Genomic DNA, 72,089 nt, shown 5'->3' with positions numbered 1-72,089 from the left:
TAGAGATTATTGTGTCATGATCAGGTACGCATAACAACAGCCCTGGTCTAGATCGGGTTTGGGTTATACACTGGGTATGCCTTTTTATTTTTAATTTTTAGCAAATAAACTAAATTTCTAAAGTAATCTAAGGTAAGCTAAACTAGTCTAAGGTAGTCTATCTAAAGCAATCTAATTTAAGGCGATCTAATTTAATTAACTAACTATCCTATGGTTGAATATGTTTTTGGTTCTGGCTACTGATTCCCTGGTATTTTGATAACAAAGCTCCGCACGAACTATTCAACAAACCAAGTGGCCAGGCCGACTACGGAGAGGAATGATCCTTTTGGTCCCAATATAATTGGCGACTGTTCAGAAAATCCAACAACCAAGTCCGTGTATAATTGTCTTTCTTAGACACCACTAAATGCTTGTGAAAAAGTTTGATAAAGAGCAGTATTGCCTGATATCAGTTCCCCGGCAGCGGCGCCAAAAGCTAGACTCCCCCTTGATATGGCTGAAACGGACGGTTTTGTTTGTGCGGTGTCGTCAGGCCGCAGCACGTCAGAATCAACCACCAAGGGGGTGGGTACTGTTTTAAATTTATATTTAGCGGGGCCTAAATCGTACTACTCCTTAGTATGAGTAAGGGAAGTATGACCTAGAGTCGTATTTTTGAGATATCAGTAGAATCGAACATATATTTAAGCCTAAGATAGTTAGGAAGGAGTAGTGGTTACTTAATTTTAAGATTTTCTAATTTATAAGACAAATAAAGTAAATGCAATAAAATTCGTAATTCAGATAAGGTTAAAGTGAGTGCATTTGATGACTTCATCAGTTATTCTGCCGAGATTATGGAATGCTGGCTCATGAATAGGCAAAGGCCTTGTATTCATTACACTGGTCCTAAATGCCCCTGTCATAAGACATGTCACTGGGTACTGCGCTAGGCTTGAAGATTCTGAATAGACAGCAACGTCCCTTACCCCCGACGCCCGTGCAGTCTGACTACAGGCATACACGTTCAGACGGCTCATCCAATTGAGCGACTCGGTTGGGTGACATATTAACATTCCACAATGGTCTAAACTTTCTTACGTATAATAGAATACATGGTTTACCATATCTGAGAGACGTGATGTGTTTCAATGCTTTCGTTAGTGATTGATTTTAAAAGATAGTTAGGCCCTTAAAAAGAGTTCAACCATAAAAAACACCATGGCCAAGTCAAGCTGACTTCCATGAACACGTTCGGTTATCCTAACGGTCCAATCTTTTATGTGTCTAAACAAACAGTTCCTTAATTAACTAAGAATCCCTTAAGCGGGGTGCAATGCTTGAGACCGCGTTATGGTGCAGTGTACTAATCAACACTAACCGGGTTCCATGACCTTACTTAGCAGAGGTACATCTTACAACAACCGCTGTGCTTCAGCGTGCACGTACGAAGTTTATATGCTTGGTGACTACAATAGCATGGTCTGGGACCGACAATGTACTAAGGGTCTAGTCAGATGTTTCACTACGAAAGAGTCCTCAGTCGGAATCCAAAGCTCGATAGACTTACTACAACCGGTGTGCCTCAAACGATCTTACATTGTATCCGATAGACTTCTCTTACCAAGGGGTGACACAGATAGTGTACTCTGAATCGGGGTTCGCGACTTCCCTATAATAGAGCCGATAACTATGTTCTATGAGTTGGAAAAGCGATTGAGTTTAAAACATAATCGGAAAGCATTTCAACAGCATACACAAACCATAACATTATTTCGGCATTATAACTACTTACATCATAGCATACACTAAAGATAACTACTCGCTAATCATGGCAACAATATCACAGAACATAATGATAGAAGACATCATATAAAGATAAGGGATAGAAGTACCAGTAGATTAAACGAGTTCCGAATACAAAAGTGACAACTTCGAGACTCCAGACCGCTCCTAATACAATCTTCGACGTTCTTCTCCGGGTACTAGGTTTCCCGCACGGAGTCGAAGGCCTTGAGAGTATGACTAATATTGTACAAGAGAGAGAAAGAAGTGAATTGAAGTGTGTGTTTAAATGAATGACAAAGACCCTTTAAATAAGCACAAAATTTGCCTGCAAACGGCTGGCAGGCCATTTGGCAAGCCGTTTGCAGGGTCCGTTTGCTAAGGCAAGCCGTTTAACGAGGCCGTTTGATCTATGCGTTTGGCCGGCCGTTTGCCACACTGGCAGGCCGTTTGGCAGCCCGTTTAGAAAGTCATTTGGCTTGCTGATTCCCTGGATCGTAACTTGATTTCTTGTCTTTCACCGTTTTCGCTTTAAAATCTTCGTTTTAGCTCCGATTCTCTTGATTCTTTTTGCACCGTCTTCGTAATTACTTGTTCTTCAATTCTAACCGAGGAAGTGGGTATTTTACCGATAAAGTTCGAATCTTTCTTGTTTTTGGGCTTTAATACCTGGGTGAAAACGTGACTTTTTAGCCGATATCATGTCCCTATGCCATTGACCCATGAATTTACTTGTTCATTCATTTTCAAATGAGCCAACGAAAACATATCTTGTAGCCAATCCCGTCATGATTAAATTATCGGCACCCAGATTGAAGGTAGCTCCACTTAGAACATTAATGATCCCATTTGGTAATGAAACATTCATATCCCACCATGAGAAGTAGCCGCACCATAGACCTTATGTAATGCAATCGATAAACTTACCAATGTAAGAAATTATCTAAGAAACAATTTAAGCCTCGTTGTATGTTTAACCGAAGTTCAAGATCGATCTTCAAACCACATAGGTTTCATTTCCTTAAACAAATACTGAGCAAAAAAACACTCCTCAAACTACTAACATTGACTTTTTTAACGAACAAAAGAAATCAATGTCTTGTAAGCAACTTTAAACTTCCATAAACCACAATTAAAATTCAAAATTAGCAACAAAACACACCACAATTATCAATAACCTATAAAGACAAATAAAAAATAGCCGAAAATCATTAATTATCATTACGATGAATAAAAAGCTCACCGTGACTATAACAGGATTCTCTTTTATCATTTATTCGAACACCATCCACAACAAAAGAGACATATCATTTTTCGTCCAAAAAGACATGGGTTATTGCAATAAATTAAAGAACTAAATAAAAAAGTAGAAGGGTAAACATTGATATACAAAGCAAGTCAATAGTAAATTGCTACATATTGAAAAAACAATCTTAATATCTAATTATAATCTCTAAACCCACATTGAATTCTGCAAAGCTATGTAGATAAAAAAGACAACTTAAAAATATAAGAACACGAGATGTTTATATTCTGCTAAAACTCTTCACTTAGATGTATAAAAATGAATCAGTTATAATTTACTATAAAGACTAACTTCATGAAATAGTATACTGAATAGAAGAATGGACAAAGCAAAGGTTCTAGGTACCTCAGTAGACACAACTTCAAGGGTGTAAAACAGAGCTAAAACTAAGTTTAAAAGCATGTTACTAAGAAGCTCAATATATAAAGTTAATACAAAAAGTGTTAGTGACATGTTTTTATATATTTCATAGAAATGATCCAAAACAGTAAAAGAAGACATTGAAATCAAAATCAAACTCAAACTCAAAATTAATATATATATATATATATATATATATATATATATATATATATATATATATATATATATATATATATATAAAAATAAAATATAACAGACTAAATGGTCTTAAAGTCTGTAAAAGTGATTGTAGCTGCAATGCAACATGTATGTAAGCATGTCAATATGACTTATTCAATGATAATAGTAAATTAGCAAACATACCACTTTATCCTTCAGCAAAATGACAGGCGATGTTAGGTCTTGTATCCGTAATTGGTAGCCAAAGCCATCTTCTGTTATCCCACATTAAAGAGTGTTATCAGCTCATCATTGTCAACATTCAGCTATAGTTCAGATTATCTTTTGAAAGATACATAAAGAAGGATGATGAAAATTTCAGTATGTACATTAACTACAAAGTGAAGACACGCTATATGAGTTTGATTAAGAAATCTACCAACACTAACATTAAACTTCTTAGCACTAAATGTGGATGTAGTATCATTTTACATCAATTAAGTTATAAATGCACAAACAAAGTCCTTTACATTAGTGCTATAATCTAATTAAACAATATAATCAACCTTAAACGAAATGACCTTCAAACTTCATATAGGGTTTTATATATATATATATATATATATACACACATATATATATAAAATAGCCGAATGAATAATAATTTGATGACATCATCCTAAGTCATAAATTTTGTCATTTAGTGATTTTTTTTTTGTTTTCTGCGAAAGTTTGTTTTGTCGCTTCAAATTTTTCAGTCTAACGGAGTGGGCCAACCGGCAAGTTAGTTATTTTTGTCGGGAAAAAAAAATCACAAAAACGTACTAAGGAGTATTGCTAATAAGTTGTTGAGGGCTGAACGACATCGTATGAACCAAATTGGACTTTTTAACCCCTTTATTATACGGGTCAAACCCACCCTAATACCCTTTTCTGCCTCTCGTCGTCCACTACCACCACTTGGCGGCGGAGCACAGCCATGGCAGCACCTGAAGCTCCTCTATGTTACGTTGGCGTTGCCAAGAAATCCGCCGCCTTTCGTCTCATGAAACAAATGGTTCCTTCTTTTCTCCTTTATATCTTATCTATATATCTATATACCTATTTCAATATCTAAAATCTAAATTATCAATAAATTACTCTTGTGTAATGTTAGATTGGAATTGAATTTGAATATTTAAATTATTATTTATTTTGTAGGGATGGGAAGAAGGTGAAGGTCTTGGAAAGGAGAAACAAGGGATCAAAGGTCATGTTAGGGTTAAGAACAAACAAGACACTGTTGGTAATTTTTATTTAATTTTATTTTGTTTAAATAAGTTTGTTTTTAATTACTGCTTGGATTTTTGAAATCCACCTAAGTTGAATGAGAGTAATATAATTAATATATGGTTCTGTGTTAACAAAGTATTATTGTTCTGACTAAATAGCAAAGAAATAAACAATGTAGTTGACAAATTATCGAAATTTGGATGTTACGAAACGTTACTATGTGACAAGTCTGGTTTGAGATTGAAAATGTAACTTAGTGTCTGGGATCTTTCTGTTCATGAATGGGTTAATTTCAGTTATGTTATAACTAAAGGGTTGATAGTTTCTAAATTGTATGAATGATGGTTTCAATCTTTAAATTAAAATATATTTAGTTGTATGAATAATGTAACTTAATTGATTTCAGTTATGCCATTGAGTACATCAGTAAGCACTTTATTTACAACTGATTAAAATGCAGGCATTGGTTTGGACAAGCCAAATGCTTGGGCATTCGATACAACACAGTTTGATGGTATTCTCAAAAAGTTAAAAGTGGTAAGTTCATTACTACTTCTATTTCTTGATGGCTTCACTATTAAATATTTTTATTGTTTTTACAGCAAGCAACAGTTGTTGAAAAAGACGATGACCAAGAACCAGATTCACCAAAAGAGGCTGTTAAAATGACTGCCAAGGCTACCCGGCCCCAAGGAAGGTTTGAATTATAACACGAGTTACATGCAAATTTCAGTTATTAGTTACCGATTTCATCGGACTTATATTTATGTGTTACTAGATACCAGAGACGAGAGAAGGGAAAACAAGTCCGTGGCTACTCGGCTCAGGATCTTGAAGGAATCCTTGTACTTGTTCCTTCTTTTGCACTAACCTTTCATTAGAAGCTTAAATATATAAATTTTGTTTTGTTTTGGGATATTAATAGTATTTAATCTTTTATATGTGAAGCTTTTTTTTACTAATTAAAATATTGATATTCTCCAGGTGAAAAAGGTCGAGGATAGTCCAGAACCTGAGCCTGAGCATTTCAGTTATCATGATGTTGAATTGGAGTCGGTAGAAGTGTCTGAAAGCAACACTACTAATTTGAAAGGTATGGTACATAAGATTAGAGTGGATTACAATTTTAGCTTGAGTGCCATTTGAAAATATTTATTTGTGTGCTATGATTATCGTTGTATATAAAGATTATATAATGGAGTAGTGTGTATGACTGGGCTGACCTAGCAGGTTGGATAACGGGTCAAAAAACGAGGCTGGGGTTGGATAACATGTCAGAACAGGTTGTTATGGACTTATGGGGATGGTTTAGGTGGACCTGCAAACTTTTTTTTGTTCAATTAAATAGACAATGCATTAGATATGATTACAAAAACTATTCATCACAATAGTAATCGGGTATCTGTAAATAAAACAATCTTGGAGGCTGTAAGCATCGGAAATACCCATGGACGCATTTCAACCCGTTTGGTTCATACAACCTGTTGGTCTCAAGCATGCTTTAACGATACCTCGATGGTATCAGAATGTATTTGTTACTATTGCCATTTTTATATGTTAGATTTTTATATTTTTAGCATATTTTTGTTTAACAGCTAAAGATGGAGAAGGTATCTCTCCCGATTGGTGGGGTAATAAGTACGGATTTGTATCTGGAGGTTATCTTGGTGCTCAATCCAAGAAAAGGAAATTAATTATATCTGAAGATGCTCAAAATCATAATAAGAGGACTGCTTTTCACGAACAGGATCAAGAAAACCTTTACAACCTCGTACAAGTATGTAATTTACCAATAACATTTTTTAGACCAACAATTTATAGATCAAATCTGTTGCACCAATACGTTTTCTATTTGTAGTACTTGTTTTAACTATAAAGTGTAACCTGGCAACCAAAATTTTGATATTTTAACGAGTCTATTTGCAGGATAAGGCAACTTCGGGAAAACAAGGGCTTGGGATTAAGGACCAACCAAGGAAAGTAGCAGGTGTACGGTTTCAAGGAAAAAGAACTTCGTTCAGTGATGATGAGGTGGAGGGATCTGAGGCTGAAGATCGTCTTCCTTCATCAAAACGAAAACTTAATGAAGTATCAGAATCACAAAAGAATGTTGACTCAAAACCGAAGCTAAAGAAATTATGCAAGAAACTTCTTTCTCAGGTATGTGATTTTCGTAATGTAGCAAGCTTAGGGGTTATCGGATGCTCACATTCTTTTTTTATGATCTAATTCTGATGACAGGTACCTGAGAAATCATTGAAACTTAAGCAACTTAAACGTCTTGTGGACGAGCAGTCGTCCATCCTATCCAACTTCTTTTCCAAAAAGGATGCTCTTGCATTTTTAAAAAAGAAGGTAATTTTTATTATCAATCATTTCAAAGCTTTGGTATGTAATTAAACCGCATCCGTTTTATTCGGGAGTTGAGTAACTCTGGCTGAAATTGGTGCAATGGTCAGCAGAGCACTGATCACCTGAAAGTTATTTTTTTCTTAATCATATATTTATATATTTTGTTCTCTGTAACTTGCTGACGCCTGACGGACAATTTGTCCCTCCCTATGACATGATAGTATTTCACTGTATTAAGAATTTAAAAGCAAAGTTGCAAAACTCGCTACTCGAGGAGTATTCGGTCGGGAGTTTCGAAAGAGTAATCAGCAACTCGGGGGAACTAATAGGGGATTAATCGGATTTTAAAGTTATGTGTAAAAATAGAAGAAAACCATGAACATAAACATAAATTTTTACATAATTGTCTAAAAAAACGTAATCATTCATCTGTTTAAAAACTCTAAAATTCTGTTTTAAATTCATATTAAAATTAAAATGTTGACCAGCTGTGACTTTGATCAACTTTGACCAACAAATCTGATTTGACCCATCAACCGACGTTTACCAATTAAATGGATTTTGAGAATACAGTTCGCCGTGACTTTGACCAACTTTGACCAACTTTGACCAACAAATCTGATTTTACCCATTACATTGACCGATTAATTAAATGGATTTTGAGAATACAGATAGATATGTTCTTGAAAAGGACTAATCGGGGTTTTGTTACAACGGTGGTTAAAAGAGGGCTTTCTTGAAAGGGATTAAACAAATACGTACTATTTATTTATGTCTGCTTTATATTGACGTTATTCTTTGTTACTGCAGCTTGAAGGAAGTGAAACATTTACTGTAGAAGGGAACAAAGTCCGTCTTTCGTCAAAATGAGGACATATTGTTTTACTCCCAGTTGAGTGTAAAGTGCTGTTCGAGTACATGTATTGTCACTAGTTATGTAGTAGCTGAAATTACTATAAATGTTATCGGTTATTATGAGGCATTAGGTTGGTCATATATTCAGTTTCACTTTGGGGGTATTGTAACACATTTTACGTAGATTGTATTTTAAGCAGTTGCAAGAGTATGCATTGCTGTTATAAAAACACAATTTTGGACATGTTTTGATTTGTTTGAATCTATACACAGAAACAAATTTGTACCAGTTTTTACTAGTCATAACAGTTGAGAAATATCTCTATGTATGGATAAAAAGTACGAAATACAATTAGATAGCCATTAAGATTTTATCTGCCAACTAAATATAATGTACCTGCACAACTTTATTTGCTAAATATTTCACTAAAAAATCATATCCATGGAAGTATAAAGCTTCAATTTCTGCTTTGTGCCCACTCTGAACCATTACTGCCAACTCTTCTTTATAGTTATCCTGAAAAAAATGATTTTTATACTGAGACTCAACAGTCAACACTTAATTTCTTTTCTATCCTTCTTTAAAATTTAACAATAAAATGCAATCATATGAATATATGATGTATTTCGAAAGTTTACCTGCAATATTTCGGAAGACGTCAAGCTTTTGGCAATTTGCAAATCTTTCGGCCTCAAGGGAATTAAAGATTCTTCTGGTATAATGTCCAAATCAGCTTTCCTTATACCCAACCACTTGATGTTGCAAGCTAAGCGAATTAAAAAAAAAAAAAAAAAAAAAAAGAGATTGTACACAATGTAGTAAAAATCAGTCTCAATCATCAAAAAAAAAAAATGCAGCATCATTTTATTCAACTATACATTATACATTGATATTACCATATCTGTATGCTTCTAGGCCCATCCCAATGCTTCCATACTTGAAAGTGCAGAGGATAGCCAGTCCGGCCGGATTCCTAAACATGTATAACATTAAGGGTGCGCTTGATAAAACTGAATTATTAAGCGTTGAATGGTTCATAATCTGAATGATTCAAAGGTCTTGAATGACAATAACCTGTTTGATAATCATTTTGAATGAATAATGTGAATGATGTAAAATCACCTTATTAAAACTACAATATAATTATTTAATAAGTATTCTTGATATAATTTAAAGAGAATATCATATAAAATTTAGGTGCTTAACGGTTAAGAGATCATTCAGATGTAAGAAACAAATGCGCTGAATGCTGAATGGTTCAATATTCGGTGCTAAACCATTCAGTTATGAGGTAAACAAACGCACCCTAAAATAATTACAGGCACCCTTAAATAAGTGAGTACGATTCTCAACACGTAAATATCAAAGGATAAGTCAAGGATGAATCTGTGCTTACCAATCAACCAACCCTAAAATTTTGGTTTCAGGAAAAGCTCGACTCATACGGTGAAGAAGAAACCTGTTTAACCAATCTTGAACTTGAGTTACAAAAAACTAAAACCAGTTGTTGAAGTATTTTCAAGTAAGTTATACCTTGTTGCAAGATCAGGGTAACCTTTTCCAGTAATAAGAATGCATGGAATTTGATTGAACACTTTATCCTCAGTCAAACGCTGAAATATTGCATGCTAAACACAAACAAATTCAAATAAATATCCTACACCTACAAAACCCTTCATAAAATATTTTTTTAACAAACGTTGTACCTTCTCAATCACAAATATATAACGAGCATCTGTCTTCATAGTCAGTCTTTCTAACAAGTTCAGGTCACCAGAAATAGCATAGCCCGAAGATCCACATTTTGTGCAGTCAATAGTCTCTTGGTCAGGCTCCTTGTTACACAGACAGATGAGACATTGAGTATAGAAACTTGTTTCTTATATCAAGACATTAAGTTTTGATTCATACATAATATATAAATACAATGGCCATCAGTTTAGTGAAAACAGATGGGAAATTATTAAGATTTTTAATTATAAAGAAAGATTCTACACCTGCAACCACAAACAGCCAGCTATGGCTCCTCTACTAGATGCCATGATTCCAAGACTAAATCGGCTGCACCGAAGCAGGGCTACAACATCTAATTTTCATATATGAAAGTTTACAATCTTAAAAATTAAATAAATAAATAAAAAGTAAAAAAAATAAAAAATTTGGACCTTGGATTGTTTGATTGACCTGCAGTTGAGAAGCAAAATAATCTGGTGATGTACATAGCAACTTGTAAAACAGTTCTCTTTGAGTTACTCTTTTTTCCTGAGCTAAAATCTCGTAACACATCTCCATAACTTTCCACACTAATGTACATAAACACGCACCAATTAATACATCAAAATAAGAAGCTTTCTCAGGTGTTTGTGTACATTTGATAAATGGTAGAGACGTTAAAAATACCTCTTATGAACGATTTAGAAGTGTTTTCTCTAGTTAACGATTTTGTGCAAAACGAACGTGACAGAAAAATCCACGAAACTTCAGACAACAGTTCCTGATTCGTTCTACAATTACTTGCCTTGCGGTTGATCTGTTTGATTCACATAACAAACCAATCATCCACAGTAGTTTATACATAATTAAAGCATATGCCAAGTAACCACTAACCTATCCAGATTCAAACAGACTATTAGTTTTGTCAAAATGCATATCAGACACTTGAATCTGATTATACTCGAAAAGTTTAACTTCACTAACTTAAGTTACTAACAACGATTCTAGGTTAAATTCAGATTAATCATATCAATTTTTGTCAGAATCAATTTCGTACATGATCGAAACTAAATTAGGTTATATGTTTAGTTATTAGATTCGATTGATAAAGGAATCCGTACCATAGGGAGATTCGAGATGGCAGGAGTTGGAGAATTCAAAATTTTGAGGAAATTTAGAACAGCTACTTCGATTCGAGCGCGAACCTGATCATTTTAATTTCCAGCCGGATAATTATTTGAAATTATTTAAGTAGTATTTATTTAATAAATTCAAGGAAGAATAAGAAGAAGTAGTACCTCAAACGGTTGAAGGATATCAGCGTAGGAGAGGTGTTGTTCGGTGAAGAAGATGCTGGATCTGCATACGTCTTCCATTGCTGGTGTTGTGCGCCAATTTCGATTAAAGTATACAGTACTCCGTGTAATTTAACGTTGCTAAACTATGGTCTACAGAAATTGAAAAATAACTAACTACACGGCAAAAATAACGTTAGTAGATGGAATACTTCGATATTTTTTTTTGGCTAAGTTCAGATCGGGGACCCGGGCTTAAGGCCAAATATGGGATGATTTTAGATTTTTAAGTGGGTTCGGATATGAGAATGATTTTAGAAATAAACTCGATTATCTAATTTGTGTATCTGAAAAAGATCGAGATTCAACACCCGAGCCATTTAAATTTCAGTAATATATAATATAGATATATGCATATTTATTGATAATAAAGGAATGTGAAATAGGTCATAAGTAAATGGGGACTCGAATATCCGTGGATATATCCGTTTACCCGCTAGTTACTTTGTAAATGGGGTTGAGGACACCTCGTGTGTGAATCTGGGTTTGAGGCGGGTTCTCTTAATCGGTTTGGGTCCGGATTACCTATACCCGACGAATACTCGACCCGATGTCATCCGTATACAGCTATACTCATATATTTCATGTTCTTTTTATACAAGAAAAAACTCCATGGTAGATGGTACTCATTTATTGGTGGTGACTTTACTTTCCATAAAGGGGGCAGGGCTTTGACGTGTATGTGCTGCAAAAATACTTTCCTTGTGATTATCCGTCAATTTCAGGGGCAATCCTAGGTTTTAGACGTCTATGCATTTGAGCCTCACACGAGGTGATTTTACCACACACGATGCCCGTATGGATTCATCGTGAGGGTTCCTTCTGAGGGGCGATATGACTTTATTACTTCGTCCAGAGAAATGATTAGTGAGTTCTGACATCGCATTCTGACATCGTCAGTGAATCCATAGCGCTGTTACATAAAATAAGTACTCCGTCATTTTAAATCTATAAAAATACACAATTTAAAATTTTCATTATTAAAAATAATTGATTTTATGTATTATACATTGAGTCATTCTGAATTTGGATTAGTTATCAAAATTTATTAACAATCCAATACAATCCCCAAAATAATACATTTTTGTTACCATGAGATATATTGGCAGCTGTGAATCGTTTAATTCGAATAAAATTTGAAATGGGTACACTTGACGATATGAGTCATTTGCAAAATAAACGTGTTCGTTCTGTAGCAGATCTTTTACAAGAGCAATTTGGATTATGAAACGACCCAACCCGTCGTATTTTCGGCCCATAGTTTTTTCTTTTTCTTAAACATACATTAATATCATTAACAATTAGGTCCGAATTATGTTTCTGAAGACATCATCGTTACAATATTAAGTTTAGACATCTTTAAAACGTACAATACATGAATTAAGTTTACAAAACGGAAATACAACCCGGAACCCATTCGACGTATCCAAAATATAGTTCATGACCCGACTAGTTCACTTTACAACCAAAACCGAGCATGGTGATCGGGAACGCTACCCAATCCTAATCAAAAGTGTAAAGCAATCCAAAAAGTACTAGTCCCCAAGCAAGCCCATGCCGCCACTTGCAACCTATAAAAATATAAACAACGAGAGGGTAAGCTAATTGCTTAGTGAGTGCAATACTTATACGCATACATACATAATTCAATTACTTGCATTCACCTACACAAAAATAACACACGTCATTAGCAAAACATAATATCACGTATTCAATTGTACCACAAGCCAACAACGATAACATAAAGGTCACGTCAATAATACAATGCTAACATGAATATGTACAAACCATCGGTTATAATCAAGATCACGAGGGAATAAACCCCTTTGAAAAGCCATGGATGTTCATAACATCAAATAGTACCAAATTCCAATTCCATGAGTGGTATCGTCACATCGAACTTCAACATACTCTTCACGCTTCATGTGGTATCGTCTCATCGAACTTTAACCCACATATGAGGTATCGCCACATCGAACTTCAAGCCCTCATCAAGCAATACAATAGTGGTATGGCATCGTCAATACCGAACTTTAAATCCACACACATGAGGTATCGTCACTATCGAACTTAAACCCTCATCAAACAAACAATCGTGATATGGCATCGTCACTATCGAACTTTAAATCCATACATATGAGGTATCGTCACTATCGAACTTAAACCCTCATCGAACAACGTAATAGTATGTGACGCCCCGTACAAAACCATCGTGTACGATTCGTCAACAACAGGATCTTTACACGGTCAAACACTACATGCTGTTTGAAAACCAGTTTTGCATTCATAAAAAGATAGCGTTTACAAAAGATAACATGCTTACTAGAGGCATTAACATAAGTATGTGACCCACAGGTCGTTACAAAGCCATTATTTGAAAATAACATAAGTTATGAATGCAAGATAAAAGTTTCATGGTTGAGACATCTCTAAGTAATGCAGCGGAAAACTAACACAACAGGTCCATAACAGCAAGTCTATAACACCAAGACAGCAAGTATAACAGCGAAAGCAACATCGTCTAAGCACCTGAGAAATACACGCTTAAAAGTCAACACGAATGTTGGTGAGCTATAGTTTGTTTGTAATCGGTAATGTAATGCAGATCACGAGATTTCAGTGCTTCAACCAGCAGTTTAAATCAGTGTTTCAAAACAGTATGAACAGTATATGCTTATCCGTGGGCACCCGGTAACTAACTTAACGTAATAGTAATACCCCCTAAAAGTACACTTGGCGAGTACGTATGTCCTCGAAGTATCAAACACCCGTTAAATGCTAGCGCGACTAGCCCGAGTGGGGATGTCAAACCCTATGGATCCATATCTAATATTCGCGTTCACCTGTTCAAAAACCAATGATTAAACGTTACCGTGCTAAGGGGAATGTTTGTGCCGTTATATCACCCACACATATGTAAAGTTTAAGTTCTCGTGTCAAGTAAGTAAAACATAAAAAGCGCATGTATTCTCAGTCCCAAAAATAGTATAAGTAAAAAGGGAAGCTATAACTCACAGTGAATACGCAGTAAAAGTTGATACGAAACGTATGCAGGTAGTAAGTCGGTCCGAATGGTCGTCAACCTAAGTCAAAGGTCACTAGTGTGAGGACCCGTCCTAATCCATCCGGACGAAGTCCATATTGATTATAAACGATTCACAACAGTTGATTACATCGCGAGATACTTGACCTCTATATGATACATTTTACAAACATTGCATTCGTTTTTGAAAAGACAATCTTTCATTACATCGAAAGTTGACAACATGCATACCATATTGTAATATATCTTACTATAATTGACTTAATAATAGTCTTGATAAACTCAACGACTCGAATGCAATGTCTTTTGAAATATGTCATGAATGACTCCAAATAATATCTCTAAGATGAGCAAATGCACAGCGGAAGATTTCTTTCGTACCTGAGAATAAACATGCTTTAAAGTGTCAACCAAAAGGTTGGTGAGTTCATTAGTTTAACATAAATAATCATTTCATAATTTTAATAGACCACAAGATTTCATATTTCCATTTCTCATAAACATACGTCCCATGCATAGAGACAAAAATAATCATTCATATGGATTGAACACCTGGTAACCGACATTCACAATATGCATATAAGAATATCCCCATCATTCCGGGATCCTCCTTCGGACATGATATAAATTTTGAAGTACTAAAGCATCCGGTACTTTGGATGGGGCTTGTTGGGCCCGATAGATCTATCTTTAGGATTCACTTCAATTAGGGTGTCTGTTCCCTAATTCTTAGATTACCAGACTAAAAGGGGCATATTCGATTTCGATCATTCAACCATATAATGTAGTTTTGATTACTTGTGTCTATTTCGTAAAACATTTATAAAAGTTGCGCATGTAATCTCAGCCCAAAAATATAAAGGGTAAAAAGGCAAATGAAACTCACCTAATGTATTTTGTAGTAAAAATACATATGACGACATTAAACAACTGAATAATGCAGGGTTGACCTTGGATTCACGAACCTATATCATTTGTATGTATATTAATACACATATTTGTAATCGGACAATTTCATATAGTATATTTACATACTTTTAAAAATGTTTACCAACTATATAGTTAATACTATATTAAAATATCCAATTTGTTTTATAGGAATATTTATATGTTAATATGATTAATACATATTTATATGTAACATTTCTATAAAAAAAAATTTATATCAATAATAATGAAAATTGTGTTTGTTTATAATGATATTATTAACAATAATACTAGTAATAAAAATTATTATAGTAGTAATAATAATGGTGTCTCTAAAAATAGTACTAACAATAATACTCCTAATATTTATCAAAATAATAATTTTTATAAAAATGTTACTTTTAATAATAATGATAATAATTTTAATAAATATAGTACTTAAAATGATACTTTTCATACTAATTTTAGTAATAATAATATTTATATTAATAATAGTAATAAAAATGTTGGTTTTAATCATAATAATATGACTAATAATATCCTAACTGATGATACTACTGATAATATTAATAATTATAATGATAATATTAATAATAATAATAATACTTATTAAATACTAATAATAAAGGTAACAATATCTAACCTTATTAATGATATCATTAATCATATTAGTAATGGTAGTAATAACTTTGATTAGCATATTACTAACAATAATGATAACACAATAATAATAATAATAATAATAATAATAATAATAATAATAATAATAATAATAATAATAATAATAATAATAATAATAATAATAATAATAATAATAATAAAAATAAAATAAAAACTACCTTAGAAAGGGTTTAAAAAGATTTGTGCCTCATGCGAGGCTCGAACTCCCGACCACTTGAAAACCCAAACACCCTTGTAACCATTGCTCCGTTCCCGTTTTTCTTAACTTAATAACACCCAAATGTATATAAGTCGATTACTTAGCTGTCTCCTGTTTTTAATCTGCTACTAACCCAATAAATGTTCGGCCCATATTACAAAAAGGATCTTCCCCACAGCCCGTTTCTGTTTTTAATTGATCCAATACTTAAGTTTGTTTCACTTCCTGATAATTCTCAATCGGCCAGATCAGATGTCGACATCCAAGGGTTTCGGTGCTTTTTTTTTATACGCCTTTACACGTAACCTCACACTAACCCTTTCATCATTATCTTTATATTATAATCATCTTGTGTTCATAAGTATCATTGCCCATCGATCTTTAATTAATAGAAACAAAAGAGTAGTTGCAGGCTAGAACGAGGGAATTAAAAAAATAAGGCGACAAGCAAGAGTTGGATGGGATTAGGAAGAGGAAAAACACAGCAGGTACTAAGGTCGTTTCATGATTGTTCCTCTTCTTCTTCGATCTTCAATATCTATTAAATAAATTTTATAGTTTGTCGATTGTTTGTAAGAGTTGAAGAAATAAAAATATTCAGTATTAGTTGTTGTTGTTTCGAACGGTTTTGGAAACAGGTAGACAGTAAAATAGCTGCAGCATCTTATTGATTTATCTGATAGTGTTTTTGTTGTTGACTTGAACGAGAAAACAGAAAGCAGAAGCTGAAACAAAAACCTGCTCTACTAAATATGGGGATGTTTGGTTATCTTCAATCAGGTAGAAACATGACATGAGGTAAGAGCCAGTGTAACAGGTGAGGGTGGGTTTAAGGATTGAAGGTGGTGATGTCAGGTTTGTATCGAGCAAATATTGCAATCAAGATCTTGTTTAATCAAACTTTTGATATGTAGAATACAAGACAGAGTTAACGAGACAAAAAAAAATAATCAATGATTACAGCTGTAGTGTATGTATATTCGATACAGAAGATGGGAAATTAAGTAATCTCCCAAATGAGTTGAAGTAATTGTTGTTTTATAGCCTGTGATAGTTGACAGGTGAATGAACCAGATCGTACGAAGGAAATAAAAAAAAAATGGAAAGCAGAATGGGTTTTTAATAGCTTTTGTTTCTTGTGAATTTGATTGGTACGAATTTGGATATTGTGAATCAATTTACAATAGATTGAAAGTGATATACAGCAAATCACGAATTTTCTGTGTTTATAAATATGTAAATACGGTATATATTTTTATATAATTTTATACATGTATTGAATAAATATATAACTGTATTTATCCCTATTGTATATCTACATTTGTATATATGTATCTGTTCTATATCAGTGTATTGTATATACCTGTAATACGTATCATTACATATATCTGTTGTACATGTAGCGTATGTATATATCTATTTTATGTAAATCTTTTATTTAATAAATCTAATTATAATAATAATACTCTTAATATCATAATAATAATAATGATGATATAATAATAATAATGATGTTATTATTAGTAATGATAATAATAATAAGTAAAAATTTATAACTATAATGTTATTAATAATATTAATGTCATTTATTTTAATGTTATTTTTATTAATGATAATAATAAGGCTAGTAATATATGTATCAAACTTCATATCTATATGTTATATATTGAAAATATTACTATTAAAAATACTGATTTTAATATTAATTTTAATATTGACAATAATAAAGAAAGTAATACTAATATTAACATAGTAATTATATTCCTGACTTGTGATTAAACTTAGCATATAAGTATTACATATTATTAATTATGTAATACTTAGTAAAAATATATATATTATATAATAACATATTTGAATATTTATTATTTATATATTTTTATATATATATCACAATGTACATATTAATTATGTATAGAAAATCATATGTATATATGTATATATTTTCAAATTACAGTATTTATATTTATGTTTTATTACATAATTGAATATACTAATTATATATATATTTTTTTAAACATATAGATTTAATATCTTTATATATATTTACAAGTGATATTCTTATATATTGTGACGATCGCTCCAAATCTATATGGACGAACACGTCATTCATTGATTTCATTGCGAGGTATTTGACCTCTATATGATACGTTTTGTAAACATTGCATTCTTTTGAAAAGGAACACCATAATGAATATTTAAATCAAAGGTTTTCGACATCTGATGATTTCTACATATAGACAATCACCATAAATAATAGTTTACAATAGTACTTCCTTTGACAATGCAGTCAAAATAAGATACATGGTGATGATTTGGTGAATGCAACGTTTCCTTGAAAAAATATGCCATGTAAGACTCCATGCACATAGCTTGTGTAACATATAATCAAACAGCGGAAGACTTCTAGGGAACCTGAGAATAAACATGCTAATAAGTGACAACACAAAGGTTGGTGAGTTCATAGTTTTAATGTTTCGTATAATCTGTATATAAAAGTGGATCACAAGATTTCAGTTGTTTCACCCAGAAACGTTTATCAAAATATTCTACGAAATTGAGCACCCTGGTAACTAAACTTTAACGTATATATAATTTATACCCTTTGTATAATCATCTTAATAATACACGCAAACCAACGTGTACGCTTCTCAAATAGCATACGTCCGTTAAAAGGCTAGTGCTCTAGCTCGGACGGGGATGTCAAGCCCTATGGATCCATATACAATTATTCGCGCCCACCAGTCCATATCCTATGTACCGGCAGCTACTAGTTACCAAAGCTAAGGGATTTTCGGTTTAAAATAAAGTACATGTATTCTCAGCCCAAAAATATAGATTGCAAAAGCAATTAAAAAGAGATCAATGAAACTCACCTTAGTAGCATATATAGTCGTTCACCAAAATGTGACCGAAACTCGGATTACCAAATAACCGTAGATCTCAACCTAGAGAACATACGTTGGTCAATAAATGTTTATCAAGCTAGGTCAGGTCATAGTGTATCACAATCCTAATGCTCGAGATCGATATACAAAAGTTATCCAAAGTCGTTTCAAAAAGTCAATTTTGACAATAGTTTAACAAAACAAGACGTATCTTATATAAGGATTCATTTACTCGGTTGGTAATATTCAAAAATCCATTTTATCAATCTCGTAAACAAGTTGTTTAAATCTTAATTGCAGATTCAAAAGCAATTTAAATTAAAGTCCATCATAATTCAGTTGATCATATCTTTTAATCCGTTCATCGAAACTATTCGATATCTAAATGAAAAGTTATTGATTTTTAGCCAGCTTTCCAAAAACATGCATATCATATACCTTTTTTCAGTAATATATGTATTTAATTCATGACTCATTATAACTGTTTAACGACGAAATTTAGCATACAAGTATGTATAAATATACATATACTCGAGCACTAGACATGTATAAACTATTAATTTATAAAAGATAAAATATAAATGCTTACGTATCAATATTGTGATTCAATATTTCAAAAAAGTACGTAGACGCAACAGAGATGATAAACACTAGATTTGATTCATAATTATACCCCTGAACATTACCCATAACCTCCTTGGCAATAACCCATAATTTCCTTAGCTTTATGCCGCTCGAAAAATCATTTTGAAAGTGACACGCTCATAACCTCGTCGTAGTATTTTATGTATAATACTACTAATAATAATAAGATTAATAATATTATTAATCTTAATAATAATAATAATAATAATAATAATAATAATAATAATAATAATAATAATAATAATAATAAATATAAATATAAGAGTGTGAAAGAGAAATGAATGCATCAAAAATAAGAAACGTTCGAGCTTTTATAGAGTTGGCCAGATTTCAGACACCATGCGATCGCATGGTTTCTGTGTGTAATGGCCATGCGATCGCATGGCCCAGGATACCAGCTCACATATTTTTGTTTCTTTGTTTGTCGACATAATATTTAATTATATATATAATTTATATAATTTATATAATTTATTATATATTATATTAAATTCACGTGCATATTTGACTTGTAATTTTCGTTCCGATAAGTTGTACGTTGTTACTCGACTTATGTCCCGGTTCCGGTTTCTCGAACGTATTTTCGTACACTTAGAAAACTCGCTTTTTACGTTTCGTGACTCGTACCTTTGTTAAAATATAGTCTTAAATTATCCCTAAACCATACCACTCAAAGTATATCTTAAACTTTCAAGTATTTTAGTCATTTGCTTCTATAAATCATCGTCTCGCTATTTGTTAATATATATATAATACATACATTTTCATTTTGAAATAGTGTTTTACTGTAGCAAAGTTACTGTAGCAAAGTCAATTTCACTGTAGTAAATAGTGATTTTCGAAAATACTGTAGCATTTTGGGTACTGTAGCAATTTGAAAATACTGTAGCAAATTAGTGTTTTACTGGTTCATCTTAAATGCTTCAGTTAACTTATCTAAATATCAATCGAATCAATAAACGAATGTTACTATCGTTTACTAAATAACTTGAAATTATATATATGTATATATCTTTTGAATATACATAAATCAGTTTTTAAATACACATTGGAAGTTATTTATAAATAAATTTTAATAATAAATATTTCAACTTATCATATATATTCAAATAGATATTTAAACCAATAAGTTTAATGTACGGTATCAAACAATTAATACATTGTTACCTTTTCAAGTCATAGTATATATGTATCTATTTACATATAATTGTTCGCGAATCGTCGAAAACAACCGAAGGGTATTTAAATATATAAAAGTAGTTCAAAAATTTTGAGATTCAGTTTTACAGACTTTGCTTATCGTGTCGGAAATGTTAATCATACAAAGATTAAGTTTAAATTTGGTCAGAAATTTTTGGGTCATCACATATATATATATATATATATATATATATATATATATATATATATATATATATATATATATATATATATATATATATATATATATATATATATTTATATACGTATATATATATATATATATATATGTATATATATTTCTAAAATAATAATACCATTACTTCATATATTATTTTACATAATTATTTATAACAACAATATCATACTATGGTTTAATAACCTTTCAAGTTATAATAAAAATATATCTAGATATATATCCATATCAATTTTCAATTAGTTGTTCATGAATCGTCGGAACTAGTTGAAGGTAAATGATAACATGAATACAGTTCATAACTTTTAAGACTTCACCTTACAGACTTTGCTTATCGTGTCGAAATCATATAAAGATTAAGTTTAAATTTGGTCGAAAATTCTCGGGTCCTCACAGTACCTACCCGTTAAAGAAATTTCGTCCCGAAATTTGAGTGAGGTGGTCATCGCTAACAATAAAATGTTTTCATGACGAATACGAGTTGATAAATAGAGTTTTATCATCATAGAGTAATATGGATGAACCAATTCGGTTATTCGAATAGTACGAATGAAGCTATCACAAAAGATTGAGATATAGATTTTAACTTTTGACGTAGTCACTGTTGAATTTAGAAAATAAGATGCGTCTTAACTTTTGATGTTGTCTTGATTGAATTCCGGAATTCAAGGGATTTAAAGAAAATCTTCGAAACCTAAAAGATTTGATTCTTCGGCGAGTAAGGAAATTAAGATCTCTATAATTAAATACGGTGATCTGCCTCAATTGCTTTGTCTGGTATTCCTACTATAAATGAACTTCTTTCGTTCCATCATTTTCATCATTCCTATACTTTCATTCTTAATTCTTGCTTCTAAAAGATTGTGAAAATAGTTCATCCAGTTCTAATCCTTGATATTTTCCTAATTAACATTTCTGTCATCCTTCTTTTTAATCTTCTACCAGAAGAATCTGTTTACTTCTACTATTATCTTGGGATGATACTATTCTTAATTATACTGTGCCTTTATATTGCTATTCGTATTAATATCCACAGTTTGTAACTTCTGAGTTGTTGTTGGGTTTTATATCTTCCTTTCTATTTCGATGTCTCTGCTTCTGTCCTTCTGTAATTATTGACATCCACAGTTAATACTCTCTCTAATTTACTGTGATTTGTACTCTCATTTATTTCAGATCTTCATTCTTTTGTTTTCTCTTCCCGACTTTAAATCAAGCGAATAATGATCCAGAATTCCTAAATGTGGAGTTTCGAATGAATTTAATATTCTAAACAAGAAAGAACGTAATCGCACGATTTGATTTGTCAAATTACCCGAACCGCTGAGAATAGAACTATCAAGAATATATTTTCTTGATATGTTCAGAAGTTAAGCAGAATGAAAGAGTTTTGTAACATGGGATATGATGACGTTATGATCTGTGAATCATCACGTTCCATTAGAAACTCAGCATGACTTACTGTAATATAATCGCGTTGATCAAGTGTCATTGTATTATACTAACTCATGCATCAGTTCCCAACATTACTTCAATAACATTCATATTTTAAGCTCGAAAGTTTACAGAATATAGAAACTAACAGTTTCTATATGATGTAATACTGATAGCACGAAGAGATTAATGATTTCAGATAAGAATAGTTATAAAATATCTTCAGAAATATGGAGGATATTTATAATGAAAGATACGATAATATCTCGAAATATCTAAGATCAGAGGATGATAGAAACTATTGTCTGCAAGGGTTTAGAGTAAGGAGTAAGATATTCACTAAAGACTTTAGCAGACATTGAATCATTTGGATTCTTTGAAGTCAAACTTATTCTTTGTGATTTGTCCACGGCTTTCTTCATAGTTTCGCATAATCTGCTTTTCGGTACTAAATTTTCTATTGAATGTTTCCAATATAATGATACACAGGAAGCACGAAGAGGTATATAATTTTGGACGAGAATATTTATGAAAATATCCTCAGAAATATCGAAGATATTGATGATGATATTTTAGAATTTCTAAGTTCGATGGTTGATGGAGAAAGATTTTTCCGCAAGATTTTAACATGACTTCGGAGCAAGATATTCTCTAAAGATTTCAACGAATCCAGAGTTATCTGGATCCTTTGTATATAGGGTATGGTCCTTGTATTTGTCCTTGGTCTCCTTCATGGTTAACTCTATCCGTTTTCCAGTTCCAACGTTTCTGAGCTTTTCCAACATGTTATTCTTTATCATCAAACTTCCGATGACTAAGGTCGTTTACGGTTACCTACAGTTTCTGCTGCTTTAATCAGCTTTTTCAACATTCAGAGTATCGATTCGTAAACTGGGTGCCTTTTCAAAATTTTAGAATTGAAGATCGTAATTCTAGGAGATAATTGTTACATGTATACATATAACTATTGATGTAGAAATGCTACGAGATTCAAAATACTGATTGCTGATTCCCTGTAATTGGTATGGCAATTATTGTTACAGGATATAGATGAATACAAGATGGGGTTTCAATGAATATAATGATTTTTTGGAAAGTCCAAATTCATTGAAGTTGCTGGTAATTTTACTGCTAATGTGGTGAAATATAAACGGTTCTCCGAGAACGATGACGACAGGCAAACTTATATATCGAGGTTATAAAAAGGCTAATTCGAATGGAAGTTGAAGTTGATTTGTTGAAGCTGTGATAAAATTAGTTAATTTGAAAAAAAGAGTTGCAATGTTATTTTCGGTAATAACAATGCCAAAGGAGCTAACACAGACACGTGTTAAACTTTTACTCAGGTTCCGCGAGTTTTTCAGGTGCGTCACTATATGCATAAATCTTTCCTTCTGTAGATGACATGCGGTTGGTTCATCCTTTCGATTGAGGCGTTTTCAAGAATCATGAAAAGTTTGAATGCAGATTGTAATCGTCAAGATACAAGTGAGGTTTAAGATGAAATCAAGTGGCAAACTTGAAGAATTGTTTAGTTTCATATGTTATAATCAATATTTTAATTCATTTTAAATTGTCCAATCTTGATAGTCCACAGTCGATAGTCCACAGTAACAGTCCAATAATTCATATATAGTTTAATATATAATATTCGAATTAATTAATACGTGTCGTGACCCGTATACGTCTCAGACTCGATCACAACTCAAAGTATATATATTATTATAGAATCAACCTCAACCCTGTATAGAGAACTCGATCATTACTGCATATAGAGTGTCTATGGTTATTCCAAATAATATATATATATATATATATATATATATATATATATATATATATATATATATATATATATATATATATATATATATATGCGTTGATATGATATGTCAAAACCTTATATACGTGTCCCAATATTTAAAGTGCGTAAAATAAATACAGAAATTAAATGACAATAAATAAAGTTGCGAGAATTAAAATTGCAATAAATAAAATGCGATAATTAAATGTACAATAAGGAATCAACAGTTAGCTAGGAACAGTTAGCTAGAATTTTGTTAGTGTGGATTCTTAACAAAATTTCTCATAGTTAATTTGTTTGTTTCTAACAAATTTTATTTTGTCCAATGTTTTCTTCATTATGCCACTTGTCGGATTCTGATAGGTCAAAATCCAAATATGAAATTGAATGAAAATGGTTATTCTGTGGTGAACGGATTCGTATCTTTGTAGATGTAAGTAGGATAGTAAATGAATGTTGAATCAGATTTGAAGAATGGACAGTGTAACTTATTAACGTGAAATCTAAATATCCCTCGGGTATTACCTACCCGTTAAAATATTTTCACCATTAACAGTTTGTACAATAAAAATTTTAATTACAATCTTTATGAAAACATATATACATATATATTTTCTTCAGACGTAATCATGAATTTAATGAGTTAATGTGATATTAAACTCATCAGATTTACGGCTAGAATTAGAGTACATAATCTCTAAAACATTAGAGATTACATAATCATCACGAAGGACGAAGATAGTTTATGTAGAACGATTCGTAGAACGATGATTATGCTTGAGGTATAGATTGCGAGGTTGAGACGTGTGATGATGTTGTTGTTGGTATTGGTTATGCTGCTGGTAGTGCTGATGGTAGTACTGTTGCTGTCGGTGCTACAAGTGTTATTGGTGCTGAGGTTGGTGATGATGTTGGTGTAGTAAGTATAGCTTGTAGATCACGCACCATTCTTGTCAGAGTTTCTATCCTACCCTCTATCATTCCTATCCATCCACTCATCTGATTCGATAGATCTTGATTATCAATTTGAAGTTCCCTAACTTCTTCTAATATTCCCCTTCTATTGGTATTCGGAATTAGAGGTTGAATATTTTCTGAGATTGCAGTAATGCAACCTTCGAGATGGAAAACTTTAGCAAGAAGGGTGAATACAGTGTTGCGCATAGGTTCACCGGTGAGTACATCATTTTTATCCGATGTTAGGAGGTAAGTTTGGTTCGCGGTAGGGCTCGCCTTCTTCATTTCTCCATCAAGTGAGTAAGTCTCGGACCCACCCCCATCTCCTCCAGAAAGAAAAATAGCTAAACGGTGGAGACACTTTGGGTTCATTGACTTTGGAGTCTACTTCAATACGCATCTCGAAATTGCTTCCAGAACTAATGGAATCCAAGCTAGGTGTAGGATCCATCTCTTATGATTAGTTAGAGGATTTTCGATATGAAATGATTTTCGATTATCGGATAATATTCTAATTATATAGAATATCTAATATAGTACAAAAGATCCCGTAGATTACGGAGGAAATTAAGGAAACGTGTCAGATAAAGTCTACAGTAACAGATACGCTAAGATATGAATTTTATCTATACACTATTCATGCAGTCAATGTAGCAAAATGTGTCTAGATTAAGAATAATGAGCAGGTAATTTCCTAAGGATGATAAGCAGATGATTTTCGACAAAAACGATAAGCATAACTTTTGACATGCAGACACGGTCGAAGTCCAGACTCACTAATGCATTCTAACGACTATCAATTAGACATACTAATGCATGACCTGGTTCGCTAAGACCACCGCTCTGATACCAACTGTGATATAGTTGGGGACAACCACCATCCCACCAGTGCCTTCCCAGCTAAACGCCTGGTGACCACTGAGTGTACCTCAGATACTGATTTTAGGGTCTGCCTCTCGGCTACTGCCAACCCTCGTAAGGGATCGCAAGGAGTAAGAGCCAATGCTTCATCACAGGTAACACTGTAAGAACCTCCTTTACGACTAACCCGCCACACATGGACGGCGTTATACCAGCTCTGATACCAACTGTGAGGACCCGTCCTAATCCATTCGGACGAAGTCCATATTGATTATAAACGATTCACAACAGTTGATTACATCACGAGGTACTTGACCTCTATATGATACATTTTACAAACATTGCATTCGTTTTTGAAAAGACAATCTTTCATTACATCGAAAGTTGACAACATGCATTTCATATTGTAATATATCTTACTGTAATTGACTTAATAATAGTCTTGATGAACTCAACGACTCGAATGCAATGTCTTTTGAAATATTTCATGAATGACTCTAAATAATATCTCTAAGATGAGCAAATGCACAGGGGAAGATTTCTTTCGTACCTGAGAATAAACATGCTTTAAAGTGTCAACCAAAAGGTTGGTGAGTTCATTAGTTTAATATAAATAATCATTTCATAATTTTAATAGACCACAAGATTTCATATTTCCATTTCTCATAAACATACGTCCCATGCATAGAGACAAAAATAATCATTCATATGGATTGAACACCTGGTAACCGACATTCACAATATGCATATAAGAATATCCCTATCATTCCGGGATCCTCCTTCTTAGATTACCAGACTAAAAGGGGCATATTCGATTTCGATCATTCAATCATATAATGTAGTTTCGATTACTTGTGTCTATTTCGTAAAACATTTATAAAAGTTGCGCATGTAATCTCAGCCCAAAAATATAAAGGGTAAAAAGGCAAATGAAACTCACCTAATGTATTTTGTAGTAAAAATACATATGACGACATTAAACAACTGAATAATGCAGGGTTGACCTTGGATTCACGAACCTATATCATTTGTATGTATATTAATACACATATTTGTAATCGGACAATTTCATATAGTATATTTACATACTTTTAAAAATGTTTACCAACTATATAGTTAATACTATATTAAAATATCCAATTTGTTTTATAGGAATATTTATATGTTAATATGATTAATACATATTTATATGTAACATTTCTATAAATATTTTTTTTATATCAATAATAATGAAAATTGTGTTTGTTTATAATGATATTATTAACAATAATACTAGTAATAAAAATTATTATAGTAGTAATAATAATGGTGTCTCTAAAAATAGTACTAACAATAATACTCCTAATATTTATCAAAATAATAATTTTTATAAAAATGTTACTTTTATAAATACTAATAATAAAGGTAACAATATCTAACCTTATTAATGATATCATTAATCATATTAGTAATGGTAGTAATAACTTTGATTAGCATATTACTAACAATAATGATAACACAATAATAATAATAATAATAATAATAATAATAATAATAATAATAATAATAATAATAATAATAATAATAAAAATAAAATAAAAACTACCTTAGAAAGGGTTTAAAAAGATTTGTGCCTCATGCGAGGCTCGAACTCCCGACCACTTGAAAACCCAAACACCCTTGTAACCATTGCTCCGTTCCCCTTTTTCTTAACTTAATAACACCCAAATGTATATAAGTCGATTACTTAGCTGTCTCCTGTTTTTAATATGCTACTAACCCAATAAATGTTCGGCCCATATTACAAAAAGGATCTTCCCCACAGCCCGTTTCTGTTTTTAATTGATCCAATACTTAAGTTTGTTTTACTTCCTGATAATTCTCAATCGGCCAGATCAGATGTCGACATCCAAGGGTTTCGGTGCTTTTTTTTTTAAAGCCTTTACACGTAACCTCACACTAACCCTTTCATCATTATCTTTATATTATAATCATCTTATGTTCATAAGTATCATTGCCCATCTATCTTTAATTAATAGAAACAAAAGAGTAGTTGCAGGCTAGAACGAGGGAATTAAAAAAATAAGGCGACAAGCAAGAGTTGGATGGGATTAGGAAGAGGAAAAACACAGCAGGTACTAAGGTCGTTTCATGATTGTTCCTCTTCTTCTTCGATCTTCAATATCTATTAAATAAATTTTATAGTTTGTCGATTGTTTGTAAGAGTTGAAGAAACAACAATATTCAGTATTAGTTGTTGTTGTTTCGAACGGTTTTGGAAACAGGTAGATAGTAAAATAGCTGCAGCATCTTATTGATTTATCTGATAGTGTTTTTGTTGTTGACTTGAACGAGAAAACAGAAAGCAGAAGCTGAAACAAAAACCTGCTCGACTACATATGGGGATGTTTGGTTATCTTCAATCAGATAGAAACAGGACAGGAGGTAAGAGCCAGTGTAACAGGTGAGGGTGGGTTTAAGGATTGAAGGTGGTGATGTCAGGTTTGTATCGAGCAAATATTGCAATCAAGATCTTGTTTAATCAAACTTTTGATATGTAGAATACAAGACAGAGTTAACGAGACAAAAAAATAAAGTAAAATAATAATCAATGATTACAGCTGTAGTGTATGTATATTCGATACAGAAGATGGGTAATCAAGTAATCTCCCAAATGAGTTAAAGTAATTGTTGTTTTATAGCCTGTGATAGTTGACAGGTGAATGAACCAGATCGTACGAAGGAAATAAAAAAAATGGAAAGCAGAATGGGTTGTTAACAGCTTTTGTTTCTTGTGAATTTGATTGGTACGAATTTGGATATTGTGAATCAATTTACAATAGATTGAAAGTGATATACAGCAAATCACGAATTTTCTGTGTTTATAAATCTGTAAATACGGTATATATTTTTATATAATTTTATACATGTATTGAATAAATATATAACTGTATTTATCCCTATTGTATATCTGTATTTGTATATATGTATCTGTTCTGTATCAGTGTATTGTATATACCTGTAATACGTATCATTACATATATCTGCTGTACATGTAGCGTATGTATATATCTATTTTATGTAAATCTTTTATTTAATAAATCTAATTATAATAATAATACTCTTAATATCATAATAATAATAATGATGATATAATAATAATAATGATGTTATTATTAGTAATGATAATAATAATAAGTAAAAATTTATAACTATAATGTTATTAATAATATTAATGTCATTTATTTTAATGTTATTTTTATTAATGATAATAATAAGGCTAGTAATATATGTATCAAACTTCATATCTATATGTTATGTATTGAAAATATTACTATTAAAAATACTGATTTTAATATTAATTTTAATATTGATAATAATAAAGAAAGTAATACTAATATTAACATAGTAATTATATTCCTGACTTGTGATTAAACTTAGCATATAAGTATTACATATTATTAATTATGTAATACTTAGTAAAAATATATATTATATAATAACATATTTGAATATTTATTATTTATATATTTTTATATATATCACAATGTACATATTAATTATGTATAGAAAATCATATGTATATATGTATATATTTTCAAATTACAGTATTTATATTTATGTTTTATTACAGAATTGAATATACTAATTATATATATATATATATATATATATATATATATATATATATATATATATATATATATATATATATATATATATATATATATATATATATATATATATTTAAACATATAGATTTAATATCTTTATATATATTTACAAGTGTTATATATATATATATATATATATATATATATATATATATATATATATATATATATATATGTATATATATTTCTAAAATAATAATTCCATTACTTCATATATTATTTTACATAATTATTTATAACAACAATATCATACTATGGTTTAATAACCTTTCAAGTTATAATAAAAATATATCTAGATATATATCCATATCAATTTTCAATTAGTTGTTCGTGAATCGTCGGAACTAGTCGAAGGTAAATGATAACATGAATACAGTTCATAACTTTTAAGACTTCACCTTACAGACTTTGCTTATCGTGTCGAAATCATATAAAGATTAAGTTTAAATTTGGTCGAAAATTCCCGGGTCCTCACAACTAGGTCAGTATGTTGTCCCAAAAGGTTAAAAGTGAATAAATTAAGTTTAAGTGTCATCATCGACATCATCATTATCATCATCATTCATCAATACTAAGGTAAGTTTAACAAGAATAGAGATCGAAACAAAAGGCTGACTTCGGACAGCTGTTACGACCTCTATACAAATAGAAAAGACGTGTAGTCAGTGGCTATGGCTCTGTATGTGAGTCCTCTAACCGCTGACCAATTTTCAGAACCTAACTCGTCTTCGTTTGACCGTGGCAACGGTTTTAGTGCGAGTAGGTCAGAAATTTCAGCACAACGTTACAAGGGCGTAGTGACTTTCGGAAGGCCATAAATCCTAAACCGTATATCGGATTAAGTCGAGGCCTAAACGAAAAGTCATATACTTGAAACGAACTATCTAAAAATTAATTTTCCAGAAGCCCAGGAGTCTGATCAGACCCCGAAAAAAGCAAACAAGTGCTCCGGTGAGGTTCTTGGTGCTTGATGCTCATCACGTTTCTCATCCTTGATGCTTGTAAGCTTCAAGTGTACAACTCTTTGATGTTTTAGCATCACTTTGACCAAGGTTCAACCATAAACACATAACTAAGAGTAAAATCTATCATTCTACAAGTTTTGAACATCAAGATTGCCTCTTTATTGCATAAATCCAATAAAGCTTCAACCTGTGTCCATTTTACACAAGTTCATGCATCTATATCATATGTGATGATAAAGACTTGATCTTTATCATCACAAGAAACACAAAAAGGTTCCAAGTAAGTGAGATCTACAATAATAACTTAGATCTCAAGTATTGAGAAAACCCTAAGCTAGAAAGCTTGGATCTTTACAAGATTAATGAGACCATAAACTAGAAAGCTAAGATCTTTAACAAAATAATGAAAGTAATGAGACCATAAGCTAAAAAGTTAAGATCTTTAACATAATAATAAAACCCTAAGCTAAAAAGCTTAGATCTTTAGTGTTCTTGAAGATCTTGAAGCATAAAGCTTGGATCTTTAAGATACATGAAGATTACAAACACAAGTTTGAATCTTTATAACAAAATAACAAGATTAAAGCTAAAAAGATTTAGATCTACAAAATAAGTGAAGATTCAAAGCTAGAAAGCTTGAATCTTCCATGTTCTTGAAGGATTCAAACCCAAGTTTGAATCTTTAAGATATAACAAGATCAAAAGCTAAAGGCTAGATCCATACATGATGATGATGATGTCGTGGGTGATGAAGGGAGAAGAAGAAGAAAAATCAAATACTTACACTTTTTAGAGAGAGAATAACTAGAGATAAAATTAGAGAGTAAGTGTGTGTAAATTACAAATGAAATCAAGTGTGAAATGGGTGAGCTAAGGCTTGTATTTATAGTGGGAATGGGTGAGGCAAGGCCCTCATGGCCGTAGGTTTGGGAGGGGATAAGTGGGGGACAACTTTTACTTTTTGGTTAATGGTTGTCTAAAGTTGGTGCTTATGTTAGGATCTCATGCAATATTAAGGATAATGCTTAACAAAAATGCTAGTATGTTCCCTCTAATAAATGAGCATTTGTCTTTCATTAATATGGGTCACTAACTAATTTAAATTGGGCTAATTAAATAGTCCACTAGCTAGTGTAGGGTGGGCTAAAGTCCAACAAGGTAGAAAGTCCAACAAGACTAACTAGTGTGCTCTAGTAAATTACTAAGCGTAATTAAGCATCCAAAAACCCAAGTAATTGTTATTACAAAATAACAATTAGTATTACATAGTCATAATATTCTGATTATGACCAAAGTTAATCGTGTGCCAAGTATATAGCTCGTTTCAAACGTCAAGTGACACCAACTGTCGTAAAAGCTTTTGGGGATCAAGTTAAGTGATTACACACTTAATAGCACGTTGTAAGATATTAATGAAAGTAATTAATCATTAAATAAGATCCCAGAGCATAAACTAGCTCAGTACGCACATATACGCAGTTTCGTGAAAGCATAAAGCACAAAAGCAAGTCGAAAAAGCCGGGTCGTTACATAGTAGTATGGCATCGTCCCATCGAACTTTAAGTCCATACATATGAGGTATCGTCACATCGAACTTAAACCCTCATCCCGCATCCCGGTCCCAATGTGGATTGTGGCCCAAGAGAAGTGTATTCTACGGAATGACACTTGCCACGTCGTACACAAGCAACCAAATTATATACATAAACGTATAAATATTCCACTCACCTTATCACGGCGGTGGTGATTAAACACTTCCGTAAGCTTCAAGCGAAGTACCTAATACATTAAGTACCTAAATCAACATACAAATTAGTGGAACTAACCACCAACACTTAACTCTTGAGCATTTAATGACCCAATTGCATTAAATGACCCATTTACACCAAAACCGCCCATTTAAGGCCAAGACTCATCATTAATCACTAAAAGCTAGTGATTGAAGTCTACTAACACCAACTAACACAAACTTAGGGTATTTCATACCCATCTCACCCAATTAGGTCAACCATTTCCTATTTGACCCATTTTAACACTTAGGCTTACAAATTTGGTCAAAACTTGAACCCATTAACAACCTTTCACTAATTCACAAGTGTACTAGTATTTTAACAACAAAATTAACACTTACAAACACCAAATTTATGACGATCGCTCCAAATCCATATGGACGAACACGTCATTCATTGATTTCATTGCAAGGTATTTGACCTCTATATGATACGTTTTGTAAACATTGCATTCTTTTGAAAAGGCATACCATAAATGAATATTTAAATCAAAGGTTTTCGACATCTGATGATTTCTACATATAGACAATCACCGTATATAATAGTTTACAATAGTACTTCCGTTGACAATGCAGTCAAAATAAGGTACATGATGATGAATTGGTGAATGCAACGTTTTCTTGAAAAATATGCCATATAAGACTCCATGCACATAGCTTGTCTATCATATAAGCAAACAGCGGAAGACTTCTAGGGAACCTGAGAATAAACATGCTAACAAGTGTCAACACAAAGGTTGGTGAGTTCAAAGTTTGTATGTTTCGCATAATCTGTATATAAAGATGGATCACAAGATTTCAGTTGTTTCATCCAGAAACGTTTATCAAAATATTATACGAAATTGAGCACCCTGGTAACTAAACTTAACGTATATATAATTTGTACCCTTTGTATAATCATCTTAATAATACACGCAAACCAACGTGTACGCTTCTCAAATAGCATACGTCCGTTAAAAGGCTAGTGCTCTAGCTCGGACGGGGATATCAAGCCCTATGGATCCATATACTACTACTCGCGCCCACCAGTTCTTATAACTGGCAATTACTAGTTACCAAAGCTAAGGGATTTTCGGTTCAAACTCAGTGTAGAATTTAGTATGTACTTGTATCCATTGTGTTTAAAATAAAGTGCATGTATTCTCAGCCCAAAAATATATATTGCAAAAGTAATTAAAAAGGGAGCAAATGAAACTCACGCATATAAGTATTGTAAATCAGTTAATAAAGCATTTGCATGTATTCTCAGCCCAAAAATGTAGAGAGTAAAAGGGATCTTATGAAACTCACCTTAGCAGCACATACAGTTGTTCATCGTAATGTAACCGAAACTCGGTATATCAAAGAATCGTAGATCTCAACCTAGAGAACATATGTTGGTCAATAAATGTCTATCAATCTAGGTCAGGTCATAGTGTATCACAATCCTAATGCTCGAGATCGACATATAAAAGTTATCCAAAGTCGTTTCAAAAAGTCAATTTTGACAATAGTTTAACAAAACGAGACGTACCTTATATAAGGATTCATTTACTCGGTTGGTAATATTCAAAAATCCAATTTATCAATCTCGTAAACAAGTTGTTTAAATCTTAATTGTAGATTCAAAAGCAATTTCAATTAACTTCAATCATAATTCAGTTGCTCATATCTTTTAATCCGTTCATCGAAATTATTCGATATCTAAATGAAAAGTTATTGATTTTTCGCCAGCTTTCCAAAAACATGTATATCATATACCTTTTACCAGTAATATATGTATTTAATTCGTGATCTATTATAAACTGTTTAACGACGAAATTTAGCATACACGTATGTATAAATATATATACTCGAGTACTAGACATGGATACACAATTAATATATAAAAGATAAAATATGAGTGCTTACGTATCAATATTGAGATTCAATATTGTAGGATAGTACGTAGAAGTAACGGAGATGATAAACACTAGGTTTGACTTACGAGCAAAACCCTCGAACAATACCCATAACCTCCTTAGTAACAACCCATAGTTTCCTTAGCTCTATCCCACTTGAAAACCCATTTTGAAAGTGACACGCTCATGACCTCGTCGTAGTATTTTAAGTGATATAATTAATAATAATAATAATACTATTAATAATAATAAAATAAATAATAATAATCTTAATAATAATCTTAATAATAATAATAATAATAATAACAATAACAATAATAATAATAATAATAATAATAATAATAATAATAATAATAATTTAAATAAATAAATTTACACATAGTAATATATTTGTAAAACAACTCGCGCAGAAACCTGGTATTTATAGGCATAATTCCTGATTCTGATGCCCATGCGATCGCATGGGTTTTATGCCTATTTCTCATGCGATCGCATGGCCATTAGATCCAGCTCACATATTTTTGTTTTTTTGTTTGTCGACATAATAATTAATAATATATATAATATATTTAATTTATATAATTAATTATATATTATATTAAATTCACATGCATAGTTAACTTGTAATTTTTGTTCCGATAAGTAGTACGTTGTTACGCGACTTATGTCCCGGTTCCGGTTTTTCGAGTGTCCCTTCGTACGCTGAGAAAACTTGTAATTTTCATTCTGGGACACGTACCTTTGTCAAAATATAGCCTTAAATTATCCCTAAATTATACCACCCAGAGTATATCTTAAACTTTAGAGTATTTTGGTCATTTACTTCTATAAATCATTATCTCGTTATTTATTAATATAATAGTATTTATCAAACGTTTCATAACCAAGTTAATATCTATTCTCAATATTTATAAACACGTTTTAAAATACGTATCGCAAGTTATTCATATAATTAATTCTTAACAGTTAATATTCCTTATTATTGTATGTGTCCAAATTAAGTTATTTAAACAAATAATTCACCATTTATTCCGAATACCGTTAAAATGAATGATTTCTCAATTCAAGTGGACCTCTCAACAGAGACTCGTAATAATATCATAATTCTTAAGAGACTCGGTAAATATCTTTTACTTGAATCGTTTGGCATAATCTTTTAACTCGGTAGTTAAATATATCAATCAGATAATTAAACCAATAAGTTTAATGCACAGTATCATATCCTAAACACTTTGTTACGTTTTCAAGTTATAGTATATGTATCTATATATAATTGTTCGCGTTTCGTTGAGAACAATCGAAGATTAATTGAACAGTTCAAAATTTTGAGATTTAACTTCATAGACTTTGTTTATCGTGTCAGAAACGTTAATCATACAAGATTAAGTTTAAATTTGGTCAGAATTTTTCGGGTCATCACATTACCTACCCGTTAAAGAAATTTCATCCCGAAATTTGAGTGAGGTTGTCATGGCTAACAATAAAAAAAAGTTTTTATGACGAATATGAGTCGATAAATAGAGTTTTATCACCGTTGAATAATATGGATAAAACAATCCAATTACTTGAAGCGTATGAGAGAAGCTGTCGTAATAAAGTGAAATGGAGAATAGAGATGCGTCTTATCTCTTGACGTAGTAACGATTGATTTCCGGAATTTAAGGAATAGAAAATCTTCATAATCTAAATAAGATTTGATTCTTCGGGAATTAAGAAAATTAAGATTTCCTTTGATTAATTGCGTAATCTGCCTCGATTGTTATGTCTGATATTTTGCTATAAATTGCCCACTTCCGTTTCATTATTTTCACCACTCCCACATCTTCTTCCTCATTTCATACTTCCAAAAGATTGTGAAATGCTTCATCCAGTTCTGATTCTTGATATACTCCTAACCTTCATATCTGTCATTCTTCTCTTTCATTTACCACCGGAGGATTTTATTTACTTTTACTTTTATCTTGGGGTTATAGTGTTATTAATTTTCCCATGTCTTTATGTTGCAATACGTATTGATATACACGGTTTGTAAATTTCGGGGTTGTTTTCGGGCTTTATATTTTCCATTATATTTCGGAGCTTCATGCTTTCGTTTTCTCTTCCCGACTTTAAGTCAAGCGAATAATGGTCCTAAATTCGTAGCTATACATTTCGGAATGAACATAATTAATGTTCTAAGAAAGAAACGGTAATAGCACAATCTGACTTGTCAAATTACCAGAATACCTTGAAAAAGACCGAATCATTAAGAAAATATTTTCTTGATATTTTTAGAGATTATATAGAATGAAAGAGTTATGTAACATGGTTCATGATGAGGGTATGATCTGTGAACCTTTATCACGTTCCATTAGAAACTCAGCATGACTTACTGTAATATAATCACGTTGATCAAGTGTCATTATATTATACTAACTCATGCTTCAATTCCCAACACTACTTCAAAAACATCCATTTTTCGAAATTTTCAGAAATTAGAAACTAAAATAGTTTCTTTTATGATGTAACACAGATAGCGTGAAGAGATAAATGATTTCAGATAAGAATAGTTATGAAAATATCTTCAGAAATATGGAGGATATTTATAATGGAAGATACGATGATATCTTAGAATTTTTAATATCGGAGGATGATGCGGAAAATCTGTCTGTGAAGGTTTAGAATAAGAAGTAAGATTCTTACTAATGGTTTCAGCAGACACTGAATCATTTGGATTCTTTGAAGGTAGATTTCGTCCTTGTGATTTGTCTACAGCTTCCTTCATACTTTGCTCAACCCGTTTTCCAGTTTCAAACCTTCTCTTTTTCTGTACTTTTCCAACACACTACTCTTTATCATCAAACTTTCGACTGTTAAAGTCATTTATAGTTTTTGCTGATTCATCAGCATTTTTCCAAAATTCGTAGAACTAGTTTCGTAGTTTGGGGTGTTTTTCAGAAACTTCACATTCGAAGTATGTAAGTCTAGAAGATAGACATTATATGTATAGATATAACTGTTGGCGTAGAATTGCTGCGAAATTCAAAATACTGGTTGCTAATTCCCGATAGTTGGTATGGCAATTATTGTTACAAGATGTGGATGAGTACATGATAGGGTTTTAATGAGTATAATGATTTTTCAGAAGGTCAAGGATTAATGAAGTTGTTAGTAAATTTACTGCTAATGTGGTGGAACATAAAAGGTTCCCCGGTAACAAAAACGTATATGTCAAGGTTACAATAAGGTTAATCTGAAAAGTAGAAGTTGACTGGTTGAAAGTGTGATAAAACTGGATACTTTGAAAAGGATGGTAAGATTATTTTTAGTAATAACAATGCTAAAGGATCTTTCACATTTTTGAAGTCAAAGTATAGCTTTGAAAGATGTAGAGATCTAAGAATAATGTCACCCGTTAAATCTTGACTTGGATTCTGATCCGTCAATATCAGAATATGTAATTGAATTTGTATGGAAACGATTGTATATCGCTGTGAGCATAGTTAATAATTTTTGAATCAAAGTTGAAGAATGTACAGTGTAACATATTAATTGTGAACTTATATATTCCCGAGTATTACCTACCCGTTAAAGATTTCACAATTAATATTTTGTACAAAAGAATTTTCAGTACAGTCTTTATGAAAATATATGTATGTATATTTCTTCAGATGTAATACAGATTTAATGAGTTAATATCATATTAAGCTCATTTGATTTTTAACTTGAACTAGAAATGAATAATCTCTAAAACATTAGAGATTACATAATCTTCGCGGAGTATTTCACTAATGAAATCAATACTTCATTATTTATTCTTATTGATATTCCTTGGTGAAGGGTGTTGATATTCGTGGAATTCTTGCAAACTTTGCAAGGTGCAAATGATGTTTTCTAGAAAGTTTCGAGTGCATCAAAGATGAAAGTGTAAAATCAACCATGTTATTGAATAATACACTTGGTTTATTATGAAATGAAATTCATTGAATTGAAACAGAGATTGTAGTTATCGATGATTAAGCTGTTAATGAAGGATGTACATCATTGCATATTAGTAATATGAACTAACCGAGTAGTACCTACCAGTTAAGATTCACACGTAATAGCTTAGTACGAAAATATTTATTTTGATTTCAAAATTCATATATATTAAATATACATAAAATTTCTTCAGGGGAAATGAGTTAATACTTCATCCGTTATTGTTGCTGGTATTTCTTGGTAACTACGGTGCGTATGACGTTGATGCTCGTGGAACAGATTGTGAAGTTGAGGTTTGCGATGCGGATGTTGTTGGTGGTGGTAATGGTACTGTTGGTGTTGTTGTCGGTGGTACTGTTGATGCTGGTGATGCTGCTGGTGTTTGTAACCTTTGCACCATATTCTCCAAAGCCACTACCCGAGCACGAAGCTCGTTGAATTCTTCTACTACACCGGGATGATTGGCGGTTCGGACGAGTGGATGAATAAGATCCAGAATTTGAGATAGTATATTATCGTGACGAGATACTCTGGAAATGAGAGAGAAAATGGTGTCTCGAACAGGTTCGCCGGTAAGTGCTTCAGGTTCTTCGCCAAGAGGGCAATGTGGTGGGTGAAACGGATCGCCTTCTTCTTGTCTCCAATAATTAAGTAGGCTACGAACCCATCCCCAATTCATCCAGAATAGATGATGGCTAATTGGTTGATCCATTCCGGTTACACTGTCTTCGGAATTCAGGTGAATATCCATATCGGAATAGCTGTCAGAGTTTGAACTAGATACGGGATCCATCTTGTATAAATAGGGAGATGATTTTTGATATGAATTAGATTATAGAATTTAGTTTGGTATTCTTCAATACATAATTTACATATGTATATATAATACCAAATTCCATAAATCACGGAGAAATTTTCGGAAGATATCAGAAAAAGTTTACAGTAACAGATACGCTAAGATATGAATTTTTGTCTATACACTATTTATGCAATAAATGCAGGAAAACGTGTCTAGACTTAAGAATGATAAGCATGTAATTTCGGACAAGAAATGATAAGCAAAACTTTTAACTTGCAGACACGGTCGAAGTCCAGACTTACTAATGCATCTTAACAACTATCAGTTAGACACATTCATGCAAGACCTGATTCGCTAGGACCAACGCTCTGATACCAACTATGACGATCGCTCCAAATCCATATGGACGAACACGTCATTCATTGATTTCATTGCGAGGTATTTGACCTCTATATGATACGTTTTGTAAACATTGCATTCTTTTGAAAAGGCATACCATAAATGAATATTTAAATCAAAGGTTTTCGACATCTGATGATTTCTACATATAGACAATCACCGTATATAATAGTTTACAATAGTACTTCCGTTGACAATGCAGTCAAAATAAGGTACATGATGATGAATTGGTGAATGCAACGTTTTCTTGAAAAATATGCCATATAAGACTCCATGCACATAGCTTGTCTATCATATAAGCAAACAGCGGAAGACTTCTAGGGAACCTGAGAATAAACATGCTAACAAGTGTCAACACAAAGGTTGGTGAGTTCATAGTTTGTATGTTTCGCATAATCTGTATATAAAGATGGATCACAAGATTTCAGTTGTTTCATCCAGAAACGTTTATCAAAATATTATACGAAATTGAGCACCCTGGTAACTAAACTTAACGTATATATAATTTGTACCCTTTGTATAATCATCTTAATAATACACGCAAACCAACGTGTACGCTTCTCAAATAGCATACGTCCGTTAAAAGGCTAGTGCTCTAGCTCGGACGGGGATATCAAGCCCTATGGATCCATATACTACTACTCGCGCCCACCAGTTCTTATAACTGGCAATTACTAGTTACCAAAGCTAAGGGATTTTCGGTTCAAACTCAGTGTAGAATTTAGTATGTACTTGTATCCATTGTGTTTAAAATAAAGTGCATGTATTCTCAGCCCAAAAATATATATTGCAAAAGTAATTAAAAAGGGAGCAAATGAAACTCACGCATATAAGTATTGTAAATCAGTTAATAAAGCATTTGCATGTATTCTCAGCCCAAAAATGTAGAGAGTAAAAGGGATCTTATGAAACTCACCTTAGCAGCACATACAGTTGTTCATCGTAATGTAACCGAAACTCGGTATATCAAAGAATCGTAGATCTCAACCTAGAGAACATATGTTGGTCAATAAATGTCTATCAATCTAGGTCAGGTCATAGTGTATCACAATCCTAATGCTCGAGATCGACATATAAAAGTTATCCAAAGTCGTTTCAAAAAGTCAATTTTGACAATAGTTTAACAAAACGAGACGTACCTTATATAAAGATTCATTTACTCGGTTGGTAATATTCAAAAATCCAATTTATCAATCTCGTAAACAAGTTGTTTAAATCTTAATTGTAGATTCAAAAGCAATTTCAATTAACTTCAATCATAATTCAGTTGCTCATATCTTTTAATCCGTTCATCGAAATTATTCGATATCTAAATGAAAAGTTATTGATTTTTCGCCAGCTTTCCAAAAACATGTATATCATATACCTTTTACCAGTAATATATGTATTTAATTCGTGATCTATTATAAACTGTTTAACGACGAAATTTAGCATACACGTATGTATAAATATATATACTCGAGCACTAGACATGGATACACAATTAATATATAAAAGATAAAATATGAGTGCTTACGTATCAATATTGAGATTCAATATTGTAGGATAGTACGTAGAAGTAACGGAGATGATAAACACTAGGTTTGACTTACGAGCAAAACCCTCGAACAATACCCATAACCTCCTTAGTAACAACCCATAGTTTCCTTAGCTCTATCCCACTTGAAAACCCATTTTGAAAGTGACACGCTCATGACCTCGTCGTAGTATTTTAAGTGATATAATTAATAATAATAATAATAATACTATTAATAATAATAAAATAAATAATAATAATCTTAATAATAATAATAATAATAATAATAATAACAATAACAATAATAATAATAATAATAATAATAATAATAATTTAAATAAATAAATTTACACATAGTAATATATTTGTAAAACAACTCGCGCAGAAACCTGGTATTTATAGGCATAATTCCTGATTCTGATGCCCATGCGATCGCATGGGTTTTATGCCTATTTCTCATGCGATCGCATGGCCGTTAGATCCAGCTCACATATTTTTGTTTTTTTGTTTGTCGACATAATAATTAATAATATATATAATATATTTAATTTATATAATTAATTATATATTATATTAAATTCACATGCATAGTTAACTTGTAATTTTTGTTCCGATAAGTAGTACGTTGTTACGCGACTTATGTCCCGGTTCCGGTTTTTCGAGTGTCCCTTCGTACGCTGAGAAAACTTGTAATTTTCATTCTGGGACACGTACCTTTGTCAAAATATAGCCTTAAATTATCCCTAAATTATACCACCCAGAGTATATCTTAAACTTTAGAGTATTTTGGTCATTTACTTCTATAAATCATTGTCTCGTTATTTATTAATATAATAGTATTTATCAAACGTTTCATAACCAAGTTAATATCTATTCTCAATATTTATAAACACGTTTTAAAATACGTATCGCAAGTTATTCATATAATTAATTCTTAACAGTTAATATTCCTTATTATTGTATGTGTCCAAATTAAGTTATTTAAACAAATAATTCACCATTTATTCCGAATACCGTTAAAATGAATGATTTCTCAATTCAAGTGGACCTCTCAACAGAGACTCGTAATAATATCATAATTCTTAAGAGACTCGGTAAATATCTTTTACTTGAATCGTTTGGCATAATCTTTTAACTCTGTAGTTAAATATATCAATCAGATAATTAAACCAATAAGTTTAATGCACAGTATCATATCCTCAACACTTTGTTAAGTTTTCAAGTTATAGTATATGTATCTATATATAATTGTTCGCGTTTCGTTGAGAACAATCGAAGATTAATTGAACAGTTCAAAATTTTGAGATTTAACTTCATAGACTTTGTTTATCGTGTCGGAAACGTTAATCATACAAGATTAAGTTTAAATTTGGTCAGAATTTTTCGGGTCATCACAAAATTAATGACCAAACCCTATATTACAAGCCTTAGGGTTTTCATGCACCAATTTAACCCAAGTTCACCCATTTAACCCCCAAATGGGTCTTACAAGTCTTAAATAAACAAACCCTAGCCATAAATCAATTAAAACTCAAAACACGGAGTTAAGACTTACCAACACTATCACAACGTAGCTAGAGACGTAAGGAACAACTTTAAAACTCGGGCTCGGGCGAGACTTGGTCTTCTTCTTCCCCAAAGTAAGCTTTCTCTCACTAACACTCCATCTCTCTCTAAAATGAATGTGAGTAGATGAAGAAGTGATAAATGTGTTAGGGATAAGATTGTATTAGTTTTATGGCTCTAAAACTGGCCATATGTGAATTTACCAAAACACCCCCAAAAGATTCTATTAAAATGGGTTAAAATGTCATTACATCGACAATTATCGCGTTTCGCGACACTTCGTCGCGTTTCGCGACACCAGGACGCGATACACAACACTCAAATGCGACAAAAGGGATAAAAGTCATCATCAGAAGTTGTCACGTTTTGACCATGTTTGTCACGGATCGCGACACACCAGAATGCGACAAACCCCCTTCAAACTCGACAGTTTACCTGATGTACTCCAATTTCACTTTTAAAACATCCCAAAGTCCAACGTAGTCAACTCATTACATCCAAACTATCAAATACTCATTCTTGGACTCCGTAGGACACCACAAGCGTCATGTTTAGAAAAACAGGGTGTTAAGATTAGCCTTGGTTCATTAAGAAAATATGGCTCGTGTAATGATATATGTCACATTTAAGCATAACTGGGCACCAACTTCTCAGAATTTGATAAATTCAACTCCATTAACAGATACTTAAAAAGTTTTTTTTCGTTTACACCAATTATTTCAAGTTTTGGATCGAACTAATCCACTGACACATTAATCCATTGACACAAATAGTTCAGGCGTCGATGAGCACATTGAACTATCCATGTAGTTAAGAGCCCTCACAACTCATACACAACGACGTAATTATCAGTGGCGCGCTCTAACCACTGAGCTAATAGTCTGTCGTGCTGGCCCCTACCGGGGCCCACTATGCCAAAAGCGAGAGAAACGACATCCCTCTCTTTCCTTTTTTCGCCCCATGTCGCCACATGGATGAGGATAGACAAGTAGATTTTTAATTTCTAATTGTACCCAAATCATTGTTTTGATTTGGAGCGAATAAATTGAAGCAAAATTGCTTTTTAAGCCAGTCATTATATAGTTCATTAGCGGAGAGTTTTTTTAATGTAGACAACGTTATCCTTTTTGCTATTATTTTCTCAAAAGTTGACAAACTCGGAGGATATGTAAAAAATATTCTTTGTTTGTCATCACTTTTGCATGTATTAAAAAAATATTGTGAAACTTATATTCTTACATAGCCTTTAAAATTTTTATTCATCTTTCTTATGTAATGTAATGCCGATTTCATCAGTTATAATTGTAAAAATGTCAAAATTGTTATATTTCAGTAGGCTTATAACTACCTTTAGTGGCCTGGTTCAATATATTCAAATTGAAAGAACCAATAAAAGAGAGATGTGTTGTAGAAGATATAGGAGAGAAAGAGGTTGAAGAGAGGTGTGATGTATTTAATGTATATGTGTGTTTTTGTAACTTACATTATGCACATATATATAGTACAAATTTTACTATCCATATTTGACTAATTACCATCCATATTTAACTACTAAATTTACAACACTCCCCCTTGGATGGTAATTTTTTTTAAAGAGCAATTAATACTGCCTCGTTAAAAACCTTGCTAAAGAAAACCCAGTGGGATAAAACTTTAGCTAAGGGAAAAAAAGTGCAGCATAGAGTTGACTCCCCCTCAAGTAGACAACACTGAGTCGTCACATCTTTTGAACTTGCCTCATGCCAATATTGTGAACGTATGTTTTGAAAACAGCGATTGACAGTGCTTTGGTATAAAGATCAGCAGAGTTGTTGATTGAACGTATCTCATTTTAATCTGGTTGTCTTTTACGAGATCTTGAGTATATGAGAAGAATCTGAAGTTTTCATCTGAAACTGTATCATCTAAATCTTTTATGTACAAGTTTGACCCTTGTGATTTGTCTACAGTCTCCTTCATGGTTTGCTCAAACTGTTGTTTCAATTCCTATTCCCTTTCAGTCTTTTTCTGAGCCTTACCAATATACCATTCTTTTCCATCAAACTTATGACCGTTAAGACCGTTTATAGCTTTAGCGCCTCGTCAGCATTTATATTTTGTTCTGTCATTTTTGATACTCTTCTTTCATTTGTACTATGTAAGCTGTATTATCTTCATAGATAGTTGTTGGGCTTTTATAGCGTTCTAGTCCACAAGAATCAATAATGATTTGTATCATTGATCTTAACTAAAATTATTCCCGAGTAGCTTCATGTAATGCAATCACTTCGGCATGATTTGATGATGTTGCAACAAGTGTTTGTTTTGAGAACGTCATGATATTGCGGTGCCTCCATTTAGGAATACATATCCAGTTTGAGATTTAGCTTTATGTAGATCAGATAAATAATCTGCATATGTATAACCAAACAAATCTTGTTTCGAGTTGTTAGAATAAAATAATTATAAATCAGTAGTTCCCCAAGGTATCAAACTATTTGTTTGATCCCATTCCAATGTCTTTTGGTAGGGGCTGAGCTGAACCTTGTCAACAAATTAACTGCAAAAGAAATGTCAGATCTTGTATAATTTGTAAGATACATAAGAGCCCCAATTGCACTAAAATATGGAACTTCTGAACCAAGAAGATCTTCATGATCTTCTAGAGGATGAAATGGATTAGTATCAATATTAAGATCTAACAACCATATGAGTACTTAATGGTTTTTGTCTTGTCCATATTAAAATATTTTAAAATCTTTTCGGTATAAGTTGTTTGATGTATAAGTAAGTCATTAGTTATATGCTCAATATGTAAATCAACGTAATACTTGATTTTTTTTTATTTTAAAATCTTTCTTTAGAAGTTGAATGGCTTCATAGATTTCTTTATTTAAGATAATTGATATAAACAGCTATGATCACATATCCGAACATTGTTTTTATAAAACACACGTGCAAATAAGTTTATATGTATACCCTTTTCTTATCAAGTAGTAATTTAATCGATTATACCACATACGTCCCGATTGTATAAACCCATTTAGAAATCTTTGTGATTTAATGGAATATGTTCCCTTGGGTTTTGCATTAGATGCTTATGATACCTTAACCCTTCAGGTATATTCATATATATATATCACTATTAAGTGATCCATACAGATAAGTAGTAACAACATCCATGAGATGCATTTAAATAACTACCAGGTTGATTAAGTATCTAATAAGTAATTATATTCATTATAGGAGGATAAATTTTTCTCCTAATTCATTTCTGGTCTTTGTGGGAAATCTTGAGTTACAAGTCTAGTATTGCCTTGTAACTTCATTTGCACATTTCTTTTCGGATAAAAATTCATTTGTATCCCATTGTTTCACATCTTTAAAAGTGATAACGATTGATCCAAAAACTTTTCTTTTATTGAGCGATTCTATTTCAGCTCGTATTGCTCCTTTCTGTTGAGTTCAATCACGTCTATTTTGATATTCAATGACAGATTTTGGTTCCAGATCATCATCTTTATTCATGATGTCATTGTAACATTATATGAAAATATCTCATCAAGATTTTTCATTTCATTTCAGTTTCATAATATTGCATAATTTATTGCAATTTATGCATTTACATTTATCAATATCCTCTGCAGAAGGAGTATTGATTTGTGGTTCTTGTTGAACACTTTCTTTTACCTCATTATCAGCTGATTTTCTTTTTCGAGGATTTTTATCTTTGGAACCAATTGGTCTCCCACGTTTCTGCCGTAGCAAAGACTCATGCGTGACATTATTGCCAGCTTTTATAATTTCAATTCTAGCTGAAGCATTTACTGCTGGTATATATGATTTAGTCACTTATTTTTTGTATCTTTAAATGCATAAAGTAATTAATTTGCAAGTTCTTGCATATGCATTATATTTGAACTTTCTTTTCGCATTCTTTTGTGCGATGATCAATATTCCTTAATTGATGTTCACACCATGAAACATCATTTTATTTATATTTCATTTCTCCCCCTAATATAGGAAACAATGTTTCATTAAAGTGACAATCGACAAAACTTGCTGTAAAAACATCACCCGTCATGGGTTCAATATATCTTATGATTGAAGATGTTTCATATCTAACATATATTTCAATCCTTCTTTGAGGAACCATTTGTTGTGGTTGTTCAATTAAAAATACACTGCACAACCAAATGTTCTAAGATGGAAAATATTTGGTCTCCACCAAAATTAAGTTGGTAATGGAGAATATTTATAACTTGCACTTGATTTAATGCGAATTAATGTCACATCATGTAAATTTACATGTCCCCATATAAATATTGAGAGTTTTGTACTCATTTCTAATTGTCTAGTTATTAGCTGTAAGCGTTTATCTATTGATTCAGCTAAACCAATTTTGTGTATGCACATGAGCAACTGGATGTTCAACAACAATCCTTGTAGACATATAATAATCATTAAAAGCTTGAGATGTTAACTCACTAGCATTATCAAGTCTCATCCTTTTAATGGTGTAATCAGAATAATGTGTTCTTAATTTAATAATTTGTGCAATAAACTTTGCAAATGCCATATTATGACTTGATAACACACAAACATGAGACCATGCGTTAGATGCGTCTATTAGAAAAATGGTCCACATGATGGATGAATTGGTCCATATATATACCCTTGAATTCTTTCAAGAAACATTGGTGATTATTTTTCAATGTGCTTTTCATTAATCGCCATATGTGATTTTCATTAATCATCATATGTGTTTTTCGTTAATCACTATATGTGCTTTTCATTAATCACTATATGTGCTTTTCATTAATCACCATATGTGATTTTCATTAATCACCATATGTGCTTTTCATCATATATCATTTTCACCATATGCGCTTTTAATCATATGTGCTGCGCTTTTCGTCATATGCACTTTTCATTATATGCGCTTTTAATTATATGCTGCGCTTTTCATCATATGCGCTTTTTATCATATGCGCTTTTAATCATATGCGTTGCGCTTTTCATCATATGCGCTTTTTATCATATGCGCTTTTAATCCTATGCGCTTTTCGGTGCTACATAGATATTTCTCATTTTCGATTATCATTGACTGATAATCATATCCATTATGATATATATCAGAGAAACTTAACAAATTTCTCTTTGATTTGGGAGAAAACAAGACATTGTTTACAAAAAAAAATCGTACCATTTGGTAATATGAAATTTTGCCTTTTTCGTTTCTTATATCAAGTTTGCAAGAGCTGATATAGTATTTATAATTCCTTCATTTGATTTAAATCAATGAAATATTTCTTAGATTTGATCATAGTGTGTATGTTACTACTATCTGCAATACATAGGTCTTTACCATTTAATTGATGTTGTATTTCTGCAGGATTCATACTAAAACTTCAAATAAGATAAGCAAATAATGAGTTATATTTTAGCAAGATAATCAAATTATATTACCTACAAACAAGTTATAATCTGAAGTACATAAAAGATAACTCTTAATAAAACATATGCGTTATGGTCTAAAACCATTTATTTATGAGTGATACATAAAAAAACTAGGCATCTTAGAAAATTCAAACCATTCAAGTCTCAAGGTAGCTCAGGGTTAATTTAATCAAGATTTGTCAACAGATTCACTCTCGTTTTCTTTTCTTTTGGGACTTATTTGTAGAGCTAAACAAGATGTTCATGTATTCAAGAAATACTAGACTGATGATCCACGTTACCAGATCATTAATAAGAATTTCCGGAATTCTTATAAGAGCGTCTACTAATATCTTTAATTTTATTCTTTCATGGATCACCGTTTTTTTTTTTTTTTTTGATAATTAATATCGTATCTATCTTTGAGTATTTTCCATAATACACTTGGATTTTTGATCATACAATATGTAGATTCTAAGGACTCGTCAATATGTTTGCTAAAAAAAAATACTTACTATTGCTTTCTCTTGTTCGGAATAATTGTTATTTTCATTCAGGGTTTCTAAAATACCGTTTGATTCGAGATGTTTTTCTACATTCATAACCCATGTTAAGTAGTTGTTCCCACTTGTTCTAAATGAGCAAATTTAAGCCTTTTCAAATTCGACATTTTCTATTATCAAAAAGATGAATAACATAAATCATAATCATAATCAACTTCTATTCATAGACAAATAATAAAATGAAATTAGAATCATTTTAAATTCATAAGTAGCAAACAAACAGAATAATGGTATGATTACAAATAATAAAACCACAAGGGCAGGATAGAATATAGGTTCACCCGGTGGTATATTAGCAACAATGATGATAGTTAATATGACCAATACAATAGGAAAAATCATCCTTGTGTGAATCATTTTTACAAAAACTTTTTGAGAGTAGTAATCTGAAAAATGAAGATTGATTTGTGAAAATGTGAAAACGGAGATGTTTATTTTATATTTGAAAAATATAGTTGTTGTAACGTCGTCAGTTGACGTTAACAACCGTTATGTATATATGACCGTTGTAACGTCGTTAGTTGACGTTAACGAATAAAGTCACTATGTCAAAACGCGTATGAGTAATATAAAGGACAAGATTTTTTTTCTTCTTATTTTAACTTTTAAGATTTACTTTTAATAAAAATACAAACTACTTTTTCTTATTTTAACTTTTAAGATTTACTTTTAATAAAAATACAAACTACTTTTCTTATTTTAACTTTTAAGATTTACTTTTAATAAAAATACAAACTACTTTTTGTTATTTTAACTTTTAAGATTTACCTTTAATAAAAATACAAACTACTTTTTCTTATTTTAACTTTTAAGATTTACTTTTAATAAAAATATAAACTACTTTTTCTTATTTTAACTTTTAAGATTTACTTTTAATAAAAATACAAACTATTTTTTCTTATTTTAACTTTTAAGATTTACTTTTAATAAAAATACAAACTATTTTTTCTTATTTTAACTTTTAAGATTTACTTTTAATAAAAATACAAACTACTTTTTCTTATTTTAACTTTTAAGATTTACTTTTAAGAATAAACATTAGTATGCATGAAATAAATAATGATTAATTGCATAAGTAATCATAAATGTTAGATAACATATAAAGACCCCATCGTATTCGTATTGATCGGAATTAATCTCGACCCATGGTACCGTGTTGTCAAATGACGTGTTGCGTACATAAAGTACCGTGTTGTCAAATGACTTGTTGCGTACAATCATGAGGTCTTATTAATATAAATATAAATGTTAGTGAAGTTAATAAGAGTTAGATTACAGAAAATATAATTCAGGCGGTATAACCGACCATATATAACTTAAATAACATAAATATAAATGTTAGTGAAGTTAATGAAAGTTAGATTACAGAAATATAATTCAGGCGGTATAACCGATCATATATAACTTAAATAACATAAATATAAATGTTAGTGAAGTTAATAAAAGTTAGATTACAGAAATATAATTCAGGCGGTATAACCGACCATATATAACTTAAATAACATAAATATAAATGTTAGAGAAGTTAATAAAAGTTAGATAATTTCTTACCTTGATTAGTGACGTGTGCTTGCTTAGATAAACCTTGATTATACGGAGCACTTCGTGCTGATAACGTGTTATATTTCAGTAGGCTTATAACTACCTTTAGTGGCCTGGTTAAATATATTCAAATTGAAAGAACCAATAAAAGAGAGATGTGTTGTAGAAGATATAGGAGAGAAAGAGGTTGAAGAGAGGTGTGATGTATTTAATGTATATGTGTGTTTTTGTAACTTACATTATGCACATATATATAGTACAAATTTTACTATCCATATTTGACTAATTACCATCCATATTTAACTACTAAATTTACAACAAAAATTGATTTTTCAAACAACAAAAAAGTATTTTTTTCATCATTTCTAGCCAAGCCAGAAATATAGATTAAATATTAAATATTAAATATAGATATAAATTGAGTTGAAAAAAAAAAGAATTATTTTCCTAATATGTATATGTATGAGAAGCAACTTGGACAAAAAGAAAACAAGTGGCTTTATAAGCCCAATAAGCGCCCTATAGCCCAGCTTGTATCTTACATCCCTTCAATCCTGTGTACGAACTTGCTTTTCACGATTTCAGCAACAAGGCGAATTCGATTTCAGCGACCAACAGGATTTTAATTCCTAAGTAGAAGAAGGTAATTTTTAACCTAATTTTGATTTTTATCAATTGATGTACTTATATCATATGTATATGCTCGATTGAACGGGTACGATCTTACTTTGGGTGCTGTTAGTTCAGATTTTGGGGCTTTCTGTATATATGCTATCCATAATCTGTGTTTTTGATATCATTAGTTGATTAGAATTAGATTTTAGATACATACATTTATGATTATCAAAAAAGTAAATAAGATGATTATCAGATTAGGCTTTTAAATGGATCTCTGTGGTTACTCGTGATATTTGCTTAAATTCTTAAAATGAATATTAATGATTAAATATATGTTAATAGTTTTGTTCTGTTACGTTTTCGCATATATGTATAATATAAATTATATATACAGTATACTAGAAATTTAGGATATCGATTTAACTGTTAAGTTCAATTCAGCCATAAATGAGCCTTTGAATTGGGATTATTATCATTGTAATTTGCAGTCTTTCAGAACGTTCATCGAACTATCTGTTTCATCATAGTCAAATCTATACAGAGCCTTTGAATTAATCGGGCTTATGAATGATCTGTTGTTGTATGATATCGTTTTATCAGACAGCCCCTTAGGGTAACTTCAAATGACAGCAACCTTTATTCATATATTTTTTTTATATATAAAGTCAAAGTTAAAGTTGTAAGGTTTTCCCTGTTCGGGTTACCCGGGAAGGGTGAGTAATCCGACCTCATACTCTAGTGTACGCGGCCCATCAGGTATACTCCCTGGCTGTTAGATTCGAACCTGAGACCTCTTGCAAGGATGTCAGGGCCCGAACCACTTGGGCATGTAACGTAGACTCTGGCTTATTATTTTTGGTAATGCAAAATTGAGTTTCTGGGTGGCTTTGTTACTGAGACTTGATCTACACCGAAGTTGAAAACCGTCAATCTGTCAAATACTAAGTCTGCTGATGTCTCTATTGCATTAGGGATACACCGATTGTCAAAACTATTGTGTTAACGTATGTGTATTAGTTATGATCAATCAACAAAGGAGATGAGAGGCTGAACTGCGCTGCATTCTTTGTCAATTGAAGTATTACCTGATTTATTAACCGTCATTGTATTGCAATAGTTAGAATAAGTCCTCAAAGACTTCATATTCATGAATAGAACCAATACTGTCACATATAGTGCAACTTTAAGGTTTAGGCTTTCATAACTGAAAAGGATATATTGCTATAAATCATCAAGACAGTGGTCACAGCCAAGTTGATTTCACGCACTTGTACTAATATTTGGCTGTTTGGAATAGTAGTTTCGAGACATTTTACCTATTGACCCATTTACTTATGAATAGGCTGATTTGGGTTATGTTATAATCTTTAGCAGGCCAAACAGGTAAATTAAAAACACAAACTGGGCAAATCTTTCTATAGTGTATTAATATTAATAATTAATAATGCATATTATAAGTTAGCAAATTATTGAAATAATATACTGTTGTAATTGTATTTGACATGCTAGTTGTATGTAAAGATCTAAAAATTCATGTAATGACACATTGCATCTTTGCAGGTAATGAATTGGTGGCACAATAACATATTCGTTTTTTTTTTTTTTTTTTTTTTTTTTTTTTTTTTTTTTTTTTTTTGAATGGTAACAATTTTAATTTTTTAATCTTTCAGGAAGTTGTCTTGAAAACTATGGATGATGCATTTACCATTCAAATAAGTAGCAACTTAGTTAAACAATTAGCTGATGAAAACAACAAAGCCAAGAAGAAAACAAGAAAACAAAAACCAAAAACCTCCCAACAAAACCAACTTAAACCCACTAACCAAAAGGAGATCCATGATGACTCTCGAGCCCTAAAAAGCGACCACCCTGCTACAGGATGGCCGCCAATGTACCTCCCAATTCCGCCACCTGCACCGCCCGCTAACGCTGAGCTGGAAGCCATCCGTACAACCCTTAAAGACAGTGAAAAGGTTTTGGAAAAACTACAGAAACAGGAAAATGAGATGGTTGTTGAAGTAACACAAAAGGCAAAGGAACTTCATGATAAAGAATTTAAACTTCCACTACCAAAACCAATGCCCTGTTCGGCTGATTTAACCGCTTGTTTGGAATGCTACAAACAGAACACTAAAGACCCGCTAAAATGCAGTACTCTGGTCAAGAAATATGCTGATTGTGCGCGTACCATAAGGCAGCAAGGCAGTCCTGAAAATCATTAAGATGTTTAATACACATGATTTTTGCTAGTTTTGGTTAGACAACGATCTGAGCTGTGTCGTGGTTACGGATGAATAATAACTCAATATTGCTGAATCATTCCATGATTTTGTTGAATCATTGGAACACAATCTGTGTTTTACATGCATTGTTTGTGTGTCTTGATTGATATTTAGTGTTAAAACTTATAAGGCTACATGGTAGTTGACTGATGGTATCTTGTGGGAATTCAATGTTTCACTTGTCTATTAAAGCATGAATTTTTTGCTTGACCTCATGAGTAAATTTACTTATTACTCATTTATGCAACTTTTTCAGGTTTCAAAACAAAATTTTAAAATTACTGTTTGGCCCAACAATTACATAGATCCAAAGTTTGTGTGTGATTGATTCCCCCCCCCCCCCCCCCCCCCCCCCCTCTTAAATGGTTATTTCGACATCGAATGCTCTCATTTGTCACCCACACACGCGTTAGGAGGAAACTCTTCACACATTATCGCCGCATTAGATACCCGGTGTACTTTGGATTATGCCGAGTGGCTTAGGGTATACACATTTATTCACCACAACAGAATCTTTGAGAAAATCTCCCCTCTGGATTCGAATATGCGTCAACTAGGACTCAGTTCCAACCCAGAGCTTATACCACTCAGAAAATGACTCGGTGATGATTAGTTCAACTTAAAAATGACATGATTAATATTTCACTAATTTACCTTTTACCTTTTAGATGTTGGTAAAATAACATAAAATCAAAGGAGAAAATTAACACACCGATAAAACAAAAGAAATATATAATTACATTGTTTTCAACAACAGAAGACTTATATATACAAGAACTTTTGGTATTTCCAAAAACCCTCAAAGTTCTTGATTCTTCACATTAGTTCCCATTTTGACATGCCTTTGGCTTCGTTTTATAACTTACCTAATTGATGGTGAGAAAACTCTTCTAACACGTGTTTTCTTCTACCATCAAATACATGATGTCGTTTACTAACACTAGAAACCTAATAATTCACTAGCTAATTTCAACATGTACAATATACATTAGTACAAATGTTTTAGTACGGAACACATTCCAACATAACGAAAAACAGAACATGAATTAATTCAAATCATGACTTCATTTTGGTTGTTTGTTGTCCATATCTAAAATGTTCATCTCAACTTCATTGAAACAATCCAACCCAAAATCATGAACACCAAAATCTTGACAATCCAATAGCCATGTAGCACAATCATCCCAAGAGGTGAAGCACCCGTTTTCAAAGCTTTGTAAGTTGTTTTGTAGCTCCCAAGTCATTGAATCAACTAAAGGCGGCTCGTCATTACCTAGGAGATAATTTAGCAATTTTTCGTCGTCACAAAGGCTTCCAAATAATTTTTCAGGTTCTTCACTAGTTAAAGTTGAACAATTATCGGGTGGTGAAGAGCTCGAGTTCTCGTCTGAATTTCCACTTGCATTACCACTTTCGGGTGGTGATGAATGGCTATTGTTGTTGTTTTCAGATGATGTCTCTAAACTGCGAGATTGAATTTGAAGTGGCTCATGAGTGACTGGATCAATTCCTCTTTTAATTAGTTTTTTCTTTATATGAGTGTTCCAGTGATTTTTTATCTCGTTATCTGTTCGTCCTGGTAATTTTGATGCAATTTTCGACCACCTGAAACACACACAAAAAAAAAAGAAGAAAATATTTAGTTAACGTGAAAGTTAAACATGACAACTCTATCTACTTGTCCCACAGAATAGATCAACGTTCACTTTTATAATCATAATCATAATCATAATCATAGTATAAAAAATGATAATAATAATAATATAAAAAAGTTATATATCTTAAATATATATACATTTGTGGCAACAAAAGATAAATCTACATATGTGAATTGTTACTTCGATATAATTCGTTCACCTTTTTCCATTGACTGAAAATTACCCCAACCAAATTTTGCACTAAAAAATTATCTCATCGTAGCTTTAGCATGAAACATGTCGGCCATTAAAATTTTTATGTATTTAATTAATCGCCATGATCATACATATCTTTCAGTTCATCATTAGTCTCAGTTTTAAAAGAAAAAACCCAAACTTTTGATTAAGAATTATTATTTTTGTATATATAAAAGTTGGTGAATATCCTAGCTCTCAAATTTGTCAAAATACTTGTATGTGTTATATTTGTTAAAATGCATTCTTTAATTCTATATATAAAACGTTAGGCGTTGATACCAAAAGGTCATTAATCTGTAGGTATTGTGGTGTCTCTTTCAACCAAGGGGTTGGGAATATAAATCATGTTGTGAACGTATACGTGAATTATAGTGTAATTGGTGTGTGAATTTTGTCCTTTTAATAAAAACGTACGCGTTGATACCTAATCCAAATACAATAACCTGAAAATTTCAAACCAAACCATTTATTAAATTAAAAAAATAATCATATGTCTCAATTGCCTTTGAAAAAATATTACTCCGTAGTAATCATGTGTCAATAAAAAGTTAAAGTTGCACAACTTTTCTATATGTAACGTATCAAAACGTAATATGTAGATAAATAGTTTTCGAAAATTAATATAATAGTTGGGGTTATAAGAGGTAACACCATATTCTGAGTCAGAGAAAATGATTAAAAACGATTACAGGATTCAATTCTCCGGATGGACTGAATATAGAAAACCTTATCCATTCACCCAACTGAACGCGATCAGGCTTACCTATTGCCGAGACGAGCATGAAGATCAATCACGAGTTGTTCTTCTGAGTCACTAAGTAGACCACGCTTCAAGTCGGGTCGAAGGTAGTTGGTCCACCGGAGACGACAACTCTTCCCACAACGACGCAGGCCCGCAAGCTTAGGGACAGCACGCCAACAACATTGGCCACTTGTTAAGATAAAGTTGATGAGTTTGTTATCTTCTTCAGCTGTCCAAGGCCCTTTCTTCACCCCTAGTTTATCACAACATGGCTGTCTCCCCATTTTTAATTATTCACCACCTTAACTTCGATGTATATGTAATATTATGCAAATGCTAATATATTGATAAAAAAACACAGTACTTACCCAGTTTAAGATATGGCACCACCAACCTTTATATATATAGATCCTAGAGAGAGAGAGAGAGTCAGAGTGAGAGTAGGGGGTCCACCATTGTCCATGAAAGGAACAGGTGAACTACAATTTGTATCTGGTGGTGGGAGATGAGATAAAAAGGAATTAAACACATAGTAGGGGTTACATATGAAATCTTAAAATAATATATGATGGAATTTTCATTTTTTATCCTTGTACATTAACAAATGTTAAAACGAACAAATTCTTGATGAATATGATGTTGGAACATGCCAAAATACTAAAAAATATAACCTGACTTTAAGCAAAGAAAAATATAACACCAAACTTCATAAACCACATTTTTAACTTCTCGGCTAACTTGCTTCGATACTGCACTATTCATATCTGGGCTACAATTATAGCTCTGATATCATTGTTATGATCATTTTAGGTTTGACAACATGTCCTACATATAAGCTCATGTGCCCTTTAATACTATAAAATCAATTCATGACATAAAAAGATTCTCATAAGCTTATAAGCATACATTTGTTTTTATTTCTACTTTTGATGTAGGACTATGGTTTGCATCTTTTTAACCGGTTATTTCATCACCCCTTAATTGATTTAACTACATGCTACTTGCTACATGCTTGCTACTGCTTTCTTTCTGTTTTTTTTTCTTGACAACCAACTGTTATTTTTTTGATCATAGATATATAAGTCTGATGCTGCTATTTTTTCATTCAATCTTTATTGCACAACTATGCAATCGACCTGCTCTTTCTTTCTAGGTACTGGAATCTTCCTGCTTTAAATATCAATTGCCGTAACTTGCCAAAATACTATGGAAAATAATATACCAAAACTCAATGAACTACATTTTTAACTTCTCTGCTAACTTGCTTCGATACTGCACCATCAACATCTGAGCCACAGCCATAGCTCTGATAGCTTTTGTAAGATTGTTTTAGGCCTGAGAATATGTCATACATATAAGTCCATGACTCATTTAATAATATAAAATCAATTGATGATAGAGGGAGGTTTTCATAAACTTATAAGCAAACTTTTGATTCTTTCTATTTCCGAATGACTATGGTTGTTACAATTTACGATTTGAGGAGTCGGAAATATTTTTCGACGGACATGTAAGTTTATTAATATCAACCCTATTTTATTAAAAAGCGTATTGAACTAAGATATAGTGTTTGTGTTACGGATGATTCGACCTTTCAATGTACCTGTGAATGCAGTAAACATGTACGAGTAATTCATGGGTATTGTATGCACGTAATTTAGTTTGTCGTTTATATAAGGTGTCACGTTCCCTCTCTACGAGTTAACACATTACCATATTACCATATACAATATATTACCAATATTATCTTTACAAAACATGCAAAGTACTGTTCATGAGATTATTTTATTTCATAAATTACAGTTGCATTTTATTCTTTTCACTCTTCCCGATTCTTTCCATTACCATAAATTTAAGAATAAATACACACAATGAAATACTATACGAATAATTTGTCACATGTACTATGAATGGATTGAATGTCCTAATTAAGTTGGATACATTTCATAGTATTGAAGCCAATTAATAACTAGTTTCAAGTTTTTTTTTTTTGAAACGACAAAAATTTTATTAAAAAGGACCTTTTACCAAGGCGATAGAAAGCTCAAAACCAAATAAATACAATGGCTAAACGCCTAGAATTACAACGGCTTAATAAGCCATTCGTTCCAATTTTTTATCGCCTTTTCTCCAATAGTAATCCAGCTAAATGAATACAGACAAACATAATCGAAAAAATACAATCTTTTTTTATTTTCCTCGAGTTAAACATCACGTCGTTGCGCCATTTCCAAACGTGCAAAATAAGACAAGCGACTACCACATATAAACAGTCTTTCGACGTGGATGAAGCTTACCAATTGTCAATTCAAGCAGTGCATTCTGACCAAGATTCGAATGACGACATTGAAGCATCTAGTCACACCCGAACCTTACGCCACAACTCCAAAGCAATAGAATAACCAATTAGGATATGATCAAGCGACTCCACTCGATAATCACATGACACACATCCTATCGACTCAAATTCTAGACATTTAGCGAAAGATCGAGGCTTGTTTGTAGCCTATTTAAAGCTACTCTCCACATAAAAATGTTGACCGTTCTCGGTAAGAAACGGCAAAACGAGTTGCCACTGTCGAATTCGTAAACAAGCTAGGAACCAATGTACTTACGTGTATCACTCACAATGTAACCATCATCCTTTGATAGAAGCCAATTAAAAGAATCATTTTTATCCGATACACGAACATCACCAAGGTCCAATAACAACCGTGTTGGAGCTAATCGATTCATTGTGTCTCACATCGGAAAGTGAAAGAAACAAATGTGTATATATAAGCTTATGAGAACCTCTCTCTATCACCAATTGGTTTTAGAGAAATGTGAAACTCATGGGCTTATATATTATACATGGTGTTGGACCTAAAACGATCCTACAAATGGTATCCGAGCCTGGTTATAGCCCAGATGTGTGGACGGTGCAGAATGGTAGTGGAGGTTCAAATCGAGATGACTGTGGACGTGACCGAGGAGGAGGTCGGGTGTCCGGGAAGAGTCGAGATGGTATTGAACGTGTCCGTGAAAGTAGCGTGGAATGAATCGATTAAGGGGGTGATTGTTGGAGCTAATCGATTCATTGTGTCCCACATCGGAAAGTGAAAGAAACAAATGTGCATATATAAGCTTATGGGAACCTCTCTCTATCACCAATTGGTTTTAGAGAAATGTGGAACTCATGGGCTTATATGTTGTACATGGTGCTGGATCTAAAACGATCCTACAAACAGTTGCAGTTTTTATTCATTCCTCACATCATTCACCATCTACAAACGTTCGGCCATTGTGCAGTTTTGATCACAATCCAAGTGGTATAAACGATTGAATCTACTACGAAGGTTCCCATTACCAAATTAGTTATCACTCCAAAATCGAATCAAGGAATCATTCCCAACTTTATATCGCAACGTGCTAACAGGAATAACATTACAATCAATATCCTTTTTGTATAAGGCGATAGTAGCCGACCAAGCACTAGCTCCTTTTACAACAATATTATCAATGCATGGTTCTGAACCATGAACTGCATCGACGATCTTGGCCCATAACGCATCTGTGCTTGTTTTAAAACGCAAAATCCACTTTAACATTAGATCATGGTTAAAAGCATATAGCCTACCAATACCTAAACCTCCATTTTCAAGTGAGGCTAGAGTTTGGTTCCAACTCACCCAATGAATTTTCCTTTCCGCTTATTTACCACCTCAAAAACAATTAGAACGAAGGCGTTCCAATTCATTTAACACGGTTTCGGGGCATTTATAAAGAGAATAATAATAAGAACTAAGCGTGCCTAAGACCGATTTGATTAGAGTTAACCGACCTCCATATGATAGAAGATTAGCTTTCCGCCATGCCAAACATTTTTTTTAAACCGATCGATAACAACCTTGCAATTAAATACACGCCCCATACTAGTTTCAAGTTTGTATAGTAGATGAAAAATATTCGCCCTTTCTGAATCTTTTCAGTCTGTAAATCTCATTCATTTACATGTTACTAAAGTAAGAAATAATTTCAAAGATCATATCATATCATCTTTCGGGCTAGCCGCTGGAATTTTGTGATGTGTTTGACACAAATAGTAACAAGACATATTGTAGCGACCCCGACAAATCGTCAAGTGACGGCGTCGGCTACGTGGGTCCCATTACCTGATTATAAGTCTTTAAGATAACGTTTGACCAAAATATGTCGCCTTCATTTCAAAATAAAGCTTGTTTCAAAGTTTACAAGAATTGTTCAACCAAAAGTTAAGTTACAACGTTATAGATACGATTGAAATCTAGGCGACACGGTTTAAAGTAAAGTCAAAAGACGCTCCATGAAATGCATGTATACTCGACATCGGATGCAAGTATCAAATAGTAAGCGGAAGCATGTTTCACATATCGTGCAAGACCTGAGAAAAACATAGAAATCTGTCAACGAAAACGTTGGTGAAATCATAGGTTTAAGTAAGTAAGTACAAGTGAACCACAAGATTTGCATCAATGAAATAATAGTAATACATTCCAAAAGTTTGTTTCACGAGCACCCAATTATCAAAGCTTAACATTCCTTCCATTGTATACCCCATCACTTAGTGCTAGAACAAACACTGATTCTCGAAAATATATTTCATCCGTAGACGGTAGCGAACCGTCAAGGATGAGGGTTGTCAACCCATATGGCCATATAACATAAGTTCTCGCTTACACCCGGCAAGTGTAACTAATGATAATCGAATTGAGGATTTTGTTCTAAACTCGTATGTAGAATGTTTGTTTTCCCGTTCTTGTGTTCACTTAGTTCAAAAGAATCGTTTATGTTTTCTCATCCCAAATATAAGTTCAAAAAGAGTAAAAGTGGGACTATGATCTCACCTTGAGTGCACGAGTAGTAAAGTACTTCACAAAATAACGTGTGCGAAGGATAGTGCTAGTCTTGACCTAAATAAATAGGTCGTATCAATAACGGTAAACACGATAGGTCAAAGATGTTCAATTAGTCCTATGGCTCGTTACGACTCGATTATTTAGCATGTGAAATCAAATTGCCAAGTTTCATGCAAGATACAAGTATATAAACAAGTTAGGAAGGTTGCATAATCATTTGGTTAAGTTTGACAAAAAGTCAAACTTTGGTCGGTCAAAGTCAACGAAAGTCAACACGTTCGGGTCGGGTCTCGGACAAATTTTCTATGCTAGTTATTCATATATAAGCATGTTAAAACAAGTTGCATGTGAATTGGAGGTCTAGAACATGGCAAACATTTTTGATAAAATGGAAAAGTTGGACAGAATCTGGACAAGGCAAATGTCGCGCCGCGGCAAGGGGTGTCGCGCCGCGACATAACACATGGTCTGGTGTCAGGTCGTTTTCAAGGTTCAAGTCTTGGTCAAAACTTCAAACAAACGCAAAACGCAAACCGCAAACAATTAGAAGACGTATCTTATACCGTTGGAAAGCTCTTTTGACAAGGAACACAACTAAACGCAAATCCTCAAACAAAAACATCATTTACAACAATCGAATTCTCGTCATGTGATCAATAAACGCTCATTTCAAAGCCTCAAGTTCATCAATATGCATTTTAAGTTCCGGGAATCCAATTTACACATATGATATGCCGTTTTGAAGGTAATGAAGCATACATTACAACTAATCACTAACAATTAACATTCCATGGCATTCAAGCATCCAAAAATTCATTTCAAGAACTAGCAAACCCTAGTCAAGCAACACCAAAATCAATAATCACGTTTTTGAAGTTTCTTTGATCAATCTATATATCAACATGAAGCTAATGATGCTAGTAACACTTTTAAAACATCAACTTTCAACATCTAACAACCTTTAATCATTCAAATCAAAGATTAAGCATACAATTTTCATTTTCAAGCTAGTTACACCAAAATCAACAAATCAAGCAAACAAATCATATATTCATGTTATACACGAGCCATAGTCACTAACTAACAACATTTCAAGTAATTAAAACGAATTTAGAGAAATTTAGTGTTTTAGAAATGTTACCCAAAATCAATGAGGTTGGTATCAAATCGAAGAGGATGAAACGGGGATTCCAAAAGTACAATTTGTTTTGATGTTTGATTCCTTGCTTGAATTTGGATGATGATTGAAGATGATGAAGAATTTAAGGTTTGAGTTTTTGGTTGAGAGAAAAGAAGAAAGAAAAGAAATTAAAAATGTGGGGAATGGTGGAGAAGTAGTTGACTTAGTCAACTACTAGTGATTAGTTTGGCCATATGGCAAAAATGGTCCCTCGAGTTTGTAGTCGGGTGCGGGAATTAACCAAACGAATATTTTAAAAACGCTCGAGTAAACGGGTGACGTTATATTTAAATAACGAGGATATTATGAACGTTAGTTAATGAAGATACAAATTTTAATCGCGAAAGATATTATTTAAAAAAAAAAAGACGGTGTTAAAATAAATTTAACGGAAAAACGCGGGATGTTACATTATCCACACCTCAAAAGAAATTTCGTCCCGAAATTTAGTTGGAAGTAGTATTTGTTGAATCTTCCTCCAGATCTCGTGTTGCCAATTCTACGAATAAGTGAAGGTACGTCCTTGGACATTTCAGCGAACCTGACGGTCGGGATCATATGTTGTTTTAAGGTTTGGTTTCACGATCCCTGGTTTTAACTGGTTTTCCCATGAAGAGAAGTTTGTCATCAATAGTTGGTGTATCTGGCAGGATTGCACGTTCCTGTTCCGCAGGACACGTTTCCAAATTTGTTACACGAAATGTAGGGTAAAAGGAAACTTAATTGAGTCGAAAGTTCTAAGCGGTAGGAAGCGGTCCCAATACGCCCCAAGGTTTCAAAAGGTTCGATATTGCGGCTAGCCTTTCTCGATTTCCCCAAAATGGATTACACCTTTCCAAGGTGCGGTTTCTCAACATTATGCGGCTACACACTGGGATTTGTGAGGTTTTCATCTAAGTTTGGTATAACTCTTCTGGCGACCATGGGTTGTCTCGAGCCCTTCTCGGACTTGAAAGATCTCAATTGTTGTTTCTTGATGGAGTTCAGATTCGGTGATTTGCTTTGATTGAATGAACAGGGGTATGACATTAGCAGTCATATGGGGTTTCGGAAAGTGCGTGCGAACACACGAGTGGTAACTACTGTTGTAAGAGTGATCTACTAAAGGTGACAATACGAGTTCGTGACATGTCTTTTCAAGACGTAAATCGTTCGTTTGCTTGGTTCATCGGTTTGTGGGTGGTACGCGGTACTCATGTCTAAGCGGGTCTCCAAGGTTTCTTGTAAAACTAGAAGTGAAACGAGTATTTCGATACGGGATAATTGACAAGGATACACCGTGTTGGAATAGAATCTCTTAAGATATGTTTGAACAAGTCAGTTAGGGTTCGAAAAATGTTCGTTAGGACTATTCACCCTCGTGGCGAATACTAATGTAATATGAGGAGTTTCTCTATCCATGGAGAAATGTTACAAGGAGTTTCCTTAAACGGAAATGTGAGCGATAAAGATAGGAGTGAAATGAGGACTTAGAATAGGATGAGCTTACATCTCGAGGTTGCCATATCGTGCCTCTAGTTGTCAAAAGTTGAAGTCTGAAAGAGAAACGAGATCGTACACGTAGTTGTTTAGTTCGGGGTTGAATAATAGTTGGCCGATTATTAGAAACACAATGACATTAAGTCAAAGAAGAGTGAAGTATCATTGGATCGTGTGTTATCTTAAGTCCCAGTAATATCAGACGGTGACGGTGAAATAACAGAGGTAGGTAGTGTGGTACGGGATGACGAGAAAATTGATCGGATCCACAATTTAGTATTCGAATTCTTAGTGCAAAATAACGAATTTTAGTTATGTTGATTTTTGAGACGAGAGAGTATGCCTTTCGGCGTTCAAGTAGAAATATTTCTATATTTGAGTTCCATTTTGTGCCACACGAATTTATCTAGTAAGGTTGGTGTGAAAAAAAAAAAAATAAATCACGTTCAAAGTCCGGACACGAAAAATGTTTAATTCTTTCCCTTAGTACGTTAACGAGGTTAAAGGACGAGCGATACGGGAAAAATTGGAAATTAATCTTTGGTAATAATCGCGAGATCCAAAATTTTACGAATACAAGTCGGAGTCGTGAGGGTTTCTCCAAAATTAATTAATTAATTAATTAATTTTTTTTTTTTTTTTTTTTTTTTTTTTTTTTTTTTTTTACCTTGACCACTAATAACATGGTTTAGAATTTGGACTTTGTTTAACCAAAATTCTCACTTGGAGAATTCGGCATAGAGTTGCTCTTTTCTCAAGAGTTCGAGCGTAAGACGGAGACGTTGTCCGTTTTTCCTTTCCGCTTGAATAGCTTAAAACATCAATTATAAGTACGGTAACGGATTTGTCTAGATAAGTTTGCATACGCGGTTCCGGAGGTCTATGAATACGGGCGGAGCCTTAGTTAAACTGAACGGCACTAAAAGAAATTTATAACTATCGTAGCGAGTTCGGAAAGCGGTTTAGGAGACATCTTCTCCCTTAACCCTCAATTGATGATAACCAGAATGAAGGTCGATTTTAGAATATACGCGAGATCCGTGTAACAGTTCAAGAGGTTGTTGATACGGGAAAGAGGATATCGGTTCTTAAACGGAAATCATTTAGTTCACTAGAATCACATATATGTGGGGAAAACATTCCCTTCCTAACGTATAGGTTTTGGGCTCCCTAGTTCTATAGATGTCAAATCAAAGTTCAAATTACCTACCCAATAAGTCTAACGTACTCCCTCCGATAAAATTTATCGATACGCAATGGTTTCCCGTTGGTCACTTGAATGGCGTAAGTAATATCTAGGGGGAGGGGTGGAGTGCAAAGAGTAGGCTCCAAAGCCTTGGATACAAAACATTTATCGATACCCGAATCGGATAAACATGAAACATAAGAGTCGTTGAGAAGGAACGTACCCGTAACTAATTGTCGTTCCGGGAATCCTATGTGTTAAGGTTGAAAGCTCATTCGCGTACATTAGGGTGGGCGTTCTTCTTGGGACATGCATTCTTAAAATGACCCAGTTGTCCACATTCAAAACAAGCACCCCTTCTGCGTGCACTGGGCACCTTTTTAGCGACGGGGGCGGCACCCTTACAACTATGGGCCACATGGCCACTTCTTTGACACTTGATGCAAAATGGTCCGCCACATTTTCCATAATGATGTTTGTGGCACGTGTTGCAAAAAGGTCGTGTTCCAGCATAATTTTTCCTGCCGCCGGGGGTGAAAGGCTTCTTGGTGGAGTCGTTGTGGTTGTGGTTGCTTGATGGAGAGGCTTCATGTTTTCTTTTGTTGTTAACTGGTTGGGCCTCGGCCGTTGGTGCCAGCGCTTCAATTTCATCCACCGTTTTTATAAATCGGCGGGCTATCATCACAGCCTCTTGTAGGTCGGCGGGTCTTAATGGCATTACCCCGTGTGGAATGCTCTTAGGGAGGCCATCCATGTAAAACTCAACTCCTTGGGGCCCGGGAGCCCGGAGGTTTGGACAAATGGAGGTTAGTTCGGCAAACCGTTGATTATAAGCTTCGAGGTCATCTCGGGCTATTTTTAAATTTCTTGGCCCCTGTTCGAGCCTTCGAGTCTCTTCGCGCGGGAAGTATTCGGTGGTCATTCTTTCTCTTAATTCGGTCCAAGAGAGTGTAAGGGCTTCATCGATACCCACCGATTGTACATACGTGTTCCACCATGAGAGAGCAATACCGGTGAGAGTGAGGGTGGAAAACTTGACCTTATCTTGGTCCCGACAACCGCTTATACTAAAAACGGCTTCTGTTTGTTCGAACCATCGGGTGAGAGCAACCGGTCCTTCGGTTCCATTGAAAGTGGGAGGATTGTACTTCATGAAGTTTTTGTAGGAGCACCCCCCGTTTGAATTACCGACCCCATGATTGTTGTTGTTAGAAAAGCGATCGGCCACGGCCGTACCCACGGCGGTGGTTATCATTCGTTGAAGAGCTTGTTCAAGAGTTTCGAGAGGAGTGTTGTGTTGACCTTGGTGAGCCATTGTTCCTTCATGACACAAGAATATCGTTGGTTAGTATTTTCAACAATACTAACCACAGTATGGAATAAGGATAGAGAGAAAATTTTCCTTGACTCGCCTTAAATTCTTTACGTCATAATGTCGGAACGTCCATGTGAATCACCGTAATATAATCCCGGAAATTATATTACCCTGATTCTCATGTGCATTTAACATTACTTCATAAAGTCAAGGTGGCGCATCAACAAAATTTATCAACGTAAGATCAAGATCGAATACGAGTTAGATATGATAGAAGAGTTCGAGTATAAATGCACAATTTGTCAAATAATTCCTACTTCAGTCTATATGCCGGTTGTAGTCTAGATTCACCTATGTACCCTATGACTCGGGGTGGACACAAATGAACTCTAAATCCCTACAACCAAGGCTCTGATACCAACTGTAGCGACCCCGACAAATCGTCAAGTGACGGCGTCGGCTACGTGGGTCCCATTACCTGATTATAAGTCTTTAAGATAACGTTTGACCAAAATATGTCGCCTTCATTTCAAAATAAAGCTTGTTTCAAAGTTTACAAGAATTGTTCAACCAAAAGTTAAGTTACAACGTTATAGATACGATTGAAATCTAGGCGACACGGTTTAAAGTAAAGTCAAAAGACGCTCCATGAAATGCATGTATACTCGACATCGGATGCAAGTATCAAATAGTAAGCGGAAGCATGTTTCACATATCGTGCAAGACCTGAGAAAAACATAGAAATCTGTCAACGAAAACGTTGGTGAAATCATAGGTTTAAGTAAGTAAGTACAAGTGAACCACAAGATTTGCATCAATGAAATAATAGTAATACATTCCAAAAGTTTGTTTCACGAGCACCCAATTATCAAAGCTTAACATTCCTTCCATTGTATACCCCATCACTTAGTGCTAGAACAAACACTGATTCTCGAAAATATATTTCATCCGTAGACGGTAGCGAACCGTCAAGGATGAGGGTTGTCAACCCATATGGCCATATAACATAAGTTCTCGCTTACACCCGGCAAGTGTAACTAATGATAATCGAATTGAGGATTTTGTTCTAAACTCGTATGTAGAATGTTTGTTTTCCCGTTCTTGTGTTCACTTAGTTCAAAAGAATCGTTTATGTTTTCTCATCCCAAATATAAGTTCAAAAAGAGTAAAAGTGGGACTATGATCTCACCTTGAGTGCACGAGTAGTAAAGTACTTCACAAAATAACGTGTGCGAAGGATAGTGCTAGTCTTGACCTCAATAAATAGGTCGTATCAATAACGGTAAACACGATAGGTCAAAGATGTTCAATTAGTCCTATGGCTCGTTACGACTCGATTATTTAGCATGTGAAATCAAATTGCCAAGTTTCATGCAAGATACAAGTATATAAACAAGTTAGGAAGGTTGCATAATCATTTGGTTAAGTTTGACAAAAAGTCAAACTTTGGTCGGTCAAAGTCAACGAAAGTCAACACGTTCGGGTCGGGTCTCGGACAAATTTTCTATGCTAGTTATTCATATATAAGCATGTTAAAACAAGTTGCATGTGAATTGGAGGTCTAGAACATGGCAAACATTTTTGATAAAATGGAAAAGTTGGACAGAATCTGGACAAGGCAAATGTCGCGCCGCGGCAAGGGGTGTCGCGCCGCGACATAACACATGGTCTGGTGTCAGGTCGTTTTCAAGGTTCAAGTCTTGGTCAAAACTTCAAACAAACGCAAAACGCAAACCGCAAACAATTAGAAGACGTATCTTATACCGTTGGAAAGCTCTTTTGACAAGGAACACAACTAAACGCAAATCCTCAAACAAAAACATCATTTACAACAATCGAATTCTCGTCATGTGATCAATAAACGCTCATTTCAAAGCCTCAAGTTCATCAATATGCATTTTAAGTTCCGGGAATCCAATTTACACATATGATATGCCGTTTTGAAGGTAATGAAGCATACATTACAACTAATCACTAACAATTAACATTCCATGGCATTCAAGCATCCAAAAATTCATTTCAAGAACTAGCAAACCCTAGTCAAGCAACACCAAAATCAATAATCACGTTTTTGAAGTTTCTTTGATCAATCTATATATCAACATGAAGCTAATGATGCTAGTAACACTTTTAAAACATCAACTTTCAACATCTAACAACCTTTAATCATTCAAATCAAAGATTAAGCATACAATTTTCATTTTCAAGCTAGTTACACCAAAATCAACAAATCAAGCAAACAAATCATATATTCATGTTATACACGAGCCATAGTCACTAACTAACAACATTTCAAGTAATTAAAACGAATTTAGAGAAATTTAGTGTTTTAGAAATGTTACCCAAAATCAATGAGGTTGGTATCAAATCGAAGAGGATGAAACGGGGATTCCAAAAGTACAATTTGTTTTGATGTTTGATTCCTTGCTTGAATTTGGATGATGATTGAAGATGATGAAGAATTTAAGGTTTGAGTTTTTGGTTGAGAGAAAAGAAGAAAGAAAAGAAATTAAAAATGTGGGGAATGGTGGAGAAGTAGTTGACTTAGTCAACTACTAGTGATTAGTTTGGCCATATGGCAAAAATGGTCCCTCGAGTTTGTAGTCGGGTGCGGGAATTAACCAAACGAATATTTTAAAAACGCTCGAGTAAACGGGTGACGTTATATTTAAATAACGAGGATATTATGAACGTTAGTTAATGAAGATACAAATTTTAATCGCGAAAGATATTATTTAAAAAAAAAAGACGGTGTTAAAATAAATTTAACGGAAAAACGCGGGATGTTACATTATCCACACCTCAAAAGAAATTTCGTCCCGAAATTTAGTTGGAAGTAGTATTTGTTGAATCTTCCTCCAGATCTCGTGTTGCCAATTCTACGAATAAGTGAAGGTACGTCCTTGGACATTTCAGCGAACCTGACGGTCGGGATCATATGTTGTTTTAAGGTTTGGTTTCACGATCCCTGGTTTTAACTGGTTTTCCCATGAAGAGAAGTTTGTCATCAATAGTTGGTGTATCTGGCAGGATTGCACGTTCCTGTTCCGCAGGACACGTTTCCAAATTTGTTACACGAAATGTAGGGTAAAAGGAAACTTAATTGAGTCGAAAGTTCTAAGCGGTAGGAAGCGGTCCCAATACGCCCCAAGGTTTCAAAAGGTTCGATATTGCGGCTAGCCTTTCTCGATTTCCCCAAAATGGATTACACCTTTCCAAGGTGCGGTTTCTCAACATTATGCGGCTACACACTGGGATTTGTGAGGTTTTCATCTAAGTTTGGTATAACTCTTCTGGCGACCATGGGTTGTCTCGAGCCCTTCTCGGACTTGAAAGATCTCAATTGTTGTTTCTTGATGGAGTTCAGATTCGGTGATTTGCTTTGATTGAATGAACAGGGGTATGACATTAGCAGTCATATGGGGTTTCGGAAAGTGCGTGCGAACACACGAGTGGTAACTACTGTTGTAAGAGTGATCTACTAAAGGTGACAATACGAGTTCGTGACATGTCTTTTCAAGACGTAAATCGTTCGTTTGCTTGGTTCATCGGTTTGTGGGTGGTACGCGGTACTCATGTCTAAGCGGGTCTCCAAGGTTTCTTGTAAAACTAGAAGTGAAACGAGTATTTCGATACGGGATAATTGACAAGGATACACCGTGTTGGAATAGAATCTCTTAAGATATGTTTGAACAAGTCAGTTAGGGTTCGAAAAATGTTCGTTAGGACTATTCACCCTCGTGGCGAATACTAATGTAATATGAGGAGTTTCTCTATCCATGGAGAAATGTTACAAGGAGTTTCCTTAAACGGAAATGTGAGCGATAAAGATAGGAGTGAAATGAGGACTTAGAATAGGATGAGCTTACATCTCGAGGTTGCCATATCGTGCCTCTAGTTGTCAAAAGTTGAAGTCTGAAAGAGAAACGAGATCGTACACGTAGTTGTTTAGTTCGGGGTTGAATAATAGTTGGCCGATTATTAGAAACACAATGACATTAAGTCAAAGAAGAGTGAAGTATCATTGGATCGTGTGTTATCTTAAGTCCCAGTAATATCAGACGGTGACGGTGAAATAACAGAGGTAGGTAGTGTGGTACGGGATGACGAGAAAATTGATCGGATCCACAATTTAGTATTCGAATTCTTAGTGCAAAATAACGAATTTTAGTTATGTTGATTTTTGAGACGAGAGAGTATGCCTTTCGGCGTTCAAGTAGAAATATTTCTATATTTGAGTTCCATTTTGTGCCACACGAATTTATCTAGTAAGGTTGGTGTGAAAAAAAAAAAAATAAATCACGTTCAAAGTCCGGACACGAAAAATGTTTAATTCTTTCCCTTAGTACGTTAACGAGGTTAAAGGACGAGCGATACGGGAAAAATTGGAAATTAATCTTTGGTAATAATCGCGAGATCCAAAATTTTACGAATACAAGTCGGAGTCGTGAGGGTTTCTCCAAAATTAATTAATTAATTAATTAATTTTTTTTTTTTTTTTTTTTTTTTTTTTTTTTTTTTTTACCTTGACCACTAATAACATGGTTTAGAATTTGGACTTTGTTTAACCAAAATTCTCACTTGGAGAATTCGGCATAGAGTTGCTCTTTTCTCAAGAGTTCGAGCGTAAGACGGAGACGTTGTCCGTTTTTCCTTTCCGCTTGAATAGCTTAAAACATCAATTATAAGTACGGTAACGGATTTGTCTAGATAAGTTTGCATACGCGGTTCCGGAGGTCTATGAATACGGGCGGAGCCTTAGTTAAACTGAACGGCACTAAAAGAAATTTATAACTATCGTAGCGAGTTCGGAAAGCGGTTTAGGAGACATCTTCTCCCTTAACCCTCAATTGATGATAACCAGAATGAAGGTCGATTTTAGAATATACGCGAGATCCGTGTAACAGTTCAAGAGGTTGTTGATACGGGAAAGAGGATATCGGTTCTTAAACGGAAATCATTTAGTTCACTAGAATCACATATATGTGGGGAAAACATTCCCTTCCTAACGTATAGGTTTTGGGCTCCCTAGTTCTATAGATGTCAAATCAAAGTTCAAATTACCTACCCAATAAGTCTAACGTACTCCCTCCGATAAAATTTATCGATACGCAATGGTTTCCCGTTGGTCACTTGAATGGCGTAAGTAATATCTAGGGGGAGGGGTGGAGTGCAAAGAGTAGGCTCCAAAGCCTTGGATACAAAACATTTATCGATACCCGAATCGGATAAACATGAAACATAAGAGTCGTTGAGAAGGAACGTACCCGTAACTAATTGTCGTTCCGGGAATCCTATGTGTTAAGGTTGAAAGCTCATTCGCGTACATTAGGGTGGGCGTTCTTCTTGGGACATGCATTCTTAAAATGACCCAGTTGTCCACATTCAAAACAAGCACCCCTTCTGCGTGCACTGGGCACCTTTTTAGCGACGGGGGCGGCACCCTTACAACTATGGGCCACATGGCCACTTCTTTGACACTTGATGCAAAATGGTCCGCCACATTTTCCATAATGATGTTTGTGGCACGTGTTGCAAAAAGGTCGTGTTCCAGCATAATTTTTCCTGCCGCCGGGGGTGAAAGGCTTCTTGGTGGAGTCGTTGTGGTTGTGGTTGCTTGATGGAGAGGCTTCATGTTTTCTTTTGTTGTTAACTGGTTGGGCCTCGGCCGTTGGTGCCAGCGCTTCAATTTCATCCACCGTTTTTATAAATCGGCGGGCTATCATCACAGCCTCTTGTAGGTCGGCGGGTCTTAATGGCATTACCCCGTGTGGAATGCTCTTAGGGAGGCCATCCATGTAAAACTCAACTCCTTGGGGCCCGGGAGCCCGGAGGTTTGGACAAATGGAGGTTAGTTCGGCAAACCGTTGATTATAAGCTTCGAGGTCATCTCGGGCTATTTTTAAATTTCTTGGCCCCTGTTCGAGCCTTCGAGTCTCTTCGCGCGGGAAGTATTCGGTGGTCATTCTTTCTCTTAATTCGGTCCAAGAGAGTGTAAGGGCTTCATCGATACCCACCGATTGTACATACGTGTTCCACCATGAGAGAGCAATACCGGTGAGAGTGAGGGTGGAAAACTTGACCTTATCTTGGTCCCGACAACCGCTTATACTAAAAACGGCTTCTGTTTGTTCGAACCATCGGGTGAGAGCAACCGGTCCTTCGGTTCCATTGAAAGTGGGAGGATTGTACTTCATGAAGTTTTTGTAGGAGCACCCCCCGTTTGAATTACCGACCCCATGATTGTTGTTGTTAGAAAAGCGATCGGCCACGGCCGTACCCACGGCGGTGGTTATCATTCGTTGAAGAGCTTGTTCAAGAGTTTCGAGAGGAGTGTTGTGTTGACCTTGGTGAGCCATTGTTCCTTCATGACACAAGAATATCGTTGGTTAGTATTTTCAACAATACTAACCACAGTATGGAATAAGGATAGAGAGAAAATTTTCCTTGACTCGCCTTAAATTCTTTACGTCATAATGTCGGAACG

General features: G+C 33.3%; 4 protein-coding genes across 4 annotated transcripts; 2 read left to right on the top strand and 2 right to left on the bottom strand.

The window, feature by feature from the left end:
- The first annotated feature begins 4,499 nt into the window (after nucleotides 1-4,499).
- On the top strand, nucleotides 4,500-8,346 carry LOC139851755 (G-patch domain-containing protein 1-like). Its single transcript, XM_071840919.1, has 10 exons — nucleotides 4,500-4,652; nucleotides 4,796-4,880; nucleotides 5,328-5,404; nucleotides 5,470-5,564; nucleotides 5,646-5,712; nucleotides 5,852-5,960; nucleotides 6,463-6,644; nucleotides 6,794-7,027; nucleotides 7,109-7,222; nucleotides 8,030-8,346. Exons 1-10 carry the CDS (start codon nucleotides 4,575-4,577, stop codon nucleotides 8,087-8,089), a joined length of 1,101 nt encoding a protein of 366 aa, XP_071697020.1. The 5' UTR covers nucleotides 4,500-4,574; the 3' UTR covers nucleotides 8,090-8,346.
- Nucleotides 8,332-11,270, bottom strand: LOC139851756 (meiotic recombination protein SPO11-2). The gene is made up of 11 exons (XM_071840920.1): nucleotides 11,087-11,270; nucleotides 10,910-10,993; nucleotides 10,476-10,605; nucleotides 10,241-10,378; nucleotides 10,073-10,161; nucleotides 9,782-9,910; nucleotides 9,609-9,703; nucleotides 9,472-9,534; nucleotides 8,972-9,048; nucleotides 8,714-8,841; nucleotides 8,332-8,591 (listed from the first exon to the last, which is right to left on the bottom strand). The coding sequence occupies exons 1-11, from the start codon at nucleotides 11,162-11,164 to the stop codon at nucleotides 8,457-8,459; spliced, it is 1,146 nt and encodes a 381-aa protein (XP_071697021.1). The 5' UTR covers nucleotides 11,165-11,270; the 3' UTR covers nucleotides 8,332-8,456.
- Nucleotides 11,271-50,550: 39,280 nt separating this feature from the next.
- LOC139855896 (uncharacterized) lies at nucleotides 50,551-53,103 on the top strand. Its single transcript, XM_071845138.1, has 2 exons — nucleotides 50,551-50,671; nucleotides 52,317-53,103. The coding sequence occupies exon 2, from the start codon at nucleotides 52,335-52,337 to the stop codon at nucleotides 52,866-52,868; it is 534 nt and encodes a 177-aa protein (XP_071701239.1). The 5' UTR covers nucleotides 50,551-50,671; nucleotides 52,317-52,334; the 3' UTR covers nucleotides 52,869-53,103.
- A 659-nt stretch (nucleotides 53,104-53,762) lies between these two features.
- On the bottom strand, nucleotides 53,763-55,857 carry LOC139852519 (MYB-like transcription factor ODO1). Its single transcript, XM_071841818.1, has 2 exons — nucleotides 55,587-55,857; nucleotides 53,763-54,533 (listed from the first exon to the last, which is right to left on the bottom strand). Exons 1-2 carry the CDS (start codon nucleotides 55,847-55,849, stop codon nucleotides 53,993-53,995), a joined length of 804 nt encoding a protein of 267 aa, XP_071697919.1. The 5' UTR covers nucleotides 55,850-55,857; the 3' UTR covers nucleotides 53,763-53,992.
- Between the last annotated feature and the right edge of the window lie 16,232 nt (nucleotides 55,858-72,089).

Source organism: Rutidosis leptorrhynchoides, chromosome 6 (assembly GCF_046630445.1).
Source record: "Rutidosis leptorrhynchoides isolate AG116_Rl617_1_P2 chromosome 6, CSIRO_AGI_Rlap_v1, whole genome shotgun sequence".
NCBI lineage: Eukaryota > Viridiplantae > Streptophyta > Magnoliopsida > Asterales > Asteraceae > Rutidosis > Rutidosis leptorrhynchoides.
The sequence above is the reverse complement of the archived record's forward strand: the minus strand, read 5'-3'. Positions and strand labels throughout refer to the sequence as shown.

Coding starts and splice junctions, on each gene's coding strand:
- LOC139851755 (XM_071840919.1), top strand. CDS start 4,575: ATGGCAGCACCTGAAGCTCCTCTATGTTACGTTGGCGTTGCCAAGAAA. Junction 6,645..6,793: donor ACCTTTACAACCTCGTACAA/GTATGTAATTTA, acceptor GTCTATTTGCAG/GATAAGGCAACTTCGGGAAA. Junction 7,028..7,108: donor GCAAGAAACTTCTTTCTCAG/GTATGTGATTTT, acceptor TTCTGATGACAG/GTACCTGAGAAATCATTGAA.
- LOC139851756 (XM_071840920.1), bottom strand. CDS start 11,164: ATGGAAGACGTATGCAGATCCAGCATCTTCTTCACCGAACAACACCTC. Junction 9,704..9,781: donor ATATATTTGTGATTGAGAAG/GTACAACGTTTG, acceptor GTTTGTGTTTAG/CATGCAATATTTCAGCGTTT. Junction 9,049..9,471: donor ATTTTAGGGTTGGTTGATTG/GTAAGCACAGAT, acceptor ATACATGTTTAG/GAATCCGGCCGGACTGGCTA.
- LOC139855896 (XM_071845138.1), top strand. CDS start 52,335: ATGGATGATGCATTTACCATTCAAATAAGTAGCAACTTAGTTAAACAA.
- LOC139852519 (XM_071841818.1), bottom strand. CDS start 55,849: ATGGGGAGACAGCCATGTTGTGATAAACTAGGGGTGAAGAAAGGGCCT. Junction 54,534..55,586: donor CATGCTCGTCTCGGCAATAG/GTAAGCCTGATC, acceptor TGTGTGTTTCAG/GTGGTCGAAAATTGCATCAA.